General features: G+C 42.9%; 2 protein-coding genes across 2 annotated transcripts in view; both read left to right on the forward strand.

Moving 5' to 3' along the window:
- LOC111965149 (NADP-dependent malic enzyme) overlaps positions 1-9117 on the forward strand; it is a 118241-nt gene extending 109124 nt beyond the window's left edge. Inside the window, exons 7-14 of the mRNA XM_023989169.2 lie at positions 1-22; positions 1912-2008; positions 2690-2803; positions 3948-4053; positions 4427-4569; positions 5328-5501; positions 6950-7048; positions 8755-9117. The exon at positions 1-22 is cut by the window's left edge and continues 102 nt beyond it. Coding sequence (XP_023844937.1) covers positions 1-22; positions 1912-2008; positions 2690-2803; positions 3948-4053; positions 4427-4569; positions 5328-5501; positions 6950-7048; positions 8755-8922 — 923 coding nt within the window. The 3' untranslated portion in view covers positions 8923-9117. The remainder of the gene's footprint in view (positions 23-1911; positions 2009-2689; positions 2804-3947; positions 4054-4426; positions 4570-5327; positions 5502-6949; positions 7049-8754) is intronic.
- An 11201-nt stretch (positions 9118-20318) lies between these two features.
- On the forward strand, positions 20319-53510 carry LOC111964669 (melanin-concentrating hormone receptor 2-like). The gene is given in 8 exon segments (XM_023988509.2): positions 20319-20515; positions 32140-32349; positions 46973-47167; positions 50412-50449; positions 50452-50496; positions 50499-50529; positions 50780-50793; positions 51082-53510. Coding segments are annotated over 8 exon segments (1041 nt in total). The 3' UTR covers positions 51393-53510.
- The last annotated feature ends 18579 nt before the right edge of the window (positions 53511-72089 follow it).

A 72089-nucleotide genomic window follows, 5' to 3' on the forward strand; every position in this document is an offset into this window, starting at 1 on the left:
ATCAACGCATCGACATCCAAGTGTACCGGTACTTCAATTGCAAAATGCGAATGTCAATTGCACAGAGGACTCGATAACGTGCTCACAGGAACCCCACGCACGACCGAACACACACACACACACACACACACACAACACACACACACACACGCACTCAAACTCCCTCTCCGATCAATCATCCTCCTTTCTCTCTTTTTTTCTATTTACACTTTCTCTTCCTCCCTCCCTATACTCCCTATTTTCTTTTTTCTTCCAATTGCAAGTGGGCACGCACACACACAACACATCCATCCACCCATTATCCAAATCAATCAGTTTAAATCAGATAGCTTGTTCCATCGGAGCACTATAATTCAAATCTCAAACAAACACACGACGTCCCGACTCCGACCGCGCTGTCCTTCTCTCTGATGCTCCTCTCTGATCCTTCTCTCTGATCCTATCTCTTCTGATCCTTTCTCTCTGATCCCTCCGTCTCTGATGGTCTTCTCGTCTGATCCTCAGTCTCTCTATGTCCCTCTCTCGATGCGCTCTCTGCTGATGGCTCTTCTGAATTGGCTTCTCCTCTGATTCCCTCTCTCTGATCCTTCCCATCGTGATGGGCTCTCGGTTGATCACCTCCCTCTGTGCCCTCCCTCTCTGATCCTCTCCTCCGTCTCTGAATGGCCCTCTCTACTGATCTGTCATCTCTGATCCCTCTCTCTTTCCTCTCTCTGATCCCCCTGCTCTGATCCCTCTCTCTGTCCCTCTTCATCTGATCCTCTCTCTGATGGCTTCTCCTCTGATCCCTCTTCTGATCCCTCTCTCTGATCCCTTCTCTCTGATTGGCCTCTCTGCATCCCTCTCTCCTGATGGCTTACTCTTCTTGATCCCTCTTTCTGCTGGCTCTCTCTGATCCCTCTCTTCATCCCATCTCTCTGTCCCTCTCTCTGATGGCTCTCCTCTGATCCCTCTCTCTGATCGTCCTCTCTCTTGATCCTCTCTCTCTGATCACTCTCTTTGATCTCTCTCCTCTTGATGGCTTCTCTCTGATCCCCCTCTCTCTCTCTGATGGCTCTCTCTTGATCTCCTCTCTCTGATGCTTCTCTTGATCCCCTCTCTCTGAATGCTCTCTCTGACTCTCTCTCTCTGAGGTCCTCTATCCTCTCTGATCTCTTCTCTCTCATGCTCTCTCTGATCCTCTCTCTGATCCCTCTCTCTGATCCCTCTCCTGATGGCTCTCTCTATCCCTCTCTGATCCCTCTCTCTGATGGCTCTCTTGATCTCTCTCTATCCATCTTCTGATCCATCTCTCTGATGGCTCTCTCTCCAAGTGTGTGGGGTTTGATAGAGTCTTGTGGAAAACAACAGTAATGTAACAGTAAGTCCAGAGACTCCAGACTCGGGCTGTGTCGCAAACGGCACCGCTATTCCCTCTGTAGTGGACTGCTTTTGACCAGAGGGCCATGGGCCCTGTGCGCACTATACAAGGAATAGGTGCCATTTGGGACACGGGCCAACTTTTTTTGTCATCGCTCTTGTTAATGAGACCACAGATTCAGTCACACCATGTCTGAGGAGCCATTAGTTTGTCTGTCAATAAAAAATACATTCCCCAGAAATGAGCCCTGGTAGCGTGTAACCTGCAGGCTAATCTAAAACATATTTTCTCTCTAATTCTCTGTCTCGGTAAATCTGCTTGCTATTACTGCAGACAACATAAAGAGCAAATTGACTTTTGCTGTACAAGCTCTATGATGTACTGAGGAGATTGTGTTTCGGTGTGGCTCTGTAATACGTCTCATCTTTTATTTTGTCTGTTTTCCGTCTTTTATACTCTCTCTCTCCTCACTGCAGTAGTAACTCACTGGAGAAAGCTCACACTTGCAGGTCTAAATCATATATGTCACTCCCCCCCCCAAACCCCCCCAGTACCGCTGCAGTGGCGGTGGCCGGCCTACTCGCTGCCCTTCGTGTCACCAAGAGCAAGATGTCAGACCACACCATTGTATTCCAGGGTGCAGGGGAGGTGGGTGCAGAGCTCTTGCCAATGTGCAAATTCACTCCTGTTTTTCTTCTGCTCAGAAACACGGCAGACTGATTGCCCCTAATGACAGAATCAGAAATAAGCGCAAACCAATGCTCCAAATTCCCAATCACTGAGCTTTTTATTGAGGTCTAGTAGACCTCTAGGCTGTGGCTCAACAGACTCTGTCTCTAATAAACAGGAGAACATGGCCATAAAACTGTGATTAGCACAACATCATTTGTAATGGGGAGACATTTAGAATGTCTTTTAGTCTCTGGGGCTCTTGGCCTGACTGTGAACTATAGGACCCCCTTTCAAATGCCTTGTTTCATGTGTTTTCCATGTTGATGCATGACCACTTTGTATTGAAAGGGAAGTAAATGGTAATGTGTAGAATTTTGAGGGCATTTACAGTAAAGGGTTATTGTGCTGAGAACAGAAGAACAGGACTTGTTGAGCCTTTCACTGACCTACATTGGATTAAATCCCAAAATAAAAGGTGTGCATTAATATAACTAGAGTCAAGATTATATTAAGTCTGAATAATAAATAACTGGGTAAATTGTCTGCAGGTTTAGGGGTGAAAGCTAGGGACTTATTCCTTGTTTGATCAGGGAAGTGAATTGTGGGGCACAGAGTCATTCCGATCACATCGGCCTTCTCTCTCCCTCTTGTCCCCAGGCCGCGATGGGGATCGCTGACCTCATCACGATGGCGATGGAGAAGGAGGGACTCCCAAAAGACGAGGCTCTGCGCAAGATCTGGATGGTTGACTCCAAGGGCCTCATCGTCAAGGTGATACAAGTACCTCCGCTCTGCCACTCGGCCAGGGTCACTCAGCCCCTGTAGAGTAGACACAGCTCTGTCTGGAGTCCCCACTGTCCGGACCTATAGACATGCATATATTCATGATGTATGACGTGACGGATAGAATCTCAGTTTACTTCGTAAATTGACTGGATTTAAATGGAATTGATCCCAAGCCTTGTTTATCATACATCATTTGTCATGGACTGACGGACGGACGGACATGAGTCTGAATGAGAGTAGTTGCTCTCATAGTTCAACAAGACAGGCAGAGTCTATCATGGGGTGTAGATGTGTTATGCATTTCATTTAGGGTTTCACCAGATGCTGCCAGGTGTGGGTGAGTTTGAGCCTGGTTGTCTGCCATTCCTTTGAGTCCGTTGTTGTATTGACACAGGCAACGGCATTGCATTTCTTACAACCGAGAACTGCCACGGTCTTAGACCTGGCATGATCCATATGTGGTCGGGGACTGAAGAACTACCCAGAGATTGCCACCTGAGGCATGTTTGTCAGATCAATGATAAGAATAACTCTGCACAGCGCGCACTCAATTACACCAGAAGCTGGTATTGTGTCCATGCTTCTGTCACCGTAGGACCTTTTCCAGGACAGTCTGTCTTGAAAAGGTCATTCTGACCACAGGGTTGACGCAATAAAAGATGAAGAGGGAATTGTTTATAGAAGTAATCCTTATTTGATCAACTCAATGATGAGGCTTTCAGGCAGGCAGAAAGACAGACATGCAGACAGAGGGGTGGTGCCTGTTGATATTCACTTTATAGGAATATAACTGCATGGAGCCTTTGGCAAGCTGGATGTACATTTGTCACCAACTCTGTAGACCAGCATTGAGTCAACACTGCCCTCTAGTGACCAAAACACATAGCACTTGACTCCACTGAAACCCCATCAAGCGTATTTCCCTTAAGTGGGTTAGGGTGGAGAAGTTCAGAATCTTTGCCACTTGCAGATCGTCTTTGTGTTTTCGTGTCTGTGTTTGAATCCCTCTGTGTATTTATTTCAGAGATCATCAACGAGAGCATAAGTTGTTGGCAGCTGCCAGTTGGCATGTGTAGAAACGAGCTTCATCATGATCTGTCTTCCAACTCTCTCTCTTCCACTCTCTCAGGGCAGAGACCACCTGACCCATGAGAAGGAGAGGTTTGCCCACGAGCACGAGCGGATGAGGAATCTGGTAGATGTGGTGCATGAACTCAAACCCACAGCCATCATAGGTAATACACCAATCAGCTCACTGGGGGGGGGCGGGGGGGGGGTCAATTGGATTTTCATTTAACCTTTATTTATACAGATTATAATTCAATACAATCCAGTAAAACACTGAGATTTAAATTGAAATTATATCTACCCAATATCTCTCCAGGTGGATAGAGATGGTTTACAACCCCTGGGTTAGAGTTTGTAGTCTGAAGGGTTGATGTGTTTTCTCGTGGGTCTTATTCGTTAGGATACACCGTAGCGAAACATTTTTGCAACAGAAAATGAAAGTGAGCAATTCGTATTGGGTTTAAGTTCAGGTAGTCCCTCCCTGTTTCAGTCCGTTTTCTTCCCTTTTGGTGCCTAATGAATACGATCCTGCTCTTCTAGGTGTGGCAGCCATCTCTGGAGCTTTCACGGAGGAAATCATCAGGGACATGGCCTCGTTTAACGAGAGGCCGATCATCTTCGCCCTTAGCAACCCCACCAGCAAGGCAGAGTGCACTGCCGAGCAGTGCTACGCCATCACAGAGGTACCGGAGTGGGTCTGGAAGTGTGTTGCTGCAAATGTCTGTGTACTTCAACACGCAAGCAGCACTGTGCTTGAACAGTATGTGTACAGAAGTTAATATAAGTGAATGTGTTGTGTTTACTAGTTAAATTGATGGCTGAGACTGCGTGACCGACTCAAACCACTGAGTTCCGCCCCCTGTCCCGCCCACCTGGGCGCCTCCTCCCCAGAGCGAAACAAAGGAATCACATTCTGCTCAAGTGTTACTTTCTGAACAGCTAAAATAAAAACCCAGCGGCGATTTAAACTAACGTTAAAAAAAGATCGATATTGTATAGGTTCATTTAGGATGTAGGTTACCAACCCTCTGTCTGTTGTAACTTAAGGTATTGCAGTAGCATAAACATAAGCAGGACACAGTCTAAACAGTCTGCATTTTAACCCCAAAACTGTAATTTCGCTTTTCATTGATCAACACCACACAATTTGATTGACAGCGTGATTGAAATTTGCCAGTATTCAACCGCTGGGCAGCCGGATGTCCTGTGTTTTCGCCCGAGCAGCCTGTAATCCCACACATGGTACAGAAGGTTCAGTTGTTTAGAGATCGGGAAGAGGCGTCCAGAAAATTCAGCCATGCAGCCACTCCATAAATTGATTAGGAGCACATATTGTACTTACTACAATGACCCTGGGGGAAAGTTAATTTAGAGAGGTGAGGGGTAAAGTATATGCACAGTATAATATATTTTCCCGTGTTAACACTTGTGTTTGGTCCAGGGGCGGGGCATCTTTGCCAGTGGCAGTCCATTTGACCCCGTGACCCTCCCTGATGGGCGGACGTTCTTCCCTGGCCAGGGCAACAATGCATACGTGTTCCCTGGAGTCGGCCTGGGCGTCACCGCCTGTGCAATCCGACACGTCACCGATGAGATCTTTCTCACCACCGCAGAGGTAACACACACACACACACACACACACACACACACACACACACACACACACACACACACACACACACACACACACACACACACACACGCACACAAATGCATCCATCCAATTATCAGTTAATTTACTTTCAAATAGCTTGGTGACAGACATTCATGAAAATATCCTCTTAATACACACCCACACACACACCCTCCAACTCTCTCTTCTTCGCTCTTCTTCAACTGACTCTCTCTGTATCTTCCTCCCTTTCTATAGTAAACTGTAGAATCCTATAGTGAACACTACAGTATTATCTGCAAAAAAACACTGTAGTAAAATGCTACAGAAATGTCTGCAAAAACACAGTCCGCAAAAACACTACACTTGTTAACTATAGTACATTTTACAGTATCGAATGTGCATATACCTTGCCCCTTCCCCTCCCCCATATCGCAATTTGTGCCACCCAGGAGTGAGAAACCTACATGCCAGGTACAGGTACACCTCAGTTATATAGAAAAGAGCAGAATCTCAGGACTATCCGTTCAGACCCCAGACCTACCTCCTTACAGGTTATGTACCTGAAGGAGAAAGACTCCACTTTGATGTCAAGGAAAATACAATTAGAACACTATAGTAAATACTCCAGGAATGTCCACAAAAACACTACATGAATTACTATAGTACATAGTTACTAGTTACTTTACGACAGTATTTATACTAAAGTTAACTGTAAATACTACAGTATACTACTGTAAATATTACAGTATTCACTGTAGTGTTTTTGCAGACTTTAGTCTGCAAAAATACTACACTAAAGTCTGCAAGAACCCTACAGTGAAACCCAGTCTGTGGTTACAGATCATGAAGGAAATCCCTTAAACATGTCCTCATGTCTGACCCCAGCTCAGTGGCATGGCAAATATAATAATATCCCCGTGAGCCCAGTTAATAAACCGTCAGAAAAAATGGCCAAACTGATAACCTCTCATAGGCTGTTCTCGTGCGAATGCCAATCAGCTCGCTTTGCTCTCTGCTGCCTGGCTCTGCAGACATGGGAGACGATTAAAACTTCACAGTGATGCATAAGTGGGGGTGCCGTGCTGAATGACAATTTCATATGTTATTTGATACTGTCATCATGGGCCTCAGGCATATGAGAGCCACACTTAGCCTGCCAATGAGGTAGACTGAGGATGGAGGACGGTTGCGCAACAGCAGGAGGGAGAGGATGGGATGAATGTCAAGTCTTAGCCACATTATCGACACTGACTGCCACCCATTATACCCTCATGCCCACCTAGCCAGTATATCATATAGAACATCTAATCAAATTGAACTTTATTTCAAATGCATTCCAATGTCTCAGTACTCTTTACAGTAAAATGTGTGTATGTGTTAAGGTGTGCCGAATATCTGTTTGATTGTGTGTGTGTGTTTAACTCATCCATTTGGTTGCTCTCTGACAGACCATTGCTGACCTGGTGACAGAGAAGGATCTGTCGGAGGGAAGACTGTACCCTCCCCTGAACACCATCAGAGATGTCTCTCTCAAGCTGGCCGTAAAAGTGAGAGCACACACAGACACACACATCTGCATGCACACACACACTCACACAAACATCTCCTTAGTTCTTCATGCTTCCATACCCTCAATAGGTCTTCACACTTGTACTGAGTATACTAAACATTAGGAACACCTTCCTAATATTGAGTTGTCATGCCCATTGCCTCGCTTGGTTCACCAACTACTTCTCCGATAGAGTTCAGTATGTCAAATTGGAGGGCCTGTTGTCCGGACCTCTAGTGGTCTCCTATGGGGGTGCCACAGAGTTCAATTCTCGGGCCGACTCTTTTCTCTGTATACATCAACGATGTCGCTCTCGCTGCTGGTGATTCTTTGATCCACCTCTATGCAGACGACACCATTCTGTATACATCTGGCCCTTCTTTGGACACTGTGCTAACAGTGAGCTTCAATGCCATACAACTCTCCTTCCGTGGCCTCCAACTGCTCTTAAACGCAAGTAAAACTAAATGAATGCTCCTCAACCGATCGCTGCCCCCACCTGCCAGCCCGTCCAGCATCACCACTCTGGATGGTTCTGACTTAGAATATGTGGACAACTACAAATACCTAGGTTAGACTGTAAACTCTCCTTCCAGACTCACATTAAATATCTCCAATCCAAAATTAAATCTACAATCGGCTTCCTATTTCGCAACAAAGCATTCTTTACTCATGCTGCCAAACATACCCTCATAAAACTGACCATCCTACCGATCCTCGACTTCGGCGATGTCATTTACAAAATAGCCTCCAACACTCTACTCAACAAATTGGATGCAGTCTATCACAGTGCCATCCGTTTTGTCACCAAAGCCCCATATACTACCCACCACTGCGACCTGTATGATCTCGTTGGCTGGCCCTCGCTTCATATTCATCGCCAAACCCACTGGCTCCAGGTCATCTACAAGTCTCTGCTAGGTAAAGCCCCACCTTATCTCAGCTCACTGGTCACCATAGCAGCACCCACCCGTAGCATGCGCTCCAGCAGGTATATCTCACTGGTCACCCCCAAAGCCAATTCTTCCTTTGGCCGCCTCTCATTCCAGTTCTCTGCTGCAAATGACTGGAATGAACTGCAACAATCTCTGAAGCTGGAGACTCTTACCTCCCTCACTAGCTTTAAGCACCAGCTGTCAGAGCAGCTCACAGATCACTGCACCTGTACATAGCTCATCTGTAAATAGCCCATCCAATCTACCTCATCCCCATACTGTATTTATTTATTTATCTTGCTCCTTTGCACCCCAGTATCTCAACTTGCACATTCATCTTCTGCACATCCTACCATTCCAGTGTTTAATTGCTATATTGTAATTACTTTGCTACCATGGCCTATTTATTGCCTTACCTTACCTCATTTGCACATGCTGTATATAGGGTTTTCTACTGTATTATTGATTGTATGTTTGTTTATTCCATGTGTAACTCTGTGTTGTTGTATGTGTCAAACTGCTTTGCTTTATCTTGGCCAGGTCGCAGTTGCAAATGAGAACTTGTTCTCAACTAGCCTACATAGTTAAATAAAGGTGAAATAAAACATTTAAAAATACACTGATTTGATTGAAGTGGATTTAACAAGGGATCATAGCTTTCACCTAGATTCACCTGGTCAGTCTATGTCATGGAAAGAGCAGGTTTTCTTAATGTTTTGTGTACTACTCAGTGTCCACCTATGAACTATCGCGTTTGTGTGTCTTACAGATCGTGGAGTTTGCCTATGAGCACAAGATGGCGACGCTGTACCCGGAGCCTGAGGATAAGGAGGCTTTTGTGCGCTCCCTCATCTACAGCACCGACTATGACGAGTTTGCTGTTGACTCTTACCACTGGCCCAAGGACGCCATGACCATCCAGTCATGCAAACTGTGACGAGGGACTGAGGGCGAAGGACACGGGGCACGAAGGAGAAGTGACAGGAGACCAGGGTCCAGGAAGGGAGTGAAGGAGACGACAGAAGTGCAATATCATCAAGACAATGGCAATTGTGGTTTTGATGTAAAAGAGAAAAAGATCTTTTTGAATGCGATGGCTACGAGCCAAAATAGACACGATGATCAAATAAAATGGTTTAAATGATTGTTTACTTCATATCGGCAGTCATTGTGTTTGTGTGTGTGTGCAGTACTTTGAGAGGTTTCTCGGGGAGGGTTTGGGCATCGCCATTGTTTACTCCCATGACTCTGACATACTAAGAGGGAAAATACAATATTCAAAGCTAACAGATAATGTGTGTATAAAACGTATAACTAGGAGAAAGACTGTTGGCGGTGATGCACAGGGTGAGGAGAGTGGGTTTTTGATGTCACATGTTAGATGTCTCCACTCAGCCGTCCCAAAGTAGCATGACTAACTCTTTTCCCATGGATATACTGGTAAGAGTCGGTCATCCTTACACAAAGGCCGGGGTTATAGAGAAGCGTGTTGCCCTGTCAACAATGTGCCTATTAAAAGGCAATATTCACAATGTTCGTGGGCACCACATTCACTGTAAACTCTGCAGATGTTGGCTCAAGAGTAAATTCGAGTAAAACCGTGAAATGCGTACTTACGAGTCCTTCCCAATGATACAGAGTTTAAAAATAATACAAATAAAATAGTAACACGACGAATAAAATAAAATACACAAGAATGGTGCTATGTACAGGGAGTAGCAGTACCAGATCAGAGGTACGAGGTATTTGAGGGAGATACTTTTGTATATGTAGTGTACGTAAACACCGCTTCAAATTGATGGATTCAGCTATTTCATACACAGCTATTGCTGACAGGTGTATAAAATTTAGCACACAGCCATGCAATCTCCATAGACAAACATTGGCAGTAGAATGGCCTTACTGAAGAGCTCAGTGACTTTCAACATCGGACTATCATAGGATGCCACCTTTCCAACAAGTCAGTTCGTCAAATTTCTGCCCTGCTAGAGCTGCCCGGTCAACTGTAAGTGCTGTTATTGTGAAATGGTAATGTCTAGGAGCAACAACGACTCAGCCACGAAGTGGTAGGCCACACAAGCTCAGTGCATAAAAATCGTTGGTTGCAACACTCACTACCTAGTTCCAAATTGCCTCTGGAAGCAATGTCAGCACAAGAACTGTTCGTCGGGAGCTTCATGAAATGGGTTTCCAAGATGCCAAATGTCGGCTGGAGTGGCGTAAAGCTCACCGCCATTGGACTCTGAAGCAGTGAAAACACGTTCTCTGGAGTGATGAATCACTCTTCACCATCTGGAAGTCTGATGGACGAATCTGGGTTTGGCATATGCCCGGAGAACGCTACCTGCCCCAATGTATAGGGCAAACTGTAAAGTTTGGTGGAAGAGTAATAATGGTCTGGGGCTGTTTTCCATGGTTCGGGCCCCTTAGTTCCAGTGAAGGGAAATCTTAACTCTACAGCATACAATTACATTCTAGATGATATGTTTGTGCTTCCAACTTTGTGGCAACAGTTTGGGAAGGCCCTTTCCTGTTCACATGACAATGCCCCTGTGCACAAAGCGAGTTCCATACAGAAATAGTTTGTCGAGATCTGTGTGTAAGAACTTGACTGGCCTGCACATGGCCTTGACCTCAACCCCATCGAACACCTTTGTGATGAATTGGAACACTGACTGCGTAACCAGGCCTAATCGCCCAAAGTCCTAGTGGAAAGCCTTCCCAGAAGAGTGGAAGCTATTATAGCAGCAAAGAGGAGACCAACTCTATATTGATGCCCATCATTTTGGAATGAGATGTTCGAAGAGCAGGTGTCCAAATACCTTTGGTCATGTAGGGGCGGCAGATAGCCTAGTGGTTATCGTTGCGCCAGTAACCGAAAGGTTACCCTGAGCTGACAAGGTAAACAGCAGTTAACCCACTGTTCCCCGGTAGGCCATCATTGTAAATAAGAATTTGTTCTTAAAACTCTAGACCACTTTTATTCTACCAACAGAAACACATACAAGGCCCTCCCTTTGGCAAATCTGACCATGACTCCATTCTCGTGCTTTCTGTTGACAAACAAAGGCTCAAACAGGAAGTACCAGTGCGGCGCTCAATACGGAAGTGGTCGGATGAAGCAGATGTGAGGCTACAAGACTGTTTTGCTATGTTCCAAGATACATCCGATACCATTGGGGAGTTTACCACAACAGTCACGGGCTTCATCAATAAGTGCATAGATGGTTTCGTCCCCACAGTGGCTATACGAACATATCCAAACCAAAAACCATAGATAACAGGCAATATCCCACCTAGACTAAAGGCTATAGATACCACTTACAAGGAACAGGACACGGACGCATACAAGAAAGCCTGCTTCGACCACCATTGAGACATCAAACACGCAAAAGGACAATACACTCAGAAAAAAAGGGTTCCAAAGGGGTTCTTTGCGGCGGGATAAGCTTCTACCAAGAACTGTTTTGATCAGAAGAACCCTTTTGGAAGACAAGGGTTCTTTGTAAGGCAAAGGGTTATATAACATCCTTAGAACCGTTTTTGGAAGAAAGGGTTCTTTGATAATTCTTTGGAAGGCAAGAAGGATTCTTTGGAAGGCAAAAAGGCTTCTACAAAGATTCATATATAATATTTTCCAGCGTGCTCTACTGCAGGGATATTTTCAGAATTGTTTGTTTTACTTTTATATCAGTTGTTTTTGCATTGATTGGTTGATACATTTTATGAGACACAAAGATAAAGGCTAATAAGGCTGGTGGAACTGTTCATAGCGGGTTCTTGGAAGAACCCTTCATAGAGGGTCGTAGGTAGAACCATTTACAGGGGGTTCTTTGAAGAACCCTCTGCAAAGGGTTCTACCCAGAACCAAAAAGGATGCTCGATGCTCGTCGTATGCGGCAGGGCATGCAGACGATAACAGATTACAAAAGGGAAAGCCAGCCGTGAGATGACCAATTAATGCAGAACTCTTATGTGAAAGCCCTTGTTTTTCCAGATGACTGTGTGATTTCACTCTCCATGGCCGATGTGAGCAAAATGTTGAAAACAAGTTAACAATCACAGATGGAATACCAAGGCATGTTCTCAAAGCATGCGCAGACCAGCTGGCAAGTGACTTAATTGACATTTTCTATCTCTCCTTGTCCCAGTTTGCAATCCCAACATGTTTCAAGTTGACCACCATTGTCCCTGTTCCTCAGAGCTCCAAGGTAACCTGCCTAAATGACTATCGCCCTGTAGCACTCACATCTGTAATTATGAAGTGCTTTGAGAGGCTGGCCATGACACACATTATCACCATCATCCCAGACCCACTCCAACAGATCCACAGATGACGCAATCTCAATTGCTCTTCACACTGCCCGCTCCCACCTGTACAACAGGGGAAATCTCTTTCTAAAAATACTGTTCGTAGACTACAGCTCAGCGTTCAACACCATAGTCCCCTCCAAGCTCATCACCAAGATAGAGAGCCTGAGATTGAGATTGAACACCTCCCTCTGCAACTGGATCCTGGACTTCCTGATGGGCCGGCCCCAGGTGGTGAGGGTAGGCAACAACACCTCCGCCACGCTGACCCTTAACACGGGGGTCCGTCAGGGGTTTGCGCTTAGTCCCCTCCTGTACTCGCTGTTCACCCACGACTGCCTGGCAACGCACGACTGCCTTACGACACAACAGTGGTAGGCCTGATCACCGACGGCAATGAGACAGCCAACAGGGATGAGGTCAGAATCTTAGCAGTGTGGTGTCAGGACAACAATACTCTCCCTCAACGTCAGTAAAACTAAGGACCTGATCGTGGCCTATAGCAGAAAGAGGGGAGAGACCCCATCCACAGAACTGTAGTGAAGAGGGTCGAGAGCTAAAAGTTCCTTGGCGTCCACATCACTAAGGACTTAACATGGTCCACACACACCTGCACTGTCGTGAAGAGGCAGGAAATATTTGGCATCGGCCCTCGGATCCTCAAAATGTTGCATAGCTGCACCATTGAAAGCATCTTGACTGACTGCATCCCCTCTATATCAGGCGGTGTAAGAGAAGGCCAGAAAAATGTATTGTTCACACCGTTTTACATCAGCTCCCGTATCAACAGGCTCCGAGACAGCTTCTACCCCCAAGCCATAAGACTGCTAAATAGCCATAACACTGCTAAATAATCAATGAATGGTTACTTGAACTATCTGACCCTGTGCACACTCACTAGACTATAAATACAGTACACACACTCCATTGACACCCCCACACATACACTACACACAGACACAACTAACACACTTTTACACATCATTTTCTGCTGAAACGTATTTATTTTATTCTTCTTATTATATATTATGATGCCTAGTCACTTTACCCTGCCTTCATGTGCATAGACTAAAATGTTTTGTATTTATTCAACTAGGCAAGTCAGTTAACGCCCCTAGTATTGGTAAAAGTGAGGTCGGACGGTTTTATGCCTCTCCGCATTAGTCTACACCCACCAGAACCACTGCCTCTGGGGGAGCGGCTTCTCGTTTGTTTATGTCCCCATACAGTTCGTTGAATGTCAGAATGGATGTACACTGCTCAAAAAAATAAAGGGAACACTTAAACAACACAATGTAACTCCAAGTCAATCACACTTCTGTGAAATCAAACTGTCCACTTAGGAAGCAACACTGATTGACAATAAATTTCACATGCTGTTGTGCAAATGGAATAGACAAAAGGTGGAAATTATAGGCAATTAGCAAGACACCCCAAAAAAGGAGTGATTCTGCAGGTGGTGACCACAGACAACTTCTCAGTTCCTATGCTTCCTGGCTGATGTTTTGGTCACTTTTGAATGCTGGCGGTGCTCTCACTCTAGTGGTAGCATGAACGGAGTCTACAAACCACACAAGTGGCTCAGGTAGTGCAGTTCATCCAGGATGGCACATCAATGCGAGCTGTGGCAAAAAGGTTTGCTGTGTCTGTCAGCGTAGTGCCAGAGCATGGAGGCGCTACCAGGAGACAGGCCAGTACATCAGGAGACGTGGAGGAGGCCGTAGGAGGGCAACAACCCAGCAGCAGGACCGCTACCTCCGCCTTTGTGCCAGGAGGTGCACTGCCAGAGCCCTGAAAAATGACCTCCAGCAGGCCACAAATGTGCATGTGTCTGCTCAAACGGTCAGAAACAGACTCCATGAGGGTGGTATGAGGGCCCGACGTCCACAGGTGGGGGTTGTGCTTACAGCCCAGCACCGTGCAGGACGTTTGGCATTTTCCAGAGAACACCAAGATTGGCAAATTCGCCACTGGCGCCCTGTGCTCTTCACAGATGAAAGCAGTTCACACTGAGCACATGAGCACATGTGACAGACGTGACAGAGTCTGGAGACGCCATGGAGAACGTTCTGCTGCCTGCAACATCCTCCAGCATGACCAGTTTGGTGGTGGGTCAGTCATGGTGTGGGGGGCATTTCTTTGTGGGCCGCACAGCCCTCCATGTGCTCGCCAGAGGTAGCCTGACTGCCATTAGGTACCGAGATGAGATCCTCAGACCCCTTGTGAGACCATATGCTGACACATGCACATTTGTGGCCTGCTGGAGGTCATTTTGCAGGGCTCTGGCAGTGCACCTCCTTGCACAAAGGCGGAGGTAGCGGTCCTGCTGCTGGGTTGTTGCCCTCCTACGGCCTCCTCCACGTCTCCTGATGTACTGGCCTGTCTTCCTTGGTAGCGCCTCCATGCTCTGGACACTACCCGACAGACACAGCAAACCTTTTTGCCACAGCTCGCATTGATGTGCCATCCTGGATGAACTGCACTACTGAGCCACTTGTGTGGGTTGTAGACTCCGTCTCATGCTACCACTGGAGTGAGAGCACCGCCAGCATTCAAAAGTGACCAAAACATCAGCCAGGAAGCATAGGAACTGAGAAGTGGTCTGTGGGTCACCACCTGCAGAATCACTCCTTTTTTGGGGGTGTCTTGCTAATTGCCTATAATTTCCACCTTTTGTCTATTCCATTTGCACAACAGCATGTGAAATTTATTGTCAATCAGTGTTGCTTCCTAAGTGGACAGTTTGATTTCATAGAAGTGTGATTGACTTGGAGTTACATTGTGTTGTTTAAGTGTTCCCTTTATTTTTTTGAGCAGTGTAGACAGGCATGATAATTATGGTCGGGAACTCTCTTGGTATATAAAAGGCTCAGCAGCTTACCATTAGGTATTCTATATAAGGTGTGCAAACCACAAGGTATGAGCCACGACCATACTCGCTGTATTAGTGTCTGTCAGAGTATGGGAGTGGAGTTGAGGGGTCAGAAATCCCGCTCCTTGCTCATGGAGTGGTGCTCAAGCTCCGGTGCGCCATATCCTTTCCAACCACTCCGCTAAAATCCGCTCCTTGCTCACGGAAAAAAACTGTCTCTCCAAATTCACTCCATTCATTAAAATCACAATTTAACCAACACCCGTCAATTTGTGTGACTACCTGGATCTACTATTTGGTTTTGAAGTATTGAAACCAAACCATATGCTTTGAATGAAAAGTATTATAATAAACATGAAAAGGTGAATGTAAGAAGCGCTCAGATCATTTCAAATTAAACTGCATATTAGCACTCTAAATAGGTCAGGAGACAGAAAGGGAGCCTAAAAAGGAATGGAAATGAATTATTTAGGCTATATTATTTCAATTACTTCAAGGCTAGAGCCTATAAAGAAATATATTGTGAAGCATTAGTGAATGCGACACGCTAGGCTTGCAGGGAGTCAGGGATATTAAGCGCTCAGCATTTGCACAACATTTTGTTGTATTAAATCATCATAGTGTATAATTGTGCATATTAGCTGTGACTTACTTAGAATTAAATACAAATTAAATGAACAATGCCTCATTGCCTTTGAATTCATTTTTAGAAGCACCCGTTTTGCCAGAGTCTGTTGCTTCAGGCTCATGTCATGTTGCCTGGAGAGCAGGCCAGCAGTGGAGAATATCCTCTCTGTGCTTGCAGAGCCACTGGGGTTGTTGAAAACCCTTTTGGCCGCTCTTGCCAGGCTGGGCAGGGATGCAGAGTTTTTTTAATTTTAGGTAGGCCTAAAGGTTTTTAGGCAAAATAACCCAACCAGGCCTCCCGAGTGGCGCAGCGGTCTAAGGCACTGCATCGCAGTGCTAGCTGTGTCATTACAGATCCTGGTTCGGTCCCAGGCTGTGTTGTAGCCGCCGCGACCAGGAGACCCGTGAGACGGCGCACATTTGGCCCAGCGTCGTCCAGTTTAGGAGAGGGTTTGGCCGGGCGGGATGTCAATGTCCCATCGCGCTCTAGCAACTCTTGTGGCGGGCCGGGCGCATGCGCGCTGACTCGGTTGCCAGTGTGTACGGTGTTTCCTCCGACACATTGATTTGGCTGGCTTCCGGGTTAAGTGAGCATTGTGTCAAAGAAGCAGTGCGGCTAGACGGGGTCGTGTTTCGGGAAGACGCACGGCTCTTGACCTTCGCCTCTCCCGAGTTCGTACGGGAGTTGCAGAGATGGGACAAGACTGTAACTACCAATTGGATACCACAAAAAGGGGTAATTTATAATAAAATAAATAAATAACTCAACCAAACGGTAAGCTGCTTGAAAGATTAAATATGTCAGGCCTATTGGGCCAAAATCAATTATGTATAGATAATAGAACAAAAATGAAGGAAACTTTTAAGAGATCAGATTTTTTGTTTATAAATACTTTGCTGCAATGACTTAATTAGCTAACCACCTCATTCCTTTCTTTTAGCATGTGCACGTAGTAAGTACACCATCATGCTTTCAGGATTTGTGTCTTTTCAGATTCCACAATGATTCTTTATTTGTGGACATTACATCACCGCACTCCCTCTCTTGCTCTTGGTCCTCATCTTTGTAAGTCACCTTGTTTTTTCAGTTTCTTTCTGAAAATATTTAGCGAACTCCATGACAGTAGCTAAAGCAAGGGCCTAAAGCAGCCCACAAGTAGACTCCAAATGCATGCTGGGTCGGGTATGCCCTGAGTTTGTGAAGTGAGTGCTACTGGAGAAGCTATTGGCGCGAAATTGGACACTCCAGCCTTTGGGAATCTCTCTCCACTCTCCAGTCAAATTGGGCAGGCTCCGCTCCTCTCTCCACTCCACTCGCATACGCTGGTGTCTGTCATCATATTGTTTGATAGATTCTTAAAATCCTTAGTCTATACACTCTCTTGAGAAGAACTGTGTTGTTTGTTTTGAGTCTACAGTAGGTCTTTCAGCCCCTGGTAAGACTGATCGTATTCCACCTAATGATTCACAAACACCTTGAGAGAATTGACCGAGACATTATTTGTCCGTCTGGTTATTTACGTGAGAAGTTCAGGAAGTAAAGTAAAAAATATTGATTGTAATGTTCTCTTTTGAAGACAGAGTAACCAATAAAAAGGAAATAAAAATACTGACACTGACTTCAGCACAGTGAGAGCTACCCATGGACTGACGCCGCTAAGCAGTGACCTTTAGCTTTTGTCTGGGTATGAGAAGTGGTCAACCTCGTAATACAGATCACTTGCTCAAACAGGTGACTGGGCAGGGCCATGTTTTATAGGCTGCAACAGACCTTAGAATGCCCGACCATAGCTACATAGCTCTATCACGTCTTGTAATATGTGACGTGAGAGCTTAATGTGGCTCCTCCGACCATACTGTAGCTATCACGACGATGCAATGTTGCTACGTGGGGGACTTTTGACATGTCTGGTTCATTTATGATACCACCGTTGTTTTGTTTTTCGTCTTTTAACCACTCAGTTATAAGTGATGCTCTCTTTCCAACCCTTCAGACGATAAAGCAATTATTTATCTTCTTCATCCCCTTATCTTTATGCAAAGTGCTCCAGCAGTCAGCCCGCTGCCTCGAGTGAAGATAGGAATCCCTGCCTGTCTGGACTCTGATTCCCCCAAACACATATGGGCTCAGTGGGGTGATAAGAGGAGTGGCAATATGTGCTCTCTTCATGTTAGATCTCCGCCGATGTCTAATCGCTTCCCAACTTCTTTTCTCAACTTTGCTGAAATCAGGAATGGACCCAAGTTGTGCTTAATGTACAAGCACAAATTTTCCCATTCCTAGGTCATATTTGGATCTGTCTGTGTCTACCTACCTGGTAGGGGTTTTCTCACCAGGTCTTTTAGATGCGTAATGAGGATTCTTTGCCAGAACATCTGGTGACACTGAGAAGTGGTCCTTGTAATACAGATTGCTGGCAATTCGAACAGGTGACTGCGCAAGGCAGTGTTATTAGGGAGTAACAGGTATTTAAAAGAAATGCGAACACCTGGACATTGTGATTCTACTCTTATGTTGCATCTTCAGTTGTATGTATTTTTTTATTTTTTATTGAACCTTTATTTAACTAGGCAAGTCAGTTAAGAACAAATTCTTATTTACAATGACAGCCTACCCTGGCCAAACCTGGACAATGCTGGGCTGCCCTATGGGACCTCCAATCACGGACGGATGTGATACAGCCTGGATTTGAACCAGGGACTGTAGTGACACCTCTTGCACTGAGGTGCAATGCCTTATACCGGTGCGCCACTCGGGAAATAGGCTCAACTTAGTTCAGTCATAGGGGACAAATTAAACATACAGGTTTATGTAAATCCCTTGTGTTCTACTCGCTTAGAGAAAAGGGTTCCTTGGCTGTCTCCATGGTGTGGAAACAATGTTGATTGATTCAACCATTGCTTTTCTAACTAAATTGCACTACGATGTTTTGGCACAAAAACTGTGCGTGTTGACTTTTCTGAGTTAACATGTGTGTGTGCTATACATATCAACAACAACAAAATTGCATGCAACGTCCTCCTTCCTTGATAGTGGGTGTTACATTGGACATGACACTATTGTGTGCTATTGTGTAAGCATACCATGGGTTTTATTTTCACCACATGACATGGCTCCGTCGTGTACAGGCACTGAACTACAGATATTGTCATTAACATTAAAGATGACCACTGTGGTTTTCTAAGGGTTGCTGGTGTACAGTACGTGTTTTACATAAACAGTCTTCCGAACATTATCTTCCAGAGGACAGTACACAGACATAGCTTTTAGTCCATTTGTGAATACATTTATGGTATGCAGTGCATTCAGAAAGTATTCATACCCCTTGACGTATTCCACGTTTTGTTGTTACATGTATTGAAAATGAAACAAACATTAATTTACATAAGAATTCACACGATCCAAAGTGTAATTAATAACTACACCATGCTCTAAGGGATATTTAGTGTCTGCTTTAAAAAAAAAAGAAACATCTACCAATAGGTGCCCTTCTTTGCGAGGCATTGGAAAACCTGCCTGGTCTTTGTTTGAAATTCACTGCTCGACCTTACAATTATTTGTATGTGGGGTACAGAGATGAGGTAGTTATTTAAAAAAAAAATGTTAAACACTTATTGCACGTGAACTTATGATGGGACTTAAGCAAATGTTAACTCCTGAATCTAGTTAGACTTGCTATAACAAAAGGGTTTGAATGTTTGTCTCATGATATTTCAGCTTTTCATTAATTTGTAAAAGTGTCTAAAAAGAAGTCACTTTAAAATGAATGGGGTATTGTGTGTAGGCCAGTGACAATTTTTTTTTATCTAAATGTAATCAATTTCAAATTCCACGTAACACGTGGAAAAAGTCTAGGAGTGAATACCTCAAGGCACTGTACAACTCCATGCCTACGTTTGACTAGGGAACTCAAGGAGATATCCACTACAGTAAATCAGACCTAGGCCTACACAATGTATTGACCTTTGGTAGCGTTTTAGACAGTCAGAAGGTTGTTGTGCATTTGCACAATGTGTAAAGAGGAAAACAGTCATTTCACCAGATACATTTTATTAACACTTAAACGTTTAACATTACATTTGGAAATAATTGTTATCCACAGTCCCCTGTGAATAAAAATACAAGGAACAGTCAGTATTATGTTTTGAAAACCTGACAGAAAACAAGAAATGTCTAATAATAACGTTTTAATAGTATGTTTGGACAAATAATCGCAATCTTATCTCAAGAGAAAACATCCTGTTCTGCTCTGGGAACGTATAAAATCGGGTTAATGTGTTCCGTTTGATAAACAGCATCCCGAGCATGACCAACGCAAATGAGCATGTATACCGCGTCTGTTCAAACTGCGTGCGTAATGAGCTCTTGGAGTTTCATTGCAAGTCTTCAGGAGAACGTTAGTTCCCACCGTTGAGCAGTGATGATTGGAAATTCTTCACCACCACCTGACTATGGAACAGCATATTTAGTTCAGTTTCAGTAATTCATCACCAGCTCTTGGACGCGTTTTTGCTTTTCCACCATGGACGGACGTGTATTCTGGAATCGGACCTCTCAAATTCTTCTCAATGAATCTTGTGACAATGAGTGCAATGACCATGATCTGATTTATTATAACTTTGTCCATCTAACAGAGACGACTATTTTGCCTTCTCTCATTGGAATCCTCTGTTCAACGGGGCTAGTAGGAAACATTCTGGTATTGGTGACTATCCTAAGGTATGTATCACCGCATTCCACAGGGCACACAGTTGAATCAAAGTTGTTTCAACATAATTTGTCAACATATTGTGACGCGGAATTAGTGGATTTGAAAAAAGTTAACCATCTAAATTTCAACTAACGTAAACATAGCAATTAAGTTAAAACTATAACTTAAATTGACAACCTGACTAACGGGTTCATACATAAATGTAATTTCAAGATGATCGTCAGAACTATGTATATGTTGAAATTGCATCAAATTCCATAGAAACATAGGTTTCATCTTATATTGAATGGTTGAAAATTATGTAGAATGTTATACTTGATTACACATGTTATGCGACCTTGTTTGAATGTTGATAGTAAAATGGTATGTTTAAATCAATGTAATTGTTTTAACATACCATCAACCTAGAATAAAGAGGCCTATTGAAATATAATGTGAAGCCATAGTCCAACGATTCCCGGCTGAACAGTGGCTCCTGTTATGAGGGGTAATAAACTTCAGTGAGAACATCTCCCTTAAATGTTAATTGGTTGCGTTCACAGTTCAATGGGTCTACAAATGAATCATTGATATGATGGATTCGCATCTCCATCTAAACCATAAAGCAAAGTCAAAGAAACACACGAAAACAAATCAAACTTGAAATGCACCTAAAATAGTTTGATTTAGCCCTATTCTTCAACTTTGTTTGATGACGTGAATCCACCATATTAATAATTTTGTAGACTACATTTGTTTTGTATCAACCAACCATCCTTTATATAAAAAATACAATATCCAAAGGTAAAAGTGTATTATTCATATAATGAATTTGGCATGGCTGAGTTTGGGGAACCCTGGTCTACGCAAATGAGTATGGAAGCTCATCAATATCTAAAATGTTTTGACATGATCGCTCAGCTGAAACGAACACAGCTAAGCACGGGACATAGAGGTAAGCATTTGGATGACAGACCCGTTCTCACTGAACCGCATTACCCCTCATAACAGTAGGAGTCACTGTTCAGGTAGGAATCGTTGGGATTGTGACTTGACATTTTGTTTCAATTTACCTCATTTAGATTGATAGCATGACGTTGAAACAATGACGTTGATTCAAACGTACCATTTTACTATCAACATTTAACCAAGGTCAAATAAAATGTCTAGTCAAATATAAAATAAATATATATAGCAAACAAAATATTAATTACGATTCTACGTGAAAACGTTAAACTAAATGAAATAGTTCTGAAGATTGTTGGAATTAGCTTGATTTAACCGGAACAGGTTGTTACATCAATGTATTTGAAATTGAAGCTTTACCCTAATTTCAATGTTTACAACACTGGTTGATGACGTTTTTCAAATCCAACGTATTTTCCTCGTTGATTCCACGTCAAAATACGTTAACGAATTACATTAATTTCAACCAGTGTGTGCCCAGTGAGATATGTTCAGACAACGCCGTCTACATTGATATCACAACAAAGCTAACACTTTTTCTGCAAAAGTTAAGCAGGTGGATTTACAAAATGTTATACACGGTTTAGATGACTAATGAATTTCCTTTCTAGAAACATTAAAATGTGTAGTGTCTGTTCGAAAGTAAATATTTAATTCAATAAAAATGTCCCATTGTTAAAATTACCTCATGCTAGATGAGGGGCGGCAGGTAGCCTAGTGGTTAGAGTGTTGGGCCAGTAACTGAAAGTTTGTTAAATCCCATCCCCGAGCTGACAAGGTAAAAATCTGTCGTTCTGGCCCTGCACAAGACAGTTAACCCACTGTTCCTAGGCCGTCATTGTAAATAAGAATTTGTTCTTAACGGACTTGCCTAGTTAAATAAAAAAGAATAGTTTGATTTGGATGCCAAACACTTTTCATTACCAATGTACCAGTTGCCTTTTCATTATTTAAGTCAATGCACTCACTGATCTGTTATTGTGCATTGTACACACTCATAATCACTCATTACTCATCACTCATTATACAAAATAGGCCTATGCTCTGTTTAACATGAGGGAGTTAACATAACTGTTGTATGAGATGCAGTTTAAATGTGACATTTCGTTTTTACTGAAAGTATGCTCTTTGTAAATCCACGTTAAGCACCCTGGACTGTGGAAAGCCATTTTCCTTCAGTTGGCTGGTTTTAACAATTTGTTACTCGTAATCCATTGCTATCATTGTGGGCGAATTCATTAAAAACGTGATTTTTTTTTGAAGACGATCAATTAACTGAGAATGTGGCCTTTCCTTTTGAGAATCTGATCAATGTGAAACTCACTGATCGAGAGGGGGTGAGAGCGAAAGATTGAGAGGAGAAAAAGTGAGGAATAAATGAGAGGGGGAAGGGGGGTGGGGGGGGCGTTGGGTGGAGAGGGGGTTTCAGTCAGTCAATCTAATATTTGTGTAGATTAAATAAAAATATTAACTATGCGGATTATGTGAAGGCATATTTTCTCAACCGCTGTGGCCGACCACCCAATAGCTCAGGGATGGGCAACTCCAGTCCTCGATGTCCTGATTGGTGTCAAACTTTCCTCCCTGCCCTAAAGCTCACACAACTGTATGTACTAAAAATATAAAACATGCAATAGTGTCAATGATTTTACTGAGTTACAGTTCATTAACCCCTATTCTATGGATTTCACATGAGAAGAAATACAGATATGCATCTGTAGGGCACTTATAAAAGTGGATCAGAAAACCAGTCAGAATCTGGTTGGACCACCATTTCCCTGATGCAGAGCGACATCTCCTTTGCATAGATGTATTTTAATATATTTATATAGGGTTTAGATCAGCTTTAATATAGCTGATGGATTGTGGCGTCCATCAATGTAATTGTCTGCATTTCCAATCCCCATATTTTTTTTTTTTGTAAACGTGTACAGTTGAAGTCAGAAGTTTACATACATTTAAACTCAGTTTCACAATTCCTGACAATTAATCCTAGTACAAATTCCCTGTCTTGGGTCAGTTAGGATCACCACTTTATTTTAAGAATGTGAAATGTCAGAATAATAGTAGAGTGTGATTTTTCATCACATTCCCAATGGGTCAGAAGTTTACATATACTAATTGAGTTTTTGGTAGCATTGCCATTAAATTGTTTAACTTCGGTCAAACATTTTGTGTAGCATTCCACAAGCTTCCCATAATAAGTTTGGTGAATTATGGCCCATTCCTCCTGACAGCTGGTGTAACTGAGTCAGGTTTGTAGGCCTCCTTGCTCGCACACGCTTTTTCAGTTCTGCCCACAAATTTTCTATGGGATTGAGGTCAGGGCTCTGTTATGGCAACTCCAATACCTTGACTTTGTCGTCTTTTTGCCATAACTTTGTAAGTATGCTTGGGGTTTAACTTCCTGACTGATGTCTTGAGATGTTGCTTCAATATATCCACATAATTTTCCTGCCTCATGATGCCATCTATTTTGTGAAGTGCACCAGTCCCTCCTGCAGCAAAGCACCCCCACAACATGATGCTGCCACCCCCGTGCTTCACGGTTGGGATGGAGTTCTTCAGCTTGCAAGCATCCCCCTTTTTCCTCCAAACATAACGATGGTCATTATGGCCAAACAGTTCTATTTTTGTTTCATCAGACCAGAGGACATTTCTCCAAAAAGTATGATCTTTGTCCCCATGTGCAGTTGCAAACTGTAGTCTGGCTTTTTATGGCGGTTTTGGAGCAGTGGCTTCTTCCTTGCTGAGCGGCCTTTCAGGTTATGTCGATATAGGACTCGTTTTACTGTGGATATAGATACTTTTGTACCGGTTTCCACCAGCATCTTCGCAAGGTCCTTTGCTGTTGTTCTGGGATTGATTTGCACTTTTCGCACAAAAGTACGTTCATCTCTAGGACACAGAACACGTCTCCTTCCTGAGTGGTATGACGGCTGCGTGATCCTATGGTGTTTATACTTGCGTACTATTGTTTGTACAGATGAACGTGGTACCTTCAAGCGTTTGGAAATTGCTCCCAAGGATGAACCAGACTTGTGGTGCTATACTTTTTTTCCTGAGGTCTTGGCTGATTTCTTTTGATTTTCCCATGCTGTCAAGCAAAGAGGCACTGAGTTTGAAGGTAGGCCTTGAAATACAGCCACACCTCCAATTTACTCAAATTATCTCAATTAGCCTATCAGAAGCTTCTAAAGCCATGATATCATCTTCTGGAATTTGCCAAGCTGTTTAAAGGCACAGTCAACTTAGTGTATGTAAACTTCTGACTCACTGGAATTGTGATACAGTAAATTAATCTGTCTAAACAATTGTTGGAAAAATTACTTGTGTCATGCACAAATTAGATGTCCTAACCGACTTGCCAAAACTATACTTAACCAGAAATGTGTGGAGTGGTTGAAAAACGAGTTTTAATGACTCCAACCTAAGTGTATGTAAACTTCTGGACTTCAACTGTATATAAAATATATATTTGCATTTATTTTCCCCTAACCCTACCACCCCTCCCCTAATTGGAGTAAACTTCCAGCTTATTCATACATTTTACAGACACAGTATATTTTACAAGTTATCCTTTGTTTTTAGTCCTGTCCTTCAGCTACCCTCAACTCCTCCCATCCATCTCTGAAGACCCTCCAGCTTTTATTTCTATTTGCCATATATTTTTACAACTGTGCGGTTACAAAAGTTTTGAACCTTTCTATTCTCATAGTTTCTACATATTGTAAATTAAATAAACATTGTTGCTAAGATTGTTATTGATCGATTGACTACGACTTTTTATATCACCCAGCAGTGCTATTTTCAGAACCTGCGACCAAAAATAAGCTACATATGGAGAGTTCGAAACAAATTATCTAATGATTATGTCTCTTTGCAGCAAAATCTGCAGAGCTGTCTAATGGTTGCAACACTTTTTGTTGAAAAACTGTTTTGAATATCAGTAAATAAACCATGTGCCATGGAAATCTCTTCAACTATTTTCCTATCTATATGGCACAGCTGTCCCTTCTTTGGTCCTTATATGAACCTTTATCAGTTCTTCAATGCAGGGCCGACAGACAAGTTTTTAACTTTCCCTTCCACTTACCTCTTACATTTTTGCGGTAATTAGTTTAATTTTGAGTAGAGCATACATTTCCATATACGTTTGTTAGCTGCATGTGACATAACACCACCAGTCCTATTTATGATATAATTCACAAAAGGTTATACCGTTTAACTTTTTTTCAATTTTTTTATTGATCGATTAGTATATTTGAGTTCTGGTGGATTAAACTGAAATTGTAACCCACTTTCTATGGCTTGTTTTAAAAATAGCGTTATTTTGCAGATTGTTTGGCGGGTCATGTTTCGGAGGACGCATGACTCGACCTTCGCCTCTCCCAAGTCCATTGGGGAGTATTTTTTTTATTTTAGGGGGTAGATCAGCTTTAATATTGCAGATAGATTGTAGTTTGTAATCACTTCCAATCCCCCATTTATATTTATTGATATTGTTGGATCTGATTTTAATAGCCAACATTTCGATGGCCATAATGAATAGATTTGCTGATAGTGGACAACCTTGTTTTACTCAACAGTTTAATACTTTGAGAAGTAGCCATTTACTACTTTACACCTAGGGTTACTATACATAACTTTAAACCATTGTTTAAGAGATTCTCCAAAATTGAAATATTCCAGGCATTTAAATATAAATTCCACTTGTACTTTAAACTTTTGGTGCCAGCGAAGATGACATAAGAAAGTAGTCAAGACGACTTGCTTGATTGAGCCTCCGCCATGGATATCTCACTCACTAGGTCAGGATATTTAAGCCTCCTTAAAGCCACTAGTTCCAATATATCCATGATTTTACCGCTTTTACTTCGCTCTGCGGTCCAACACATCCCAAATCATCTCAATTGGGTTGAGGTCGGGTGATTGTGGAGGTCAGGTCATCTGATGTAACACTCCATCACTCTCCTTCTTGGTCAAATAGCCCTTACACAGCCTGGAGGTGTGTTTTGGGTCATTGTCCTGTTGAAAAACAAATGATAGTCCCACTAAGCTCAAACCAGATGGGGTGGCATATCGCTGCAGAAAGCTGTGGTAGCCATGCTGGTTAAGTGTGCCTTGAATTCTAAATAAATCACAGACTGTCACCAGCAAGCACCCCCACACCACCTCCTCCATGCTTTACGGTGGGAACCACAAATGCGTAGATCAGTAGTTCACTTACTCGGCATCGCAAAAAGACAGTGGTTGGAAACAGATTTCCACCAGAAATGTCAATTGCTCGTGTTTCTTGGCCCAAGCAGGTCACTTCTTATTGGTGTCCTTTGGTATGGTTTCTTTGCAGCAATTTGACCATGAAGGCCAGATTCACGCAGTCTCCTCTGAACAGTTGACGTTGAGATGGGTCTGTTACTTGAACTTTTTTGGGCTGCAATTAGAGGTGTAATCTAACCCTGCTCTCACTCGAAACCCTATCCAGGGCCCGCTCGATCAAGAAGCAAGCCCACAGGCTTTGACTATAGACTCAGATACAAATGTCGCGATGCACAAGGTAAACCACATCACAATAGCCAATTCTACACAAACGCCAATAAGTCGATCTGTTTTCACCATGAACACAAATGACATCACGTTGTTGAACAAACACTACACTTTGAAAATCGCTACCTGGAAACGGTTCTGGAGGACTGCTTAACCCATAAGCTAAATGAGTCTGGCTCGACAATATCGCTCGTATCTCAATCGTTGTTAAATGATCTCAAAAGGACTGTGAACCCAGCTAACCGTCAGTCAAAAACAGAACGATGCAAAACTAAACTTCGAGGTTTCACTCGGACTACCTCGCCTCGCACAATGTGACTCGTGCTGAAACTACACTTCCAAAACATATAGCTTGTTCACCCTGTGTATGTTACCAGACTCGAAACGGAACACCTGCTACTCGGAGCAGACTTGATGGATCGTTTGGTCCCACTGATGGATTGGGGGGGGTGGGGGGGAATGGTGGTCACAAGTAACCGTACCATCTCTACTGACTACGCCGTCTTCTCTTAACGCTGGCTACAACACAGTCATCTACAAGGATTGTCTGTCAAAAGGACCCCTTGGGAAAAAGAGGTCGCGACACCTCTTGGTGCAGAATCTGACTCGGATATTACGATATCTCGTCAAATTCAATCAACAAACCTGAGAATATTATTTTCATGATTTCGAGCCAGAACTGAGTGAGCAACTTAACTCCTCAAAGTCATGCAATACTGCAGCTAAGATGAACTTTTCTTGTCCTTCAGACACTTCCGCAAGCACCGTGGCCAAAACAAAGCATCAACGTTCAGAGCGGACACTGCTTCCAATGATACATTTTTCGCTTTGAGGGGGACAGAAACCCCGTACAATGAAACTAACGGTATCAGTCCCGCCACTGATCTTGTGACTCCAACTGGTGAAACACTGTGCGACGTCACCGAAAGATATCCTTGTCTCAGTTCGCAGGTACTGACACGGTTACCACACACAGATGCTGTGGTGAATGGCAGGCCAAGACAGCCACTGACCTTTTTGAAGCACAAACACCAGGAGATTTGGTTTAAAGGTTACGGCCAATCTACTAACAAAGCTGCTTTCTGACAACTCGTACAAAGGGCACAAACTTTTTGTCTGTGCCTCGGACACCAACCACTGGTGGGTGGGTTCCGAGACACAAAGGGGGGAATACAAGCCCAGACCCATGATGAGCCTTGTTGAGGCCAGTGGGTGGGGTGCAACACTGTAGGCCGCCCGATCAGGAAACAAATCAAGTTGTAAACGTCGCCACGAGAACAGAGGGGAGCGGACAAGCCCCTCAATGGATCGTTTGGTCCCACTGATGGATTGAGGATAACCGTAGAATACATCTGAGATATCACTCTGGTAGATGTCTAGGGTATGATAATTTCTCATTCATACCTATTTTTGTCCCAGCAAGTCTTTTGCCTGGGCTTTTGACCTTTATTTTATCTTTAAAAAAAGATAGATATATATAATTTGACAATGGTTGTACACTCGTATCGCTGTCCTCTATCTGAAATTGTGTACACATTCGAGTTTGATTTTGTTGACAGTGTCGCCTAGGTTCTGTAGCGGCTTAAGATGGAATTCTTTCACTACACTTTCAGGATCTTCACCCTCATTTTCTATGATACCAGTAAGTACTAGATTTTTTTCTCTCGCATGGATCTCGTCTTTATTTCAAGTAAGGCTTCTCTCAGAAACATGTTCTCCTTTTTAAGTTCTTTAACAGCCGTTTCAATAGTATTGCCTGTACCTTTTGGCTTATTTGTTTCTTTCTCCAGTGTCACAGCTTTTTTGTCTCTCATTCCTAGCCTCGCCTTCATATCCTTTACTTACAAGTGAAAATCATAAATCATCTGGGTCTGTCGAGGAATCTCGTAGCTTCTCTTGATGTTTGGTTCTCAATTATTTTCCCTGGCTCCTCTCTGACATCTTTTGGCCTTGACTGCGTTCGTAATATTTATCAATACATTTCTCTAGCCTTATATGTTTTTGGGGGTTATTATCCAGCTTGAATGTTATTACCCACAAGTAAATAGATCAGTGTAGTGCTACTATTCAGTCAGTTGAAGAGAGATTGAATAGTGCGCTCTCTTCTGTCCTTTCTAGAATTTTCCAAACAAGAGAATGAGGTCAGCTGATACCTCAATGGGTGACATGTCTGGTAAGTATGCAAGTATGCAGGCCATGGAAGAACTGGGACATTTTCAGCTTCAAGAAATTGTGTACAGATCCTTGCAACATTGGGCCGTGCACTATAATGTTGAAACATTATGTGATGGCGGCGGATTAATGAATGATAATAGGCCTCAGGATCTCATCACGGCATCTCTGTGCATTCAAATTGACGTTGATAAAATGCAATTGTGTTCGTTGTCCTTCGCTTATGCCTGCCCTTTACCGTAACCCCAACGCCAACATGGGGCACTCCGGTCACAACGTTGACATCAGCAAACCACTCACCCACATGACACCATACATGCCGTCTGCCCGGTACAATTGAAACCAGAATTAATCCGTGAAGAGCACACGTCTGCCATTGGCCATCGAAGGTGACCGTTGTCCACTGAAGTCTGTTACGATGCCGAACTGCAGACAGGTCAAGACTCTAGTGAGGACAACAAGCACACAGATTGGCTTCCCTAAGACGGTTTCTGACAGTTTGTGCAGAAATTCTTAATTGTGCAAACCCACAGTTTCATCAGCCGTCTGGGTGGCTGGTTTCAGATGATCCCGCAGGTGAAAAAGCCAGGTGTGGAGGTCCTGGGCTGGAGTGATTACATGGCATCTGCGGTTGTGAGGCCGGTTGGATGTACTGCCAAATTCTCTAAAATTATGTGGATGTTATGCAGCCTGGTCTCAGACTCGGCATAACATAGTACATTTAAATCCAGGACACTCAAATTAGTATGATATGTTACGTTTGGTATGGTTACATAAGATTTAAGGTTATATGGTTATAACACGAACGTCTAGCAACCCAAAGGTTGTGAGTTCAAATCTCAATATGGGCAACTTTAATATTTTAGCAACTTGTCACTACTTTTTAGCTACCTTGCAAATACTTAGCATGTTAGCTAACCCTTCCCCTAACCTTAACACTTTTAGTTAACCCTGCCCCTAACCTTAACCTTACTCTGAAACTTAACTGTAACCCCTAGCCTAGCTAAAATTAGCGATCTAGCTAACATTAGCAAACTAGCCAGAATTTCTAACATATACGTTTAGCAAATTCTAAAATATTGTACATTTTGCAAATTCGTAACATATAATCAAAATTGTAATTCGTAACATATCATACGAAATGGGTGATGGACTTTCACAGATGAATACATACCATGCGAAACGTAACATATTATACTAAATGGAGTGTCTTGGATATCCGTACAGAATAATATGAAATTCTCTGAGACCAGGTTGCATTATGGTAGAGAAATCAACTTTCTGGTGGACTGCAGTCAGCATGCCAATTGCACTCTCCCTCAAAACTTAAAACATCTGTGGCATTGTGTTGTTTGACAAAACTGCACATTTTAGAATGGCCTTTTATTGTCCTCACCTGTATAATGATCATGCTGTTTAATCAGATTATTGATATGGCACACCTGTCAGGTGGATGGATTATCTTTGCAAAAGGAGAAACGCTCACTAAAAGGGAATTAAACAAATTTGTGCCCAAAATTTGAGAGAAATAAGCTTTTTGTGTGTGTGGAACATTTCTGGGACATTTTATTTCAGCTCATGAAGCATTGTACCAACACTTTACCTGTTGTGTTTGTAGTTTTCTTCAGTATAACTGCATTCTAAACTGAAGACCATGATTAGTTGATTATTGGAGTCAGGTGTGTTAGCTGGGGCAAAAGTGTGTCACCAATCAGGGCCGCGGGGCCTGGAGTTGCCCTTCCCGGCTTACAGCTACAGAAAGTCAGAGATATGGGACTCAGTGGAGAGTGACAGTAGTAACATGGAACAATCAAACATTAAAGGCCTTCTCCGGGGGATTTCACTCTACCGCACTGTACGTGTACCACTGCAGCACAAATTGGATGTGTTCTCACTGTATTTTCTCCATGTTAAATAAAGGTTAAATAAAAGTTGGTGTCAGCAGGTCCTTTAGGTCAGTGTTTCCCAACTCCAGTCCTCGAGTACCCATAACAGTACACATTTCTGTTGTAGCCCCGGACCAGCACAACTGATTTCAAATAGTCAACTAATCACCAAGCCTTCAATGTGTTGAATCAGGTGAGTTTGTCCAGGTCTACATAAAAAATGTGTGCTGTTGGGGTTCTCAAGGACTGGAGTTGGGAAACACTGCTTAAGGTGGAACAATTCACTTGAAAAGCAATCCTAAAGATCCCATTACCGGGCTGTGTGTACACTGATTGTAGATGTCCTTTCCATTTCCATACAGAGAGTCTTTGAAGCAAGGCCTTTGATTTTACCAGTCAGTAAAATCAAATGCAGTGCATCATGGGATGTTCCCATGCAGGGAACCAAAGAGTAGAGTGAGGACCTCAGGCCACGTGATAAAACAAGTTGAAAGGTGATGTTCAGGAGCCACTAGAGGACAGATGGCACAATTATTACTCTTTTGATAACTTTATTTCAAATCTTGCTCCACTGTGGTTTGTTAACTATAAAATAAAGGTTGTGAAGGAATCATCTCAAAACACAGTCCTACAATGTGACCTTATGCATTATGCCGATTGGAGTTCCTTATTTCAACTTCTTAAGAGCAGCTCTGCCTTGAACATAAACTAATACAATTAGCTATGTTTAGGAAAGAAATGTGATTGGTTGAGTTTAGGCAAGTAATTCCAATTGGTTGAGGTTTGGGTTAGGGGTTGGGCTAAGATTAAGACATTTGATTGGTTAAGTGTACTGTCGGGAAGGGTTGGGTTGCGAACAAGCATGCTTGTGTATGAAAATGTGACGCACCACCACCAACCTACCTACCATTCTTTCTGCCCTTTGAGGCAGAACAGCCCTAAAAACAAAATTGAACAAGCACAGATTGTTGCTTTGTTGTTAGATGTGATAAGCATGCAGTAGTTATGCAGTCCACTATTGTTCGTTCCGAATGTGTTTAACACAGAGTACAGACAGTGTAAAGATGTGTGTTCTTTTACAGGACCACAAAGAAGACCGTTCCAGACGTATACATCTGTAACCTGGCCGTGGCTGATGTGGTCCATGTGACGGTCATGCCCTTCCTGATCCACCAGTGGGCGCGGGGGGGGCACTGGGTGTTTGGCAGCACCCTCTGCACCATCATCACCTCACTGGACAACTGCAATCAGGTGGCCTGTGCCGCCGTCATGACCGCTGTCAGCCTGGACAGGTGAGTAATGTGATATGGGAGTCAGTTTGCCTTGTGCTGTATTGCCGGTTGGCAATACCCGGTTGGCAATAGAGCACAGCTAGGAGACCGGCACATAAAAACACCAAAATTACAATTAAGTAATCCATTTCTGTCCTAAGCCCTGATCTTCACATTTTTATATTTGGAACATGTCCTTGCATGCCATGCACTGAGTATGTAATCAGACACTTCATTAGATTCTGATCATAATTGGGGAGTTGACTTTGCCAAGCTGTTGAAGGTTAAGTGTCTCAGTAGTGGAAAAAGGTGTATAGTCAGTTCAAATCAAAGTTTATCGGTGGCGTACACGATTTGCAGATGTAATCGCAGGTGCAGTGAAATGTTTATGTTTCAACAGTGCAGTAATACCTAGTATAAAATATCCAAAAAGAAAAACATTTCTAAACAAGAAATTAAGAAATCAGAACGAGCAATGTCAGAGTCCGAAATATAAATAAACTCAGCAAAAAAAGAAATGGCCCTTTTTTCAGGACCCTGTCTTTCAAAGATAATTTGTAAAAATCCGAATAACTTCACAGATCTTCATTGTAAAGGGTTTAAACACTGTTTCCCCATGCTTGTTCAATGAGCCATAAACAATAATGAACACGCACCTGTGGAACGGTCGTTAAGACACTAACAGCTTACAGACGGTAGGCAATTAAGGTCACAGTTATGAAAACTTAGGACACTAAAGAGGCCTTTCTACGGACTCTGAAAAACACCAAAAGAAAGATGCCCAGGGTCTCTGCTCATCTGCGTGAATGTGCCTTAGGCATGCTGCAAGGAGGTATGAGGACTGCAGATGTGGCCAGGGCAATAAATTGCAATGTCCGTACTGTGAGACGCCTAAGACAGCGCTACAGGGAGACAGGACAGACAGCTGATCGTCCTCGCAGTGGCAGACCACGTGTAACAACACCTTCACAGGATCGGTACATCCAAACATCACACCTGTGGGACAGGTACAGGATGGAAACTACAACTGCCCGAGTTACACCAGGAACGCATAATCCCTCCATCAGTGCTCAGACTGTCCGCAATAGGCTGAGACAGGCTGGACTGAGGGCTTGTAGGCCTGTTGTAAGCCTAGACATCACCGGCAACAACGTTGCCTATGGGCACAAACCCACCGTTGCTGGACCAAACAGGACTGGCATAAAGTGCTCTTCACTGACGAGTCATGGTTTTGTATCACCAGGGGTGATGGTCGGATTCGCGTTTATCGTCGAAGGAATGAGCATTACACCGAGGCCTGTACTCTGGCGCGGGATCGATTTGGATGTGGAAGGTCCGTCATGGTCTGGGGCAGTGTGTCACAGCATCATCGGACTGAGCTTTTTGTCATTGCAGGCAATCTCAACGCTGTGCGTTACATGGAAGACATCCTCCTCCCTCATGTGGTACCCTTCCTGCAGGCTCATCCTGACATGACCCTCCAGCATGACAATGCCACCAGCCATACTGCTCGTTCTGTGCGTGATTTATTGCAAGACAGGAATGTCAGTGTTCTGCCATGGCCAGCGAAGAGCCCGGATCTCAATCCCATTGAGCACGTCTGGGACCTGTTGGATCGGAGCGTGAGGGCTAGGGCCATTCCCCCCAGAAATGTCCGGGAACTTGCTGGTGCCTTGGTGGAAGATTGGGGTAACATCTCACAGCAAGAACTGGCAAATCTGGTGCAGTCCATGAGGAGGAGATGCACTGCAGTACTTAATGCAGCTGGTGGTCACACCAGAAACAGACTGTTACTTTTGATTTTGACCCCCCCCTCCCTTTGTTCAGGGACACATTGTTCCATTTCTGTTAGTCACACGTCTGTGGAACTTGTTCAGTTTAGGTCTCAGTTGTTGAATCTTATGTTCATTCAAATATTTACACATGTTAAGTTTGCTGAAAATGAACGCAGTTTCTTTCTTTGCTGAGTTTATATATCAGCATATTCACTCAGACTATTGTGTCCACTGGTCCCACTCACATGTCACTACCCTACGCCTTGAGGTCTTTCTACTCTCTCCAGATGAAATCTTGGTGCAAAATGCCAGAGGTGCAAAATGCCAGAGTCGCTCCCTTCCTCAAGAAACGAACACTTGACCCCTCTGACGGAAAAATTACAGGCTGGTATCCCTTTTTTTCCCAAAACAGTTGAGCGTGCTTTCTCTGACCAACCCTCTCACTGTCTCTCTCAGAACAATCTTCTTTACCCTAACCAGTCAGGCTTCAAGACGGGTCATTCAACTGAGACTGCTCTTCTGTGTCACGGAGACGGCCAATCCAATCCAAACACTGCCAATCATGACTCTCTCTCTCCTCTGTTCTCATCCTCCTAGATCTATCCACTGCCTTCGACACCGTGAACCATGGTCCCGTGTGGCTCAGTTGTTAGAGCATGGCACTTGCAACGCCAGGGTTGTGGGTTTGATTCTCACGGGGGACCAGTACGAATGAAAATGTATGCACTCACTCCTGTAAGTCGCTCTGGATAAGAGCGTTTGCTTAATGACTAAAATATAAAATGTAAACATAATCCTCTTCTCCACCATCTCAGGCGCTGCACACTCTTGAATTGTGTCCTGGCAGGCCGCTCCTACCAGGTTACGTGGAGAAGATCTGTGCCTGCATCACATACTATCACTACTGGTGTCCCTCAGGGCTCAGTTCTAGGCCCTGTCCTCTTCTCTCTATACACCAAGTCACTTGGCTCTGTCATTGTAATTGGCTGTCATTGTAAATAAGAATTTGTTCTTAACTGGCTTACCTAGTTAAATAACAGTTAAATAAAAATCCTCACAGGGTCTCTCCTATCATTGCTCTGCGGATGATACTCAGGTGGCGACACACATCTCTGCGTGCCAGGAAGATATCTCAGGCCACCACCTCAACCTCGACAAGACAGACCTGCTCTTCCTCCCGGGGAGGTCCTGCTCACTCCAAGACCTCTCCATCATGGTTGACTCCACAGTGTACCCCTTCCGGAGGGCAAAGAACCTTGGCGTGACCCTGGATAACACTCTGTCATTCTCTGCAAACATCAAAGCAGTGACTCACTCCTTCAGGTTCATGCTCTGCAACATCTGTAGAATCCGATCCTTCCTCACATGATAAGTGGCGCAGGTCCTGATACAGGCACTTTTTATCTCCCATCTGGACAACTGCAATTCGCTGTTGGCAAGGATCAAACCCCGGCAACTTAACCAGAATGCCGCAGCAAGCCTAGTGTTCAATCTTCCCAAGTTCTCCCATGTCACCCCACTCCTCCGCACACTCCACTGGCTTCCAGTCGAAGCTCACATCCACTACAAGTGCATGGTACTTGCATACAGAGCAGTAGTAGGAACTGCCCCTCCCTACCTTCAGGCTCTGCTCAAACCCTACACCCCAACCCGAGTACTCCGTTCAGCCACCACTGGTCTTTTGTAAACTAACACCCTACCAGCACTGACTTTGTTGATAGCTACTTCAAATGTGGATGGGGTGTGTTCTCTGGTGTCTCTTGTAGTCCACGATCAGCTCCTTCGTTTTGTTGACACTGATTGAGAGGTTATTTTCCTAGCACTACTCTGCATGGGCTCTCACCTCCTACCTCTTGGCTGTCTCATTGTTGTTGGTAATTAGGCCTACCACTGTTGTGTTGTCTGCAAACTTGATGATTGAATTGGAGACGTGCATAGCCACACAGTCATGGGTCAACAGGGAGTACAGGAGGGGACTGAGGATGCACTCCTGTGGGGCCCACGTGTTGAGGGTCAGCATGGTGGAGGTGCTGTTGCCTACCTTCACCACCTGGGGTCAGCCCGTCAGGAAGTTTAGGACCCAGTTGCACAGGGAGGAGTTCAGACCCAGGGTCCTGTGCTTAGTGGTGATCTTGGAAGGCACTATGGTGTTGAAGGCTGAGCTCAATTGGCCAGACCAACCAGTGCCCCCGCACATTGGCTCACCGGGCTGTCTGCATTGTGTCCTGCCACCCACCAGCCCCTCTTTTACGCTACTGCTACTCTCTGTTTATCATATATGCATAGTCACTTTAACCATATCTACATGTACATACTACTCAATCAGCCGACTAACCGTGCCTGTATATAGCCTCGCTACTGTATATGCTCGCTACTGTCTTTTTTACTGTTGTTTTTATTTCTTTCCTTACCTATTGTTCGCCTGATACCTTTTTTTGCACTGTTATAGCCTATAGATAAGCATTTCACTGTAAGGTCTACACCTGTTGTATTGGTCGCACGTGACAACTTTGATTTGATTTATTCCTCTTGTCAGGTGGGATAGGGCAGTGGGCAATGCAATGGTGATCGCGTCATTCGTGAATCTGTTTGGGCGTTATGAAAATTGTGGTGGGTTCAGGGTAAGGTGGAGGGATATGAAGGGTGCCGTCTTTCTGTGTCCTGACACTCTTTGTGGTCCCAAAGATCCCATTGCATTATCGGAAGAGTTTGGGTGTTAACCCGGTGTCCTGGCTAAATTTCCAATCTGACCATCATACCATCGTGGCCACCTAATCATCTCCAGCTCCAAATTGTCTCATTCCTTCTCCCCCTATAAGTTTTCCCCAGGTATATATAGTGGGGAGAACAAGTATTTGATACACTGCCGATTTTGCAGGTTTCCTACTTACAAAGCATGTAGAGGTCTGTCATTTTTATCATAGGTACACTTCAACTGTGAGAGACGGAATCTAAAACATCCAGAAATCACATTGTATGATTTTTAAGTAATTAATTTGCATTTTATTGCATGACATAAGTATTTGATCACCTACCAACAGTAAGAATTCCGGCTCTCACAGACCTGTTTAGTTTTTCTTTAAGAAGCCCTCCTGTTCTCCACTCATTACCTGTATTAACTGCACTGTTTGAACTCGTTACCTGTATAAAAGACACCTGTCCACACACTCAATCAAACAGACTCCAACCTCTCCACAATGGCCAAGACCAGAGAGCTGTGTAAGGACATCAGGGATAAATTGTAGACCTGTACAAGGCTGGGAGGGGCTACAGGACAATAGCCAAGCAGCTTGGTGAGAAGGCAACAACTGTTGCACAATTATTAGAAAATGGAAGAAGTTCAAGATGACGGTCAATCACCCTCGGTCTGGGGCTCCATGCAAGATCTCACCTCGTGGGGCATCAATGATCATGAGGAATGTGAGGGATCAGCCCAGAACTACACGGCAGGACCTGGTCAATGACCTGAAGAGAGCTGGGACCACAGTCTCAAAGAAAACCATTAGTAACACACTACCGCGTCATGGATTAAAATCCTGCAGCGCACGCAAGGTCCCCTGCTCAAGCCAGCGCATGTCCAGGCCCGTCTGAAGTTTGCCAATGACCATCTGGATGATCCAGAGGAGGAATGGGAGAAGGTCATGTGGTCTGATGAGACAAAAATAGAGCTTTTTGCTCTAAACTCCACTCGCCGTGTTTGGAGGAATAGAAGGATGAGTACAACCCCAAGAACACCATCCCAACCGTGAAGCATGGAGGTGGAAACATCATTCTTTGGGGATGCTTTTCTGCAAAGGGGACAGGACGACTGCACCGTATTGAGGGGAGGATGGATGGGGCCATGTATCGCGAGATCTTGACCAACAACCTCCTTCCCTCAGTAAGAGCATTGAAGATGGGTCGTGGCTGGGTCTTCCAGCATGACAACGACCCGAAACACACAGCCGGGCAACTAAGGAGTGGCTCCGTAAGAAGCATCTCAAGGTCCTGGAGTGGCCTAGCAGTTCCAGACCTGAACCCAATAGAAAATCTTTGGAGGGAGCCGAAAGTCCGTATTGCCCAGCGACAGCCCCGAAACCTGAAGGATCTGGAGAAGGTCTGTATGGAGGAGTGGGCCAAAATCCCTGCTGCAGTGTGTGCAAACCTGGTCAAGAACTACAGGAAACGTATGATCTCTGTAATTGCAAACTAAGGTTTCTGTACCAAATATTCAGTTCTGCTTTTCTGATGTATCAAATACTTATGTCATGCAATAAAATGCAAATTAATTACTTAAAATCATACAATGTGATTTTCTGGATTTTTGTTTTAGATTCCTTCTCTCACAGTTGAAGTGTACCTATGATAAAAATTAAAGACCTCTACATGCTTTGTAAGTGGAAAACCTGCAAAATTGTCAGTGTATCAAATACTTGTCTCCCCACTGTGTATATATATATATATATATATATATATATACATACATACATATATATACGGTTGAAGTCGGAAGTTTACATACACTTAGGTTGGAGTCATTAAAACTTGTTTTTCAACCACTCCACAAATTTCTTGTCAACAAACTATAGTTTTGGCAAGTTGGTTAGATGACAAAAATAAATTTTTCAACAATTGTTTAGAGACAGAGTGAATTTTAAGTTCAATAATCTATCACAATTCCAGTGTGTTAGAAGTTTACATACACTAAGTTGACTGCCTTTAACAGCTTGGAAATTCCAGAAAATTATGTCATGGCTTTAGAAGCTTCTGATAGGCTAATTGACATAATTTGAATCAATTGGAGTGTACCTGTGGATGTATTTCAAGGCCTACCTTCAAACTCAGTGCCTCTTTGCTTGACATCATGGGAAAATCAAAAGAAATCAGCCCCCAAAAATTGTAGACCTCCGCAAGTCTAGTTCATCCTTGGGAGCAATTTCCAAACGCCTGAAGGTATGTTCATCTATACAAACAATAGTACGCAAGTATAAACACCATGGGACCACGCAGCCGTCATACCGCGCAGGAAGGAGACGCGTTCTGTCTCCTAGAGATGAACGTACTTTGTGCAAAAAGTGCAAATCAATCCAGAACACGCAATGGACCTTGTGAAGATGCTGGAGGAAACAGGTACAAAAGTATCTATATCCACAGTAAAACGAGTCCTATATCGACATAACCTGAAAGGCCGTTCATCAAGAAAGAAGCCACTGCTCCAAAACCGCCATAAAAAAGCCAGACTACGGTTTGCAACTGCACATGGGGACGAAGATCGTACCTTTTGTAGAAATGTCCTCTGGTCTGATGAAACAATTAGAACTGTTTAGCCATAATGACCATTGTTATGTTTGGAGGAAAAGGGGGAGTCTGAGCACTTCACAAAATAGATGGCATCATGAGGCAGGACAATGATGTGGATATATTGAAGCAACATCACAAGACATCAGTCAGGAAGTTAAAGCTTGGTCACAAATGGGTCTTCCAAATGGACAATGACCCCAAGCATACTTCCAAAGTTGTGGCAAAATGGCTTAAGGACAACAAAGTCAAGATATTCGATTGGCCATTACAAAGCCCTGACCTCAATCCTATAGAAAATATGTGGGCAAAACTGAAAAAGCATGTGCGAGCAAGGAGGCCTACAAACCTGACTCAGTTACACCAGCTCTGTCAGAAGGAATGGGCCAAAATTCACCCAACGTATTGTGGGAAGCATGTGGAAGGCTACCCAAAACGTTTGAACCCAAGTTAAACAATGTAAAGGCAATGCTACCAAATACTAATTGCGTGTATGTAACCTTCTGACCCACTGGGAATGTGATGAAATAAATAAAAGCTGAAATAAATTATTCTCTCTACAATTATTCTGACATTTCACATTCTTAAAATGAAGTGGCTGACCTAAGACAGGGCATTTTTACTAGGATTAAATGTCAGGAATTGTGAAACTGAGTTTAAATGTATTTGGCTAAGGTGTATGTAAACTTCCGACTTCAACTGTATATACAGTCGTGGCCAAAGGTTTTGAGAATAACACAAATATTAATTTTCACAAAGTCTGCTGCCTCAGTGTCTTTAGATATTTTTGTCAGATGTTACTATGGAATATTGAAGTATAATTACAAGCATTTCATAAGTGTCAAAGGCTTTTATTGACAATTACATGAAGTCAATATTTGCAGTGTTGACCCTTCTTTTTCAGGACCTCTGCAATCCGCCCTGGCATGCTGTCAATTAACTTCTGGGCCACATCCTGACTGATGGCAGCCCATTCTTGCATAATCAATGCTTGGAGTTTGTCAGAATTTGTGGGTTTTTGTTTGTCCACCCGCCTCTTGAGGATTGACCACAAGTTCTCAATGGGATTAGGGTCTGGGGAGTTTCCTGGCCATGGACCCGAAATATCAATGTTTTGTTACCCGAGCCACTTAGTTACCACTTTTGCTTAATGGCAAGGTGCTCCATCATGCTGGAAAAGGCATTGTTCGTCACCAAACTGTTCCTGGATGGTTGGGAGAAGTTGCTCTCGGAGGATGTGTTGTTACCATTCTTTATTCATGGCTGTGTTCTTAGGCAAAATTGTGAGTGAGTCCACTCCCTTGGCTGAGAAGCAACCCCACACATGAATGGTCTCAGGATGCTTTACTGTTGGCATAACACAGGACTGATGGTAGCGCTCACCTTGTCTTCTCCGGACAAGCCTTTTTCCGGATGCCCCAAACAATCGGAAAGGGGATTCATCAGAGAAAATGACTTTACCCCAGTCCTAAGCAGTCCAATCCATGTTCCTTTTGCAGAATATCAGTCTGTCCCTGATGTTTTTCCTGGACAGAAGTGGCTTCTTTGCTGCCCTTCTTGACACCAGGCCATCCTCCAAAAGTCTTCGCCGCACTGTGCGTGCAGAGGCACTCACAACTGCCTGCTGCCATTCCTGAGCATGCTCTGTACTGGTGGTCCCCCGATCCCGCAGCTGAATCAACTTTAGGAGACGGTCCTGGCACTTGCTGGACTTCCTTGGGCGCCCTGAAGCCTTCTTCACAACAATTGAACCGCTCTCCTTGAAGTTCTTGATGATCCGATAAATGGTTGATTTAGGTGCAATCTTACTGGCAGCAATATCCTTGCCTGTAAAGCCCTTTTTGTGCAAAGCAATGATGATGGCACGTGTTTCCTTGCAGGTAACCATGTTTGACAGAGGAAGAACAATGATTCCAAGCACCACCCTCCTTTTGAAGCTTCCAGTCTGTTATTTGAACTCAATCAGCATGACAGAGTGGTCTCCAGCCTAACACTCACACCTGTGTTAACGAGAGAATCACTGACACTGACATTTTGGGGGGGGGGATTCAGTTCATTTGCATGGCATAGAGGGACTTTGCAATAAATTACAATTAATCTGATCACTCTTTATAAAATTCTGGTGTATATGCAAATTGCCATCATACAAACTGAGGCAGCAGACTTTGAAAATGTATATTTGTGTCATTCTCAACTTTTGGCCATGACTGTACAATCACAGACACACACACACATATATATATATATATATATATATATATGTGTGTGTATATATATATATATATATATATATATATATATATTATATATATATATATTACACACTACCAAAAGTTTGGGGTCACTTAGAAAATGTCCTGTTTTTTTGAAAAAGCAAATGTTTTATTTAAAATTTTAAATATTTGTATTTATTTAAAATAACATCAAATTCAACAGAAATACAGTGTTGACATTGTTAACGTTGTAAATGACTATTGTAGCTGGAAACGGCAGATTTTTAATGGAATATCTACATAGGCTACAGAGGCCCATTATCAGCAACCATCACTCCTGTGTTCCAATGGCACTTTGTGTTAGCTAATCCAAGTTTATCATTTTAAAAGGCAAATTGATCATTAGAAAACCTTTTGCAATTATGTTAGCACAGCTGAAAACTGTTGTTCTGATTAAAGAAGCAATAAAACTTGCCTTCTTTAGACTAGTTGAGAATTTGGAGCATCAGCATTTGTGGGTTCGATTACAGGCTCAAAATGGCTAGAAACAAAGACTTTCTTCTGAAACCATCAGTCTATTCTTGTTCTGAGAAATAAAGGCTATTCCATGTGAGAAATTGCCTAGAAGCTGAAGATCTCGTACAACGCTGTGTACTACTCCCTTCACAGAACAGCGCAAACTGGCTCTAACCCGAATAGAAAGAGGAGTGGAAGGCCCCGGTGCACAACTGAGAAAGAGGACAAGTACATTAGAGTGTGTAGTTTGAAAAACAGACGCCTCACAAGTCCTCAACTGGCAGCTTCATTAAATAGTACCCGCAAAACACGAGTCTCAACGTCAAAAATGAAGAGGTGACTCAGGGACGCTGGGCTTCTAGGCAGAGTTGCAAAGAAAAATACATATCTCAGACTGGCCAATAAAAAGAAAAGATCAAGATGGGCAAAATAACACAGACACTGGATAGAGGAACTGCCTAGAAGGCCAGCATCCTGGAGTTGCCTCTTCACTGTTGACGTTGAGAAATGTCTAACTTTTGAACGGTAGTGTAGGTCGGGGTAAAGTGACTATGTATAGATAATAAACAGCAAGTAGCAGCAGTGTAAAATCTAGGTGGGGGGTTGTCAATAAAAATAGTCCGGGTGGCCATGTGATTAATTGTTCAGCAGTCTTTATGGCTTGGGGGTAGAAGCTGTTAAGGAGCCTTTTGGGCCTAGACTTGGTGCTCCGGTTCCGCTTGCCGTGTGGTAGCAGAGAGAACAGTCTATGACTTGGTTGACTGGAGTCTTTGACCATTTTTAGGGCTTTCCTCTGACACGTACGCACTACCCTCTGTAGCGCCTTCTGTTCTAATTCCGAGCAGTTGCCATACCAGGCGTTGATGCCACCGGTCAGGATGCTCTCTGGTGCAGCTGTATTACTTTTTGAGAATCATATGAAAGGGTATTGTGAGCATTGCATTGTGAAAAGTATTTCTAGATGAATCATTGATTACGTTTGGTGAAAAAGTTACTATGTGATTAAGTGTGTCGTACTTAGTCATTTGAAAGTGTTTTTAAAGTAAAGAAAAAAACAGCCTTTTGATTTTTATACTAAGAGTTGTGAAATTTTACCACATACTTGTGAAAATAGTACAAAAGCAATATTTTTTTAAATAGTCATGTCTATGCTATTATCTATATTTCTCTAGGTTTCCTATGGAAGATTGAAAGTATTATTTAAAACAAGAGATATTCCCATTCGTGTCAACATTCTCTGATGAGTGGACTTCCACCATCTTTGTGGTACCATTTGAAAGTAGACATTCCAACAACAAAAACATTTGCAGTGGTGGGTATTAATAATGGAGTCGAAGGAAGCCAAAACATGTTCTCCAAAATATTGACCAAGAAAAAAAACAGATAAAATAATGTGTCTTTAATCTCTAATAACCAATCAGCATTGAGCTAAACTGAGTGAGCTCACCTGTGAATGGTCCTGTGGCACCAAAGAAAATATCAAGGGAAGCCAGTTTGGATTTGGCTTCACACCAATCACATCACATCGAGAGCAAAATGTAATTGACAGAAAAAACATGCATCTCGTTGTGTTGTTGTCCTCCGGTGGCTAGCTAGCTAAACTTGACCCTTTCCTAAATTAGCCATGGATGGAGATAGGGATTTGGACTTGTGGTTTTACTTAATTCTCCATACTGGCCAATGAGTATAACGGTGATTCTGATCCAAACTTAAATTCATACATTGTGCCCCTGGCCTGAGAGGATGGAAGTTCAATATGTAGCTAGATTTAGTAGGTTAAAGTTAACTAGCTGGTTCATTGTTGCCCATGAAAGGAACTTAGGCTAGCGAGCAAGCACTTTAGCCAGGTAGCCTATGACAACAAAAACTAAAAGTGTACTGTGTGACAGAGTCATAGACTGTTTGTCAACATGAAAGAGAGGAGGATGACATTGGCGTAGGGTGAGTCAACATTATTTTTTTTCAACTAGAACGCACGCACGCACACAGAAATCAGAACCACGCTGAGTGGAGTAGATCATTTTTTGTATCTTTTAGTTGTCGCAGTATTAGACTAAGCATAGGTGATTTGATGACGTTGAAATGGTACTGGAATATTGGAGGCAGCTCCTGTTTTCTTTGAGACTTGCTGTAGGTCATGTAACTCTCTGTGGTTCAAAATCAATAGTTGTTTAGTAGTCCGAAAATGTTAACTTGCTTGAACATGCTGTAGGTCATGTAACTGTTTGTTACATGCAATATGGTTTGTGGATTTCACCGGACAGAGGTTGCTCTCTGGTTTTGTGATGAAACAAAGGTGTGCCACTGTCTTCTTATTGTCTCGGCCTTAGACCTATATATCACGGTCGCAAAGGCATATGAACTAACAGGTTATAGTGAAAACAACACAATTATCACAACACATGTAAATAGCTTTTGGGGGGGGGGGGCGTCACCAGTGACATCCCTATTTCTAAGCTTTTAAATGATATCAATCTCAACTGTGTCTTTTCCATAGAGAAAGACATGGATATCTCATGGTGTGGTGGGGTATGCAAAATAGGCTATCTTTGAGCACCTTTATCTCTTGAAAGCTTTTGCATTCAGGTCCAAAAAGTCACTTTCTGAGCACTTCAACAATGGGCAAATATGTAGGTTTCGTTCAAATCAAAAGGGGTGCTGTCAAAAAGTGATAGGAATTCAAATGGGTGTACCCATTAGCCAGGCTAACACTCCACTGTAGTGCATTACGTACAGTACTGTTCCTAACATTTCTTTTCACAGGCGTTGTGGTACGAACGTGGTGTAGGTTAACACTGTGCATTCACCATACACTCTACATTCCATGACGTCTGTGATTGCATTCCTATTTATACATCCATAGAAAACTAAAGTACGTAATCAATAATGTCCTTTAGTGTTCCAAATTGCCGTTACACTTTCTAAACTTGATTTACCATCCAATCCAGGGACCTTTCTAGACGTTTCACTCTGGTTTTTGTTAAATTCACTCTTATACAAAATGCCAGACGAGGTACAGTAACATAACTTAGGTCAGCGGAGTCAATCACCACCTTCCGGAGACACCTGAAACCCCACCTCTTTAAGGAATACCTAGGATAGGATAAAGTAATCCTTCTAACCCCCCCCCCCCCCCCTTAAAAGAGTTAGATGCACTATTGTAAAGTGGTTGTTCCACTGGATATCATAAGGTGAATGCACCAATTTGTAAGTCGCTCTGGATAAGAGCGTCTGCTAAATGACTTAAATGTAATGTAAATGTAAACTTGGAGGGGAAATCCATTTCCCTCAACTTCTTAAAAGTGATATCTGGCTCAGATTAGGAACAACAAACAGATTTGTGGAAGTTTTTAATCATTTATGGGTTTTCTTTAACCCTGAATGCCCTGTTTCTAGTGATATGCAGATGGTGTCATGGCTTGAGTTGTATAATTGATAGCGTAGCGGCCTCCATGTCAGTGTCGCCTGGCTATTAAAGATATGCCAGTTGGATGCCGAACCCACTGACAATCGTTTCTAGCCAACTGTTCTGCTCATGATCAAAGTTACCTTTCCATTCGTTCCGAGCCAGCACAAGATGACAACTCAATCATCTCACCCGCAATCTCTACACACTCTCACTCTACAGTCTCATCTGCACTGTATTACAGATAGTAACATAGTGACCCTACCTGACTTTGTGTAGATTGTTTGGCTGACAACGTCACAAAAACAATGCGCACGCTTCAATGGAGCAGAAGTCCGTAAGTTGTTGTGATTTCTTGTCAAATGCTAATATTGCTCAAATTCGCTAGCTAGCTAACCAACGACTTTAACAACGTATTTGAGAGGCGACAAGTGCTCATTGTGCAAATGTATTATGTTTTCAATAAACAATGGAGACAAAATATCATTTACATGTTGTCAACATTCTAAAGCCAACCTTGTCTGTTTTGCCCCACAGTTGTGCACGCGTCGGTTTTGTTGCTAAACAACCAACCCTTCTATAGATTGTTGTGTTGTCGGTCTATGTCTGCAAGGATAGAAATTAGGTTATTTAATGGGGATGTATGTTTGTGGCATATAGTGTCACTGACATTTAGGGCCAGTTTTGCGCTCTCATGATAACACAATTGGAAGAGGAAACCATACATTCACTCCAGCTGTTGCATCCTATAGATAATTAAATCAGCATGTTTCTATGAATGATGTACCACTGACATACATGAAGACCATGGTATCGTGCTGCTACTGCTGCTGCTGCTGTTCTTGTTCTTGTTATCTGAATATTGTGTAATACAGCTTGCTTATTTAGGCAATTAAGAGATTGATTTGGAGGTTGGTCTGATTGACAAAAGCATTGATAAACTTACTGGTTTTCCTGGTTTCAAGTACTGGTGCAGATTTATCAGAGGACCAGATCTAAATTCACTGTATTGTTACTCACTTAATATACATGTAAATGAATGAGGACTAATTTAAACTAAACTTGCAGGCAATTAAATCCCATTCTGTTACCCTTGAAGGTCTGAATCCTGAGTCCAGTCATTCGATCCTGTATCCTGTTATCTCTAACTATATGGGTAACACAGAGAGCCATTTGTCTGTGTGTGAATGTTTAAAAGAAACAGGATAATGTGGTATAATACATAGTCATCTACTCCCACTCACAGATAATACATCCCTGTTGTCATGTCACTTCCCTAACAACCCATGTCACATCCTCTTGGTGCTCTTTTTGCATTTCACATGTAGCGTTTTGGCTTTTAAATTAGGTTTCATTGTTATGTTTCGCATTAACAGACAACCATAGTTTTGTCAGATTTCCCCTTAAAACGGTTTAATTGGTCAGTTCCTCACATTGATCTATCAACTGTCTCATAGGTACCTGGCGGTGGTGCACCCGTTCCGTCTGATGACCATCCGAACCCGCTCCAAGACAATCAGGATCAACCTGTTTGTGTGGGTGGTGTCATTTGTCATGGTCCTTCCCGCCTGGGTCCACTCCAAAGTCATTCGCTTCCCTGACGGACTGGAGAGCTGCTCCATGAACCTGGTCACTCCCAAAGAGGTGCTCTGGTAAGGCCACAACCCTGACATGACATCAAATCAACATTGAATTTGGGTGGATATTTCGTTGAGTTGACCAACATGATTTCAACATGGGGTAAACCAGTCCATGAAATCATGTTGTTGGTTTGCGCTTGAAATAAATGTTCAATGTTAAAATGAATACGAGATAGGATGTTAATAGAACTTGGTGTCAATGTATATTTGTCTGGTGGAGTCAGAGGTCAGATGAGTCATGCTGGTCTATATCATGATACTCTACTCCACCGGTTCCCAAACTTTTTATAGTCTCGTACCCCTTCAAACATTCAACCTCCAGCTGAGTACCCCATCTAGCACCAGGGTCAGCGCACTCTCAAATGTTGTTTTTTGCCGTCATTGTACGCCTGCCACACACAGACTATACGATACATTTATTAAACATAAGAATGAGGGTGAGTTTTTGTCACAACCCGGCTCGTGGGCAGTGACAAAGAGCTCTTATAGGACCAGGGCACAAATAATAATATAATAATAATCAATAACTTTGCTCTTTATTTAGCTATCTTACATATAAAACCTTATTTGTCCATCAAAAATGGTGAATAACTCACCACAGCGTTAATGAGAAGGGTGTGCTTGAATTTCTGAGCGCAGCCCTGTCCAGAAATCTGGCAGTGGCTTCTGATAAAATTTAATTTTCACAGAACCGCTTGTTGCAATTTTGATAAGGCTCTCTTGTTCAGATATCCGTAAGTGGACTGGAGGCAGGGCATAAAAGGGATAATGAATCCAGTTCTTTGTGCCGTCCGTTTCAGGAAAGTACCTGCGTAATTGTGCACCCAACTCACTCAGCTGCTTCGCTACATCACATTTGACCTTGTCCGAAAGCTTGTTCATTTGCACACAAAAAATCATACAATGATGGAAAGACCTGTGTGTTGTCCTTGTTAATGCAGACAGAAAAGAGCTCCAACTTCTTAATCATAGCCTCAATTATGTTCCGCACATTGAATATAGTTGCGGAGGGTCCCTGTAATCCTAGATTCAGATCATTCAGGCGAGAAAAAACATCACCCAGATACGCCAGTCGTGTGAGAAACTCATCATCATGCAAGCGGTCAGACAAGTGAAAATTATGGTCAGTAAAGAAAACTTTAAGCTCGTCTCTCAATACAAAACAATGTGTCAATACTTTGCCCCTTGATAATCAGCGCACTTCTGTATGTTGTGAAAGTGTTACATTGTCGCTGCCCATATCATTGCAAAATGCAGAAAATACACGAGAGTTCAGGGGCCTTGCTTTAACAAAGTTAACCATTTTCACTGTAGTGTTCAAAATATCTTTCAAGCTGTCAGGCATTCCCTTGGCAGGAAGAGCCTCTCGGTGGATGCTGCAGTGTACCCAAGTGGCGTCGGGAGCAACTGCTTGCACGCGCATTACCACTCCACTATGTCTCCCTGTCATGGCTTTTGCGCCATCAGTACAGATACCAACACATCTTGACCACCAAAGTCCATCTGATGTCACAAAGCTATCCAGAACTTTAAAAATATCCTCTCATGTTGTCCTTGTTTCCAGTGGTTTGCAGAAGAGAATGTCTTCCTTAATTGACCCCCCATAAACCTAACGGATATGTACCAGGAGCTGTGCCAGGCCCATATAATTCACTGGCTTGTATGTGAAGCAGTAATTGTTTCAAAACATCTCCTGCCATGTCACTGATGCGTTGTGAAACAGTGTTGTTTGATGAAGGCATTGTCTGCATAGTTTTTTGGCCTTTTCTCACAGAATTGTTCTAGCCATATCCGTGGCAGCAGGAAGAATTAAGTCCTCCACAATAGTATGTGGCTTGCCTGTCCTAGCCACTCGGTAGCTCACCATATAAGACGCTTCTAGCCCCTTCTTATTAATGGTATCTGTTGCTTTTATGTCTTACTACTCGAAAGTCATCTTTATTCCTGCTCAAAAAACTCCCGTGGCTTATTTTTTCAAATTGTCATTTCTTAATGACTGCGCAAGAGTGAAGGTTTCCCGCGAGAGAGTCATGGTTAATGTGATCGGATGTTCATTATTTGACTAGGCTACCTGTATTTGACATTGTGTTGTTATTTCGCTGAACACTAGATGGTTTAATTTTTTTTTTTTTGGCAAGGAAACAAGGCTACTCAGGAGAGAAAAAAAAACTCACCCAAATGTATAGCCCTGTTGGAAAATATAAATGTACTGTTTGAAAATGTGAAGAATTGTTTTTGTTAAAAAAAAAATGCTAATCACATTTTTATTTGCCGTACCCCGACGGCATTGCGCGGACCCAAGTTTGGGAATACCTGCTCTACTCCAATGCCTTATTCAACCCCCCCTCCCCCCAACTAGCTTCATAAATAGGAATACAATCACAGACTATGGGCTACATCAGGTCATCCATTAAAGTCCAACACTTCCCATACTAATGAGAAGACAAACCATACACATGTTATTGGCTGGGGAATTTACTGGACTCCTGCAGAAACTATTCATAGAAATTCAAATGTCAATTTAACTGGTATCAAATCAGATGTTATTTGTCACGTGCGCCGAATACAACAGGAATACGACAGTGAAATGCAGTTTTAAGAAAATACCAACAACAAAAAAGTAAGAGATAAGAATAACAAATAATTAAAGAGCAGCAGTAATAACAATAGCGGGGCTATATACAGGGGGTACCGGTACAGAGTCAATGTCAAGGTAATGTGTGCATGCAGGTAGAGTTATTAAAGTGACTATGCGTAGATAGTAAACTACATTCTATCTAATGATCAAATGTATTCATTGCAGTGGGACATCCCACTGGGCACAGACATCGGTTCTATGTCTAGTTTTGATTGACATTTGGTTGAGTTGTTTGGTTAATGTGAATTCAACGAAAACTGTAACCATTTAGGTTCAGATGAAATGCCCTTTACTTTCTGCAAATACAATTAGTTTTCCACGTTGATGCAACATTCGTCACATTTTTGGGTTGAAATTATATGGAATGGAAACAACGTTGATTCAACTAGTTTTTTCCCTGTGGGATGGTGCTAGCTACTGCAAGCTGACACATGTTCTCTCTCTCTTTCACTCTCACTCACTCACTCACTCACTCACTCACTCACTCACTCACTCACTCACTCACTCAACTCACTCACTCACTCCATCACTCACTCACTCACTCACTCACTCACACTCTCTCTCTCTCTCTCTCTCTCTCTCTCTCTCTCTCTCTCTATCTCTCTCATCTCTCCCCAGGTACACCCTATATCAGACCATCACGTCTTTCTTTCTGCCCTGCCCCTTATCATCACCTGTTACATGCTGATCCTGTGCTATACCTGGAGATGTATCTGAAGAACAAAAGGGAACGGCGGTGAGTCGTGCCCGCTGGCAGCTGCCCAGTGGGCACACATGGGCGTGCATAGAGCACGGCTGGATAACGTCATACCCTGGGCAGGGCGAGAGCCTATGGCATCTCTAGTGGTAGAGAGCGTGGCCATTATCTCTAGTGGCAGAAACGTAGTCGCGGTTATCAACCGTGGCAGAGGCTGATAGTTACATATAGACACACAGAGGTACTGGATACAGTAAATGTGAGGCACTAGAAATAGAGATGCCCACAGGTATGAAATTACAGGTTTTGGTGGGTGTTCTAAAAGATTAATTACATTAAAACAGTTCTATGCTGGAGAGAACTAACGGTACCATGACCTCCCCTCAGTAATCTAGTCATTAACCGTCTCTCTCTCTGTGGGTAGAAATTGAGCCTGAGGACAAGGTTATCCACTCAGTAAACCAAAATATTAGAAAAAAATGGGTGACTTATCTAATGCAGGAGGGACTTGTTGATTTATGCTTCTATGCTGGTCATTATTGTCACTAAGCCATGGTTCCTCTCCTCCTCAGCTTCAGTACTAACAACCAGTCCCGGAGCGAGCCATCCGCCTCACCAAGATGGTTCTGGTCCTAGTGGCGGTTTTCCTGGTGAGCGTAGGGCCCTACCACATGCTCCAGCTGGTCAACTTAACAGTGCGGCGGCCCACGCTGGCCTACTACACCTGCTACTACCTGTCAGTGTGCCTCAGCTACGCCGCCAGCAGCATTAACCCTTTCATCTACATCCTGCTCAGCGGACACTTCCGTCACCGGCTCACTTACCGCAAGCCGCCCAGCAGGCCTGTTGTTGAGAGGGAGCCTAATGGGCCCCAGGTCCGTACACCACACTCCAGCTTCTGACAGTCTTGTCCTCAAAGCAGGCACACACACATACACACGACACATGGGTTCATGGACGCACACAAGTGCATCCCCACACACGACCGCACCCCCCCACACACACACACACCACCACCACTACAGCCTGTCCCCAGCACACTGCGTGGGGCATTCCCTATGGCAGGAGCATTACCTTTTGATCAAGGATTGCTTTATTTGACATTGTGGATTGATTTACACCTCAACAGGATCAGAGAGTGTTATTATTTATTTTCTATTATGGTTTTCAAACGGACTGTACGATAGCATTGGGATATTGCAAGGATTGATCCACTATCATTTTGGATTTACCTGAATTCGGCTGACATTACTTTCACTGTGTATTTTAATGTATAGCTAAACCACAAATAACACATTAAGTGTTTGCCATCAACACATAGTTTGGCATTTGTTTTCAACCTATAGTTAGTGTTGCTATATCATTAATTGGTGCATTGATTGTATTGTGTGGGACTTTGAACACACAGAAACATCTGTTCTACTGTACTGTATGTACGGCTAACAGTGCTGAGACTGCTGAGTGAATAAAAAATGTTTTACCGTTAGACTGAATGCTAAGCATTGGACTGGGATCGGTCCAGGGTGTTTTGGTACTGTCTGGTGTTAACTGGGCTGGACTGGGAACTGGTCCCAGGATGTAACGGTATTACTAGTCAACAGACTGACTGACCACGGGCCACAGACACACAGCACCACCAGGGGCATCTAATCAAACAACTCCTCCTTACCCTCGCCCAGCTTGTGATCAATAAAAAGCCGATAGCAAACCAGATCAGACAGATAGGCACAGCGTCACACCCCCGGCAAGGCTAAGGGGAGACTACAGTGCAACCCCTCCCCTCTATCGTTCTCTCTCTATGGTAATCCCTCTCTGTTTTTACTCCAAAATTGCCTCAGGCATAGAGTGCTTTGACATATTGATCAATATGTCTCAATGTCAACACACTCCTGTTGTCTCCATGGTTTCCAATTAGTCTCTTATTGGATTAGTTGGGCTCAACATACTAAATTTCATTGTGTTATTGGTCGACCATGGATTCATTTGTATGTTATCAGTACCAGTGTACCTCATTTATTAACGTTAACTCTCCGCTCACACCTCCTCCAGTAACATCAGATTATTAAATCGACTATTATACCAATGTAATATAATTATATTTTCTTCCTACTCTCTCTCTCTATACTCTCTTCAACTGTTACTTCAAAATGTTCCCTTCCCATACTACTTATTGCCTGTATAAATCTTCCATTTCTTTGTACACCTCAAACCTCTTCTTTCCCCTCTGTGCCTCAACCCCATTACCTCTTCCCCATCTCTTCCTATACACCTTGCTCTCTGCACTTAGGCAGTGGTGTAAAGTACTTAGTAAAAATACTTCAAAGTACTACCTATTAAGTCGTTTTTTTTGGTATTGTCATGCCTGCTCCCACTCCCCCTCTCTGGCACTCTCTGGCGCCAGGCTGCCCTTCGTTACGCACACCTGTCACCATCATTACGTGCACCTGTGCAATTTGGACTCACTCTGTTCCCTGTGTCAGCATATTGTCATTATGTTGTCCAAATGCTGTCCTTGTTTCGTTTCATGTCCGTTATTCATTAAATGTTCACTCCCTGTACTTGCTTCTTGTCTCACAGCGTCTGTCCTCACAAGTATCTGTACTTTACTATTTATATTTTTGACAACTTTTACTTCACTACATTCCTAAAGAAAATTATGTACTTTTTACTCCATACATTTTCCCTGACACCCAAAAGTACTCGTTACATTTTGAATGCTTAGCAGGACAGGAAAATGTTCTAATTCACACAATTATCAAGAGAACATTCCTGGTCATCCCTACTGCCTCTGATCTGACGGGCTCACTAAACACATGCTTCATTAGTAAATTATGTCTGAGTGTTTGAGCGTGCCCCTGGCTATCCGTAAAAAAAAAAATTTAAACAAGCAAATGGTGCCATCTGGTTTGCTTAATATAGGGATTTGAAAGGATTTATACTTTTACTTTTGAATCTTAAGTATATTTGAGTAATTACGCTTACTTTGATACTTAACTATATTTAAAACCAAATACTTTTAGACTTTTACTCAAGTAAGATTTTACTGGGTGACTTTCACTTTTACTTGAGTCATTTTCTATTAAGGTATCTTTACTTTTACTCAAGTATGACAATTGGGTACTTTTTCCACCACTGCACTTAGGCACCTTGCTGCTCAAATGTAGGGTCTCTGTGTTTGTAAAGGGTGCTAGTCCACAAAGTGGACGACGGCATATAAAAGAGATGACATATTCCGGATAATTATTGCAGTTACTTCGTATGTTTTATTTTATTTTATACCTTCTTTTGGAAATGACACAAGTCACCTTCCTGGTTCCAGTCAGTCTGCCAGTCTGGGGGAGACGGAGAGACAGACAGACAGACACCTGTAACCTGACTTTGTTTGACCTTGTTTACCCCATCCTGGCATCATGTGACACCAGGACCTTGTCAGTAACACTGGCACCCCTGAGGCCCTGCAGCCTAGCGTCTGTCTGTCCCAAGACTGTCTGCCATAGGGAACCCAGACACCCTCTCCTCTAACCCATCCCACCCTGCTCACCCTGTCCCTGACTAGTGTCTGTCTACCCCCATCATCCAAAGGTAGAACAGATAACCATGCATTCATGTAACTACTCATGTATCTGAATAGAATAGAACACACATTGAGAGGCACAGGGTCAGCCACAGAGCAACACAACTGAATGTAGAGTTGGAGCTCTTTCACTCGGTTTTGGAAAAAAAATAGTGTTGCATTTGTCATGATGGTAAAATGTGTCCAGAATGTGTACAAATAAAAAATAATAAAGACAGTCCATAACGTTGTAGGAGTCTGACGCCATTGTTCAAAGTCGTTATTGTTGTTTTCTTAGTAAGGCTTTTGAGAGAGTGTTATTACAGTTTGTAAATAGAAAATATGCTGTCTTGTTTTTTGTCTAATTCAATAACATGTGACCTTGATGTTTGTATTTTAGTGAGAGAGAAACAGAAAAATAGAAAAAGAAAGACAGAATCCCTATTAACACTATTTTATTTTAGCATTATTATAGACAGCAGAGGGCACCCTTTTCCAATGTTCCTCAAACTGCAGTGTTTCCCAACTGTTGGGAGGTCACAACTGGTTGGACTTGTTCTGTCTACTTGCCTCACACGGCATCCAAATGTCAGTAAATTACACCATATGTTTTGTACAGTAAACCATACATTTAATCATAATTATATTATTTATTTAATTCTTCCCCACACATCTTAAAAAAAGACAATTGGGCCTATTTATTGAAGCTTTATTTAGCTAGGCAAGTCAGTTAAGAACAAATTCTAATTTACAATGACGGCCTACCCAGACCAAACCCAGACGACGCTGGGCCAATTGTGTGCCGCCCTATCCCAATAACGGCCGGATGTGATGCAATTAAATGAAGACACTGACTTGAATCAGTCAAATGAGAATGATGCAATGACAAAATGAAATCGAGCAAATTGAGTTGAAGTGAATTATAGGTTCTCTATAGACACAACCCAGTGTCAGGTGTCAGTTGCCACTTGTTTTGCAGTCACTGACCACCTCATTGACCACCTACAGCATGGATAGGCCACCCTGTTCCTGGAGTATTGCAGGTACTGCAGGATTTTGTTCCAACTAGGCACCACACCTGACCAACGTGTACATAGCCAAGTTATCATTACTCATTGTGTATTTATTCCTTGTGTTATTATTTCTCTTTTTCTCTGCATTGTTGGGAAGGGCCCGTAAACATGTCACTGTTAGTGTACACCAGTTGTTTACGAAGCATGTGACAAATAAAATGTTATTTTATTTTGATTTGATCAGTTCATCGATTGCCTAAATTCAACACACCTGGTCTTCCAGGTCGGTTAAATCATAAACGTGAAGTGCCTTCCCCCTGACCTACAGCTGAGTGGTACCGGGACCAGTGCTCCATTGTCAAGCCCTGACCACTGCCCTAGCCTATGGTCCTGAATGATGTGATGCCTATGTCAAAACCCCTGCCTTACATTGCTACTGTAACCTGAAAGTGCTCCCAATGAAGCCATGGAGATACAGTCCAAATGAATGTTCCATTCAATTATGTGGGTGAAGTCATGGCCACTAGAGTAGACCATTTGCTTTACAGGGCTGATTTGACCCACCTCCTGGGACCATACCACTGATCTTCAGTGCTGGGGTCTTAAATTACTATTGAGAGTAAGAATAGTAGAATACACTAGATGCAATTTTGATATTTGGTTATGTATCATTTGGCAGTTTTTTTTCTTATGTCAGTCACTGACATTAGCCATGTCAGCTAAGAATTTTTAGATTGGTAGTTAGTTTAGCCAGTTATCTAAACTTGTAGTAATTATGGCCAAATACTTACAGAGCATGTTTGGCACTTGCCCAGGGCCCTGACCTCCAGGGGGCCCCCATTGATTGTGTTAGTCATTCTCACTCAGACATCATATTAACATGGCATAAGTCATGGCAAAACGTGTAGAATTGCAAGAAATTAGCTTTAAAACATTTTTAAAGAGTGACGGACCCTAAAAATCAACCTCTTGTTTTGAAACTGGCATATATGGCATCAACATGAGTCAGAAACATTTATTAGTCAGAAACATGTATTGACTACAAAGTGTAAAACAGGATAATTTTGGTCATAAAGTCAATCTCATCCAAAACTGAGATCTGGAGATGCTAGAAAATATTGTATGTCACAGAATGAAGGGTACCATAACAATTTTCTATGGGTTGGGTTAATTTTAATCCTGCCCACATGCCCACAGCTGGCTGCACCATCAATTATAATGCCCATGGTCAATTTGGTTTGACATTCGATATCACTATGGGGCTAATTAGGGACCATCAGTAAATTACACAATGGTCACTGGACAATATTTAAAAAGGTCAAAAGCTCCACATTTCAATGACCTTAAAAACCTCAAAGCAACTATAAATTGTAGAAATTCATATTCAAATATTGAGCGCATTTAATGAGACAACAAAAATGTGTGCAACATGAAAATATTGGGTCATTAACATTGTGTCATTTATTGACGGTCCCTAACTATCCCCAGAGATAGGCTATCCAAAGTTAAACCAATTTTTACATGGTCACATGGTTCCATGGTTAGCTGAAGCTAAAAATATTTTTAAAAGATTGGCTAACTCTTCCCACCTGCAAACACACACAACACCACATCTAGAAACCAACTCAGGTTTGAATTCAGTCATGGCCACTAGAATTTCGTAATGAACCAAATCAGAGAGGAAGAGGCGAAGAAAGAGAATTTACTCCACCCTAAAATCTGTCCTGTGAGCTATGAGTGTCGAATTACGTGAGGTTTATTTAATCGAATAGAAGTTTCGTAATGTTTAAGCTGTTACACATGTACTGATAGGCCTATGAGTGGATGAACTTTGAGAAAACCGATTTAGTTGTTCATTTTGTTCAAACACGTATCTGCCCTCTCATTGGCTAGAATGGCCCCACCTGATCTCGCCTGTCCGCAATCACTGAAGACATGTATTTCCATTGCTAAAGCAGTAAACTCGGCTATCTTGTCAATATAACAGATCATCTTTGGCTGAATCAAGAAGTGCAGTCGACTTTTATTTTTCATCACAATAGGCTAACTGGTGGACCACCTCATTTCCCAGACACAAACATGAAAAACTACAAGTCCTTAAGAGAGAAAATGGCACGCATCAAACCCCTGACTGTTTTGCGATTCACTTGACTGATTCTGTGAATAATGTATCAAGACATCTCGGTTCTCCAGACAGCTCGCGCGTCCCGCCCTACGCACAGGTTTTCGCCTGTGAGGCAATGGTGGGCACAGGTTTCCGACAGCCTGTTGTTTCTCGGACGGGTACCACGCAAGCAAATCCGAAAGACTGGACAACTTTTACATAATTAGACGAGGCTTCTCACCCCGGTGTGACTCAACTCCGAATTGAACATGACAAGTGTGATCACGACCCAAAGTCGCGTTTAATTAATTCTTTGTTTCAATTTAGATGAGACAGTCTTACCCGAATCCCCCACTGAAAACCTCTCAGTCCTTTCTGTGGCCAAAATAAATGGTTGTTGATGGTTTTGACCTTCTCCGACATGGTAGGACAAGCCTACTTTGTGTTTTGTTTAACTCAGCAAGCGCTCTACCTAGGCTACTGTAGAGAAATATAGCCTGCTACATCACACTAAGTTATTGGTTGAGACCCGACCTGCTGAGGGTCGCAAAACGCTACATTAGCATAACAGGAGCTGAATTAAATGTAAAAGGCTTTTAAAATAAGACGCTTGGTTAAGCTCAGTGCTTCGTTGACATTTAATTTCACTTGATTTTGTGAGAATGTATTTTTTAAATAATAGGAATATCGCATTAATTTGAAAAGCATATAGGCTACTAAAAGATAAATACTACATATGTCTCAATCGAGATTTCTTACATCTATTGTTTTATAATAGGCCTAATTTAAACTTGTATAGCACTTTTCATGATAAAGATCTCAAAGCCCTTCAGAACAAAAAAAACGAACAAATAAGCAATATATCAAGGCCGCTCAACCAATAGAGACGAGTTCTTTGAACGCTGCATCCTCGGCAGATAGATGAAAGATGACGAATTCAACAGGAAAGTGAGCCTCTCGGGTATCCTTCATTCTCCTACAGCATTCTGCCTAGCTGAGGCGATGCTGTGCAATCTTCCTTATTTTTTATCACTTTTTTTTTAGCTGGCCTCCATTGATTTAGTCACCCTAATTGTGGCCATCCTACAAGGGTAAAAACTCCAATACATTTTTAACGGATTGTGATAGACATGAAGTTTGGACCATTGGTTTTCTTAAAGGATTCCCAGCTAACAGCTAACGTTTTGAGAACCACATGTTTCTTAGAGCTTGGTTGTCTTATAGATATTTTGCATACAACCTTCCCACAATGTTCTGGGAATGGTGCAGGATACCCAGCTAGCCATAACATTCTGAGAACCATATGTTTCTTAGATAGGAATTTCAGTACTTCAGCATATCATTTCCTACAGGTTTCCTTGTGGTTCTATTTAATAACTTTTTTTCAAATTGATCAGAGAACGTTAAGAATCAACGTTCTTCTGTGGGAATTTCAGTACTTCCGCATAATGTTTTCTTCAGGGTTCCTCGTGGTTCTATTTAAAGTCATGTTCTCAGAACATTAACGAAACTTAACATAAAAACCACAAGAAAAAGTTCTAAGAATGTTATTGAAATACATACACATTACATTCTCAGCGTCAACAAAACTCTCTCTATCCTCTACCTTGTTAAGTGTGTTGGCTGCGCCCACTAATTCACCACACCTGATCTTAATGAGTTGCCATGCTAGCTCCATCCTGTTGAGGCAGTGGACTAATTAGGGTAGAGAACAGAAGATCATAGGTTCAAATCTCACTGATGCCGTGCCATAATAAAATATAGATGTGTTTGCGTGATTAATGCCTAAGTAAATGAACTCCCATGTGTGCTTGGAGTTCAAAACAGTTAACCTAATCTAGCAGAGTTATTCAAAGTTATTGAAATATGTTCTCAGAATGTTATTACATTTCCTATCATTTCTGTTCTCAGAATGTTAATAAAACCTCCAAGGAAAATTTTCAGGGAACCATAGTAAAATGTTCTCAGCAACTCCATGCAACCTAAAAGTTAATGTTCCCAGAAAAGGCACTTTTTTTTTTTTTACTTCAGTTCTCAGAATGTTTAAAAAGGAACTGAATGTGCTAGCTGGATTGTCTACACAATAATCATATTATTTTACCCATTGGTCAAAATATGTGTTTTTGATTGGACACCCTACTATAGGGGAAACCTATGATTAGCCTGATAGCCCTTGAGCAGCCTAGGCCAGGTCCATGTTAACATGATAGGCTAATAGCTTCCGTTTTTTACATTGGCCGATTAGTGTTAATTGTATACAAATATTTAAATCATTTTTCTGGCAACGAACACTAAGGAAAAAGTGGCCTATTTTGAATAATTTTGTGTCCGTAGACTATGAATGCATGGCGAGGCTTGCTATTTTTTCCGCCCTTACCATTTTCTGAACATGCTTGTGCTGATAATTCACTTCTTGCTACAGCTCCAGATGGACCAACACATTGCTGGAAATATGACATGTAAGATAGAGATTTACATTTGACCTCAATCCTTCACTTCTGCTCCACTGTACAGACAAGGCATTTTACATATTTAGCGACCTTGGTCCTTGAATTAACTTATTTGCTACAGCATACAGAAGCATAGGCCTACCTTCACCTATACTATGCCAACCTGACTTTTACTCAAATGTGAGCAGATATGTTAATATAGGCCAAATGTGCTACATTGACTCTGTTCATTTTTAAATGATAAAGAGTAGCCCGATGAAGTGCTTCAGCTATCCAGGGCTGGACAAGTAAATGTAAATGCAAAATGCAACAATTTCAAAGATTTTACTGAGTTCATTTCATATAAGGAAATCGGTCAATGGAAATAAATGCATTAGGCCCTATATAGATTTAACATGACAAGGAATACAGATATGCATCTGTTAGGGCGGTGGATCAGAAAACCAGTCAGTATCTGTGTTCGTTGTCCGTATCTTATGCCTGCCTGCCCATACCATAACCCCACCGCCACCATGGGGGACTCTGTTCGCAATGTTGACATCAGGATACCACTTGCCACACAACACCATACATGCTCCCTGCCGTCTGCCCAGTACAGTTGAAACTGGGATTCATCCGTGAAGAGCAAACTTCTCCAGCGTGCCAGTGGCCATTGAAGGTGATCATTTGCCCACTGAAGTCGGTTACGATGTCGAACTGCAGTCACGTCAAGACCCTGGTGTGGACGATGAGCATGCAGATGGTCTGCGGTTGTGAGGCCAGTTGGATGTACTGCCAATTTCTCTCAAATGACGTTGGAGGTGGCTTATGGTAGAGAAATTAACATTCAATTCTCTGTTAACAGCTCTGGTGGACATTCCTGCAGTCAGCATGCCAATTTCAAGCTCCCTCAAAAAACTTGAGATATCTGTGGCATTGTGTTGTAACAAAACTGCACATTTTAGAGTGGCCTTTTATTGTCCCCAGCACGAGGTGCACCTGTGTAATGATCATACGGTTTAATCAGCTTCTTGATATGCCACACCTGTCAGGTGAATGGATTATCTTGGCAAAGGGGAAATGCTCAATAGCAGGGATGTAAACAAATGTGTGCACAAAATTTGAGAGTGTGCGTATGTACAATTTCTGGGATTTTTTATTTCTGCTCGTGAAACATGGACCCACACTTTACATGTTGCGTTTATATTTTTGTTCAGTGTAAAATGGTGCATGTGAGTAGGCCTAGAGTAGGCCTAGTCCAGGGATGGCCAACTTTTATGGGGCTGGGGGCCATATAAAAATCTGAACTGAAAAATCTGATCATCAATTTCCTGCAATTCTACACATTTTGCCATAAGGTGGAGAAAATGTTTGCAGTTTTTAATGTGATATCTGAGTGAGAGGGACTAACAAAATCAATGGGGGCCCCCGGTCAGTAATTCGATCATGATTACTGCAAGTTAGAGAGCTGGCTAGACTAATTACCAATCAAAATCAATGACAGACAAGAACAAGAAAAAAACTGCTGATGCACAACCACATTTCTAAATTACACTTTGTGTATTCTTCTATTCTAAATCTCAACAGTAAGTTGAGACCCGGACTGAGTTCCCACATTTAAAAAAAATCATAATAATATTTTGATCCGCGGGCCTACGAGATGCCCATCCCTAGCCTCGTCTGTCAACCGTTAGTGAGATATTTCTTGAGTGTTAAATCTTACTGCTGACACTGTCCTTTGCAGACTTGCCCGGGGTTCCATCCAAGTCTGTCTGGTTCCTGTAACTGAGAGGTGCTGATGAAGGGAACATGATTTAAAACTGCTCTTATTTCATTACCTATTAAATCATAAAGGTTATTCCGTTCAGGAGGATTAAATACGTGCTATATATCAAGGACAAGAATACAGACACTGGCCAATTAAAAGGTATTGATTCAAATCACATTTACATGCATGTATTTGAGGCATATTAACATGCATGTATTTGAAACAATAGCCCCAGCCATTGTTTTTGCTGTCTTCATTAAGTCTGCAATTGTTTGCCACTGATGATTGACTGCCAAGTTTGGTGAACATCAAAGCATTTCAAATTTTCCCCCAAACCTGAGAATTAACATGCATATTGAATCTTGAGCTCAATAAGTTGCCTAATTGTGAGAGGCACCGACAATAGAGTAGTTTCGTTATCATGTCGATAATGCAGAAAGATATAGAACATTGTTGGTATGTTTACTCGTGTGTGTTTATGTGGTTGTGTGGCTGTGTGTAATGGCGGATGTGTTCGCGTGCGCTGTTGATTCTAAATGAGCGTGGGAGAGCGTGTGATGGTAACATAGCCTCCAGTGCTCTCCATCCCCCGTTAATAACCTGGTCTCCTTTGATGTGGCTGCAATGGATGAGGTGTCTCTTTCTCTGCATCACTTGTGGCATGTAAATCCGGCTGGCATTTTATCTCCTTACCTGCTCAAGGGTCTACGTGATATCGTAGANGTGCTATATATCAAGGACAAGAATACAGACACTGGCCAATTAAAAGGTATTGATTCAAATCACATTTACATGCATGTATTTGAGGCATATTAACATGCATGTATTTGAAACAATAGCCCTGGCCATTGTTTTTGCTGTCTTCATTAAGTCTGCAATTGTTTGCCACTGACGATTGACTGCCAAGTTTGGTGAACATCAAAGCATTTAAAATGTTCCCCCAAACCAGAGAACCCATTAAATTAACATGCATATTGCGTCTTGAGCTCAATAAGTTGCCTAATTGTGAGAGGCACCGACAATAGAGTAGTTTCGCCATCATGTCGATAATAGAGAAAGATATAGAACATAGTTGGTATGTATACTTGTGTGTTTATGTGGTTGTGTGGCTGTGTGTAATTGTGTTTGCATGTGTTGTTGATTCTAAATGAGCGTGGGAGAGCGTGTGATTTGTAATGCAGCCTCCAGTGCTCTCCATCCCCCGTTAATAACCTGGTCTCCTTTGATGTGGCTGCAATGGATGAGGTGTCTCTTTCTCTGCATCACTTGTGGCATGTAAATCCGGCTGGCATTTTATCTCCTTACCTGCTCAAGGGTCTACGTGATATCGTAGACCCCCCCCAACTTCCTACCCCCCACAGCGGAACAATACAGTGACTCAACAGACTTGCCCACCTAACAGACCACTTAGAACTTCTCCGAAGCTGATTGTTGTCTACGGTTGTGGGTTTTTGAGTCACTGTCTGAACACGGGAACATTTATTATTTGGTGCTTCAGATTTAATTGTCCAGGCAGCAACAATGTCCATATCTGACCAACTGAATCTCAAATAGCGAAAACAAGAGAGGTTGCTGTTTGTTAGACATCAAAGTGGACAGTTGGTTGGTTGAGAAGCATCTGAGACGTAAGTAGGAGTCGGGGGTCAGTACACTCTTAGAAAAGAAGGTGCTACCTAGAACCATAAAGGGTTCTTCAATTGTCCCCACAGGAGAACCATCTGAAATAGCTATTTTTGGTTCCAATTGGAACCCTTTCAATAATACAAGGTTCTACGTGGAACCCATGTAGACTAAAAGGTTCTAAGTAGAACCTTTTTCACCACCAAAAGGTTCTACCTGGAACCAAAAAGGTTCTCCTATTGGAACAAACAAATAACATAAATGTATTTATATTGTCTGTCCTGTTTTTACGTGTGCATGTGTGTGTGTGTGTTTGGGTGGGGGGTAACGGGCACGTTGTCTGTCTGCCGCTCTAACCTGCAAGCTACACATGGGCAGAAAGCTCATTATCCATTGTCGGCAGGCACAAAGGCCTCAAGGGCAGCCTACATGGGTCCAACAGCCTCAGCACAGTACTTGTAAATAACCAGCGACCTAATTGAAAACAGAGCAGGATCACCAGGCTGTTTCACAATAATGAAAGGGATGAATAGGAAAATGGGTTTTGAAGAAAATATTTTTGTTGATGAAAGATGGGAGTGTAGTCTATCCGCATGCTTCCCAGCTGAAACAGTTTGGTAGAGTTTGTGCATATATTATGACAACGTTTTTGTTCTTTTGGACTTTGGCTGTTCGGGCACACTACATTTTTTCTGGAGGTAAGCCGAAGTTCAGAGCCGAGGTCTACGCCCCATCGTCTGTGATTGGTCAACAGTTGGGATTCTTCAGTAGTCTTTGATGTCATTCAACGAGAGACGACTCGTTTTCATGCATATTTCATACAACAACAAAAAAAATCTCCTCGGCAAAAACGTCAAAATGAATGACAGATTTCTTGAGTTATCTAAGATTAATTCTGAATATTTTGAGGAAGTGTATACTGGCTATGGCGTCTCAAAATTGACAAACAGTACTATTGCCGCTTTTTTCTATTTTCTCAAACGAAGATCTTTTAAGGATTATGCGAGCACACTCTTTCAGTTCGGCATGAACTGAAGCATGCTGATCCCTTTAGCCATGTCATTTGTTCTGTGTTGTCTGTCTTCTGGGTTGGTTCTTCTGGGTATTGTTCAACAGGTGAATTTTGCAGGTTGTTGTTTTCTTTTAGTGATAAAGTTTGCTTTTCAAGGTGGATTCTATTCTGTGGTAATAAACCATTTATTAACTAAAATGCAAGACAACCTATGTCCCCACATTAGTACTAATTAATGAAAGTTCAACCCATATATTTTCACTCAAAAACTCCAATGCTCTTTTGGCCGATGATATGGGTTTGCTCTGCTGGTGTATTGTGCTTATAAGAATCATGTTATTTAATGCATAGTATACATATACAGTTGAAGTCGGAAGTTTACATACACTTAGGTTGGAGTCATTAACACTCGTTTTTCAACCACTTCACAAATTTCTTGTTAACAAACTATAGTTTTGGCAAGTCAGTTAGGACATCTACTTTGTGCATGACACAAGTAATTTTTCCCGACAATTGTTTACAGACAGATTATTTCACTTATAATTCACTGTATCACAATTCCAGTGGGTCAGAAGTTTACATACACTAAGTTGACTGTGCCTTTAAACAGCTTGAAAATTCCAGAAAATTATGTCATGGCAATTGAGGGTGTACCTGTGTATGTATTTCAAGCCTACCTTCAAACTCAGTGCATGTTTGCTTTAAATCATGGGAAAATCAAAATAAATCAGCCAAGCCTCAGAAAAAACATTGTAGACCTCCACACGTCTGGTTCATCCTTGGGAGCAATTTCCAAACGCCTGAAGGTACCACGTTCATCTGTACAAACAATAGTACGCAAGTATAAACACCATGGGACCACGCAGCCGTCATWCCGCTCAGGAAGGAGACGTGTTCTGTCTCATAGAGATGAACGTACTTTGGTGCAAAAAGTGCAAATCAATCCCAGAACAACAGCAAGGACCTTGTGAAGATGCTGGAGGAAACAGGTACAAAAGTATCTATATCCACAGTAAAACGAGTCTTATATTGACATAACCTGAAAGGCTGCTCAGCAAGGAAGAAGCCACTGCTCTAAAACCGGCATAAAAAACAGACTAAAATGTACAACTGCACATGGGGACAAAGATCATACTTTTTGGAGAAATGTCCTCTGGTCTGATGAAACAAAAATATAACTTTTTGGCCATAATGACCATCGTTATGTTTGGAGAAAAAAGGGGGAGGCTTGCAAGCCAAAGAACACCATCCCAACCGTGAAGCACGGGGGTGGCAGCATCATGTTGTGGGGGTGCTTTGCTGCAGGAGGGTCTGGTGCACTTCACAAAATAGAAGGCATCATGAGGGAGGAAAATGATGTGGATATATTGAAGCAACATCCCAAGACATCAGTCAGCAAGTTAAAGCTAGGTTGCAAATGGGTCTTCCAAATGGACAATGACCCCAAGCATACTTCCAAAGTTGTGACAAAATGGCTTAAGGACAACAAAGTCAAGGTATTGGAGTGGCCATCACAACGCCCTGACCTCAATCCCATCGAAAGTTTGTGAGCAGAACTGAAAAAGTGTGTGCGAGCAAGGAGGCCTACACACCTGACTCAGTTACACCAGCTCTGTCAGGAGGAATGGGCCAAAATTCACCCAACTTATTTTGGGAAGCTTGTGGAAGGCAACCCGGAATGTTTGAACGAGTTAAACAATGTAAAGGCAATGCTACCAAATATTAATTGAGTGTATGTAAACTTCTGACCCACTGGGAATTTGATGAAAGAAATAAAAGCTGAAATATATCATTCTCTTGTCACTCCCTGACCATAGAGAGCTGTTTATTCTCTGTTGGTTGGGGCGTGATAGTGACTAGGGTGGGTCATCTAGGTGTTTAATGGTTTATGTTGGCCTGGTATGGTTTCCAATCAGAGACAGCTGTTTATTGTTGTCTCTGATTGGGGATCATATTCATGCAGCCATTTCCCCTTTGTGTTTCGTGGGATCTTGTCTACAGATAGTTGCCTATGTGCACACCAGTAGCTTCACGTTGCGTTTGTGCTTTTGTTCGGTGTTCATATTAAATAAAGAAAATGTACGCCTACCACGCTGCACCTTGGTCCAATCCTTACGACGAACGTGACAGAAGATCCCACCACCAAAGGACCAAGCAGCGTGGCCAGGAGGAGCAGGGATCCTGGGCTCGGGAGAAAAGTGAGTGGAGGACATCATGGACATGGGAGGAGATTATGGCAGGGGAAAAGACCCTGCCATGGAAGCAGGCAGAGGCAGCGAAGGAGGATCAACGACGACTCTGGGAGTCGCAACCACGACGGAGGCCCGAGAGGCAGTCCCCCCCTACGCAAGATTCCGGAGAGCGGTGCTGGCGTTGAGAGCGCTGCAGAGCGGGCGTCATGTGCACCTGTTTCACGCATCAGGCCTCCACAGTCCAGAGCTTTCGGCGACAGTTCCCAGTCCAGAGCTTTCGGCAACAGTTCCCAGTCCAGAGCTTCCGGCGACAGTTCCCAGTCCAGAGCTTCCGGCGACAGTCCCCAGTCCAGAGCTTCCGGCGACAGTCCCCAGTCCAGAGCTTCCGGCGACGTTTCACGGTCTGGAACCTCCTGAGACGGCCCGCGGTCCGGAACCTCCAATGACGGCCCGCGGTCCGGAACCTCCTGAGACGGCCCGGGGTCCGGAACCTCCTGAGACGGTCGGCGGTCCAGAGCCTTCAGCAGGGGTTCTCGGTCCAGAGCCTTCAGCAGGGGTTCTCAGTCCAAAGCCTCCAGCGACGGTCGGCGGTCCAGAGCCTCCAGCGACGGTCGGTGGTCCAGAGCCTTCAGCAGGGGTTCTCAGTCCAGAGCCTCCTGCGACGATCTACGGTTCGAATCCTCCGGCGACGATCCACTGTCCGGTATCTCCGGCGAAGAACCACGGTCCGGTTCCTCTGGCAAGGATCCACGGTCCGGAGCTTCCGGCGATGATCTCCGCACCAGAGCAGCCATGGAGGAAGACGTCGTATCTGCGAGCGGAGTGGGTACTTCGCCCCCCACCGGAGCCGCCCCCGACGGTAGATGCCCACCCGGACCCTCCCCTATTGAGTCAGGTTTTTGCAGTCGGAGTCCGCACCTTTGGGGGGGGTACTGTCACGCCCTGACCATAGAGAGCTGTTTATTCTCTGTTGGTTGGGGCGTGATAGTGACTACAGTGGGTCATCAAGGTGTTTAATGGTTTATGTTGGCCTGGTATGGTTTCCAATCAGAGACAGCTGTTTATCGTTGTCTCTGATTGGGGATCATATTTAGGCAGCCATTTCCCCTTTGTGTTTCGTGGGATCTTGTCTACAGATAGTTGCCTGTGTACACACCAGTAGCTTCACGTTGCGTTTGTGCTTTTGTTCGGTGTTCATATTAAATAAAGAAAATGTACGCCTACCTTGCTCCAATCCTTATGACGAACGTGACATCTCTCTACTATTCTATTATTCTGACATTTCACATTCTTAAAATAAGGTGGTGAAACTAACTGGCCTAAGACAGGGAATTTTTACTAGGATTAAATGTCAGGAATTGTGAAAAACTGAGTTTAAATGTATTTGGCTAAGGTGAATGTAAATTTCCGACTTCAACTGTACTTAGTGATCTTTTGGATGTGTCCATCATCCAGTCCATGATGCTCCAGTCTCAGCCAAGCCTACTCTTAGGAACAGAAACAAGTTTCTTATTCTTCTACATTCACAAACATACTATATACAGTATTTAAGATAGAAGGTTTATCATATAGATATACATCAGTTTGGATATGTTCTCCAATTAGGTCAGTGAATCTCCAATCTCCTCTCCCATCAACCAAGCTCTCAGAGAGAGAGTGTGAGTGAGTGAGTGAGAGAGAGAGAGAGAAAAAAAGAGAGGTTGGCATTATTAATGCTTGACTGTGTATGGTCTAAGTAACAGTAATCCAATCAGATAAAAGACTAGTTTATCCAGATTTTTCAGCCGCCGAGCGTGCACCACAAATTCACTAGTACCCTGTCAACTTGTTGGCTTCCATTACGCTGAACTGTAATGTTGTGTGCCTAATTCACTTGACTGCTGTTCCATAAGTGGGCTTAGCGATTAGGCTAACAGACACACCTCTGTTTCCCCTCACGGAGGATAAGGACACAGGCTACAAGCCCTGGCTCGCTGTTTGCGATGGGAGAGAGTGTATGATCCTCCATCAGGAGGTTTTGTGATCCTGCAATACTTTTCAGTTGGCCAAACTGTATGTAAACTTCCGACTTCCGACTTGTAAACTTCCGACTTTAACTGTACTTAGTGATTTTTCGGATGTGTCCATCATCCAGTCCATGTGGCGAAAGTCTATTAAACCTTGTAAGTTCTGTGTAAGGCCCATGTTTTTCACCAAGTGTTTTCTTGTTATCTCTGTGCCTCCCAGTGACCCTAGTGCTTGTTGAATCAGTTGACAGTGAATATGGTGGTTGGCTTGTTGGGCCCCAAACATGCGTTTTCTAAACGAATGGCTTTCACGCCGGCAAATATCTCTCATAGTGTCCTCTCTCTCTCTCTCTACGCTGAGCTGAGCAGCTCCACTATCAGAGAGTCCACCCCTCTCTGTCTAGGGCGATGCCCGGCAGCTGTTCTGTATGGGCGAGCTCCATCGGGCATGATGATGTCATCATCATCTTCAGACTTTCCGGCCACTCAGGCCCTTTCTGGGTCGTCCTCCCTATCTGATGATGGTGACCCGGGGCGACGAGGCTGGCCAGTGATGTCACGGACACATGACCTGGGGCCATGGTAAACTCAGGCAGGTCTCTGGCCCAGCGGTGCCGCCTCACATTTGCGGCCAGTCCGTCTGGAGGGCCCTGAGTGGTACTAATGCGATGGGCTGGTTGAGGCAGGTTCGGACTCTGGTGCCCCATTAAGTTTGGGCTGGAGGATCATAAGGTTACAAGTTCAGCCACTCAAATCTGGACTGGGCTGAGGTAATGTGATCTGAAGGTCCGCACCGAGTCTTCCTATCACTACCAGAGATGCTATTAAAGACAGAGGCGATTAGTAGAGAGAGAGGAGGGTACGAAGAGGCAGAGGGAGAAATAGAGAGAGATACACGAAGAGTAGACACTCTTCAGTCTGCATCTCCCAAGAGAGAATACAGCACAGGTCATTGGTGTGTCCTGTGACAGGTCTTTGGTGTGGTAGGTCATGAGAGACCCAAACCACAGGCCCAACCACCTAATCGAGAGTTGACACCAATCCTTCATCTCATCTCTGGAATCACTTCATGATCTTTGATCTTGACTTGAGTCTATCTTCCTTACCCCAACAGTACCCACCCACCAAGGCCTCTCCTCATTCTCTCCTGCCACTCAGTGATACTCTCTGTGTAATTGAAGAGCTGGGGGGATACAGTTCCTCTTATCACATCTCGATGCCCACATGTTTGACATTTTTTAATTACAGTCTTTGAGAAGCAGTGTTTTCCCTCATTGTCTGAGAGAATTACTTATGGAATAAATCTTGACGTTCTTTAGACACTCTATGGCTCTAGCAGCAAGGATTCTCTTTACCTGTATGTCAATTTCACTTTGATCTGTGACTAAGACTGATACACAACTGTACCACAGACGTACACTACCGTTCAAAAGTTTGGGGTCAATTAGACATTTTTGGAAAGAAAAGCACATTTTTTGTCCATTAAAATAACATCAAATTGATCAGAAATACAGTGTAGACATTGTTAATGTTGTGAATGACTATTGTAGCTGGAAACTGCACATTTTTTATAGAATATCTATATAGGCGTACAGAGGCCCATTATCAGCAACCATCACTCCTGCGTTCCAGTGGCACGTTGTGTTAGCTAATCCAAGTGTATCATTTTAAAAGGCTAATTGATCATTAGAAAACCCTTTTGCATTTATGTTAGCACAGCTGAAAACTGTTGTTCTGATTAAAGAAGCAATAAAACTGGCCTTCTTTAGACTAGTTGAGCATCTGGAGCATCAGCATTTGTAGGTTCGATTACAGGCTCAAAATGGCCAGAAACAAAGACCTTTCTTCTGAAACTCATCAGTCTATTCTTGTTCTGAGAAATGAAGGCTATTCCATGCAAGAAATTGCCAAGAAACTGAAGATCTCGTACAATGCTGTGTACTACTCCCTTCACAGAACAGCGCAAACTGGCTCTAACCAGAATAGAAAGAGGAGTGGGAGGCCTCGGTGCACAACTGAGCAAGAGGACAAGTACATTAGAGTGTCTAATTTGAGAAACAGACACCTCACAAGTTCTCAACTGGCAGCTTCATTAAATATTACCCGCCAAACACCAGTCTCAACGTCAACAGTGAAGAGGTGACTCCGGGATGCTTATGCAGATATTCCATTAAAAAATCAACCGTTTTCAGCTACAATAGTAATTTACAACATTAACAATGTCTACACTGTATTTCTGATCAATTTTATGTCATTTTAATGGACAAAAAAAATGTTTTTCTTTCAAAAACAAGGACATTTCTAAGTGACCCCAAACTTTTGAACAGTACGTATCAGACAAAAAACACATACATTTGTAATCACACAATGGTAAGGATGAAATAGACCATTACATTATATATACATTCTGACATTGTATTGATTGTCCTACCAGATGAAATACAATAGAATACAATTTCAAAATGTGTATAGATGACATACTTAAAACATCAGAATGTTGTGGCGAGCACGTAAAAAAGTAAACCTTATCGTTAATGTTCTTTACGGGAACAACAGCGAAGTAATTGGATTATAATTATTACTCTCATTAATCTTCCTTCTCATTGGACAAGCAGTGAAATCTGAGCTCCCATAGTTTACATGACCTTTAAGACAAACTTATTTCAGAGCCCAGCCCGTAGGCAGTATAGATTCAAATTAAAGCTGGTGTCGCGTTCAATTATGTCCCCAGGATATGTCGTCGTTAGGTTGCCTTTTTTGAGGGTTCAGCTCACAATGCTAATTGGGTCCCGTCCTAAGCTGCGTTATTGAACATGACACTCAGGACAGTGCTGGCCCTCTTCTCAACTCTTTGGAGTGAGAGAGGGAATGAGGAGGGGGAGTAGAAAAACAAATTAAAAGTAGATTACTGACCAGTAAATTTGGCAATTACGGTCAATTAGCCAGCGCGTGGGGAAGTGTGAAGTGATCCCAGCCCAAGCCACGTGTCCTAAATGAGTCTCCTGACACTGTGACCTACTTAGTAAGCTTTCAAGAGGGCTCTGTGATTTTGTACGTATGCCCCTTGGGCTATGCAATGCTCCCTGTTTTTTTGTTTGAAGATAAAAAATAAATAAATGTTTTACTCTATATAGCTAATGAAGTTTTCAGAGGGACTTGATATAAAGACCTGCCGTGAGAGTGGATAGTGGCCCCATAGTGCCATGCTCTGTTTCTGACATAATGGCTTGTGTATGGCTTAGAGGTTATCGAAAAGATGAATGAATATTGTATGCTTCAGTTCCTCAGAGTAATAAGCACTGTGAGATACTCAACAGACAAGCTGATCATTCAAATGATATTCGGTGTCAGAATTGGCGGCAAATGATTTCACTGCTGGTGATTTCCTTTTCAGTCCCCACATGAACAGATTTGTTCTGCAACTTTGTCTGAACGAAACGGAACAACTGTGTAGACCTAGAAGGTGTTATGTATTTTATCTTTCGTTTAAAGTTCATTTTTGTAATGGTTCACTTTTTTCACGTCTGTACATCCGCCTTGTGATAAGACTTGAAAGGAATTAACTCAAGCGAAACTCCTCTTCTTGTCAGGACAGGTCCAGAGATGCACACCGCTGAGATCTGAAGGTCCAGGGACACTCAGTGTGACACCATCTTCTTCACAGAATAAGACTAATCCATTATCCCCCCTACACTGCTGTAGTTCTTTTGTTCCATTTCTTACACCACTTCCTTCCCAAAACTCAAAGGGGGGCGTGGTGGGGGATACAGAGAGGATGTTGGGGACGCACAGTATATCAATTAAAGAGCTTGTTTTGTCCCCTAGGGGGGAGGCAGTACTGGTCCAAATATTTACATTAGGGCCTATCAGGGTGACGGCTGGCTGGCGGAGCGGAGAGGTGG

Source organism: Salvelinus sp. IW2-2015, linkage group LG6.1, assembly GCF_002910315.2.
Source record: "Salvelinus sp. IW2-2015 linkage group LG6.1, ASM291031v2, whole genome shotgun sequence".
NCBI classification, from domain to species: Eukaryota; Metazoa; Chordata; class Actinopteri; order Salmoniformes; family Salmonidae; genus Salvelinus; species Salvelinus sp. IW2-2015.